The sequence below is a fragment of the Oryzias latipes genome, chromosome 4, assembly GCF_053564925.1.
Source record: "Oryzias latipes strain Hd-rR chromosome 4, Olatipes_Hd-rR_3.1".
NCBI lineage: Eukaryota > Metazoa > Chordata > Actinopteri > Beloniformes > Adrianichthyidae > Oryzias > Oryzias latipes.
Window position 1 is genome coordinate 34,341,334 of NC_136240.1, and position 66,773 is coordinate 34,408,106.

Here is a 66,773-nt window from a genome sequence, read left to right on the forward strand (position 1 = left end):
GTCGTCATGAGCTTGTGATGACTGGAGTTTGGCAAAAACAAACACTTGTAAAGACATTTGCATCCGCTTTCAGGACTCTGACCACAAACATTCACATTGTCGTGCTTCAAACTCCTACATTCCATTCTTATCAAACATTTACAAATGTTGCCGCTAAGGGTCTAACAACAGGCTCAGCCAGTTGTCTGTCGTTCTCTGCATTCTGAACATCTGCAGCTGAAAGTCAGAGCGAAACTGAACTACTCCAGAAACATTAGGCACAGTTCAGTACTTACAGGGTATTTAAGTGGTACTTATATGGTACTTTTGTTGTACCTACTGGGTAATTTCATGGTACTTGCTTTGTATTTCTGGGGTACTAGTTCCACAGTTAAATCTCCATAGATAACCATAACCTTTGAGGTTAAAAAGGAACTGATTTTTTAGGGTTACTTTAACTCAGACAAAAACGTAAATTGGGTTATGAAATGAAATTCCAAAAAATGCACCCCAACATGAATAATTCAGGAATTGGGTTACAGAAATAACTCAAGAGTGTGTGCTAATGTGGTTCTAGTGGTATTTATACAAAAAACACATTTACACAACACATAAATACCCAGTAAGTACCATGTAAGAACCTAGTGTGTGCAGCATATACCAAGTAGGTAACACAGAAATATAGTACCACATTAATACACAGCATGTACCTTGTAGTACTCAGTATGTACAACAAAAGTACAATATAAATACCACTTAAATACTCTGTAAGTACTGTACTGTAAAAGGAAGCACTATTATTATAATGCAGGATGTTTCTGTTTGCTTTTCTAAAAGATTTCTGAGCCATCCTGCAGTCACAAGAGGGAGAAACATCCAGGAGGCTCGGATTCGTGTGACTGCTCACTTCTTGAGTTTTGTGTACAGTTTATTCACATCACAAATAATTTAGCAGTGTTTCCGGAAGCAGTGCATGGGATTCATTTCCCATACTCTGTCTGACTCAGACCACAGACAGCCGGCGTTCTCATCGCAGATGCGGTCAGAGGCCGCACTCATCTCATAAATGCCTCGACAGGGAAATTTTATGAAAATGTGTGACAGCTCACTTTATTGCACGTTTTGTTTGAACAAAAGGAAAAGCTCCCCGACCAAAGTTTTGCTTCAAATGTGAGAGTTTAGCTTGGTTAACTTCTCATGAAGTCTGTCCAAACTCACAACCCTTTGTGGAGCTTCAGGTTGGGCCGGCGCTCAGCCTGATTCCCAAGCGAGTGCACTTTGGGGGAGTTTCTTCCTTAAAAGGCCATGTGGAGTGGAGTGCTGGTTTCCTGTGGGAGGGTTTTCCTCTTTTGCTCCGGAGGCCCCCCCCCCCCCCCCCTGCCAGTCACTCCCCCTTACGCACACAATGACACACCTTCATTTTTTTAAGACTCCAAGCGAATCGGTGAAATCCTGCTCCGACCAGATGTGTGGCTGTTGGTGCGTTCCCTTAAAGGGAGGAGGAAAAAAAAGGGAAAAACCTGCGACGACGAGGAAGTAGCAAAGAAAGGCTTGAAAAGTTGGGAGGGATGTAGAGGGAGGAAACAAATGAGAGGCACGAAAAGCATGGGAAGACGTGTGGAGCTGTGATAATGACTGCTGAGCCGTCACCTCTCACCAACATCCTCCCTCTGAGCTGGCACTCAGACTGTCAGTCAGTCTGTCAGATAGCAGATGAGTCAAAAGGTCGTGGTCCTTATAAGGTCGGCGGAGCAGGGCCTGCCGATGGTGTCATGCACTCCGTCATGACTATCAGATAGTGAGCTCAATGAGAATTCACTTCAAGGTGAACCTCAACGTTCAGACGTTTGTTTAAATTTGATGCAGTTCCATTGTTGTTTTTTGACAGAAACACTTGTTTTTGGGAGACTTCTTAGATGTTTCAGAGTTAAGGGTATCAAAAGCCCCCTGATTTGAAAGCATCACAAATTGCTGTGAAAACGGTGTACAAAGGGATTTTGCATTTCTGACTATTTCTTCATTCACATTGTTGTGAATCGGGAGCAGATGACAAAATGCCGTTGGAAAAAGGTCGTATTTGTAGCGGGTGACGAGCTCCCCGCTCATAGCTCTCAGCAACGGTGACGGGAAGAGGGGGTGGGGTTATGGCATACCAACGGTCCACGACTCAGAGGTGGATATCTAGTGAACTCCAGCTGCTCTTGAGGCAGGAATCACGAATGAATGGCATACAAACAGCTCAGCAATCACGCCCGTTCATGTTCTATTTACGTGTTTTCTTTGCGCCGTTTATTCGTACTTTTTCGGTGGTTTTAGCGTGGGTCATCTGTAAACATTTCACGGGAAGACCACAACTTTTCTCACCTTTTCTACATATATTCACATATGACCAATTTTCATCTGTGCAACACGCATAGAGTGTCCGTGTGTCACAGCCTTGGGAGTGATGACCCTGAGACTGAGGGCAGCTTTGAAGATGAAGTCTTTCGTCAAACAAACCTAAAATATTCATTTAAAAGAAAATCAATTAGCACATTTTGGAAATAAACATGACATTTCCTAGCAAATAACAATTGAATTTACTTTTTCTTTAATTTTAGAAAAAGCGTGCCTTCCGTGTTTTTTTTTTATTATTTTTATTTATATTTACAAAACAGAAGATCAAAGTGCCTCAAATCATTTCTGCATGTCCTAACGCTGGCAACAAGAAAAAGGCTTTTCCTCACATTTGCATCATTACTATATTATTAAGATGTTTGTTGACCATAAAGTATTCAGAAAAAGGTCCATTGGTCTGCCTTGTTAATTAAGTGTACAATTCCAATGCTCTGTATTCCAGAGGCGGGAAAATGAAAAGTTTTATGTGAACGCAACAAATACACAAAGAGGACAAAAAAAACAACACTTTAAAGCAGGGGTGTCAAACTCATTTTCACCGAGGGCCACATCAGCATAGTGTCTGTCCTCAAAGGGCCAGATAGCATTTAATGAAAAATAAATGGCCTTGAGTTTGACACATGTGCTTTAAAGGGTGCCACAAATACAGCTTTAATGTTTTGATTCTCTTGAGTCTTGCAGAGCTCAAAAACGTTATAAACAAACTTCTCAAGATGTTAGTCTGTGCTTATATTTAAAGAAATACACATTTTTTTAAGTCTAATTCTAAGACTCAGCTAAGACCTTCCTCTGGAATCAGTCACTCTGTTTCCTCAGCCGACCCCTTCGGTTCTGCAGGTACTTGTCAAACACACATTCATCTGGAATGTTCTTTCTCGGAGGAATTCATTACCTAATGGTGAAAGTCATAGGCGGGTTTGAGGAAGTGCACGTTTGACATGGACACAGATTTTATCCTGACTGTTTTTTGGTCTCTGTGAGGCTAAACAGGCTTCTGTCCTTCACTTGAACACCAGTTACTGTTCCGGTTTGTGCTGAGAACATGTTTTTGAGTCAATCCCCTCCCAGCTGCTTGGAACCCAGAGGTTTGTCGAGTGCCGGGGAGTGGCTGGGCGTGAGTGCGATGGCTGCAGGGGTCGTGACGTTCCTGCAGACGGCACATCAGCGTGGCGTCATTCAGGAAACATGTGTTTCTGCCTGAACACCAGCGTCTGACTCAGTCTGAGGGTTTATGTCAGCGAGGGTCCAGGTGGCGTCCGGTCCGAGTCGGACTTGTTGGATGTAAAGCGTTGCAGGAGTGGTGAAAACTCAAAAAGGATTTTTAATCCCATTTTATTGTTTGAAGTAAAGATAAAAGCATCAAAAACACCCCAGCTGCTGAAAGTTTTCCAACACAATCATTTCTAATAAACAAATACTTCATTCATATGCACCGAAATATTAGTATCTCATCTTATCAGCTGCTTGTCATCTTGTTTTTGGCTCACATTCAGGATTTCTGTGGCTGAGGAGCCATATAAAGGCATAATTTCAGGTGGAGCCAAAATGACAGGCTTGAATACCGAGACATCGGAGAACCGCAACGTTCTTTAACAAACATGAAAAGGAGCTAAAGATCGCTGCAGGATGAACGTCTTTCTTTGTAAACAAACGATTAAATAATAAAATCAGATATTTGATTAGTTTAGACCAGTGTTTTTCAACCAGTGTGTAGTGTCCCGCGGCACACTTGTAATAATAATAGTTATTATTAATAATAATAATGATGAAATTTCTTAATCAATTATTAAAGAGGGTTAAAGTGATTGATCTCTAATTATATCACTTCACTTGCCCCAAAAATTGATTCACGATTTTTTCTAATAAAACAATAATCTGCACATATTTTAGATAACTGATCTGCATGAAGATTTCAGCAGCCTCATGGTAGAGTGTCCGCCCTGTGACTGGAAGGTCGTGAGTTCAAATCCCGGCCAGATCATACCAAAGACTCCAGAAATGGGACCCAATGCCTCCCTGCTTGACACTCAGCATTAAGGGATGGGGGTGGGGGGGCAATATTAATATTAGTATTGGCTCAAAACTTAGGGGGGCAAATGGGAGGGGGCAAGGAGTTTGGCTCCGCCTCTGTCCCTAAAATACACATACACTCAAGTAATCTGTTTTATATGTGAAAATGTAAAGTGGGATCTCCTGGGTCTGACTCTTTTGATTGGATCTGGGGGGTTCTGTGGTAGTGTTCTCCGTGAACTTGGGTTGGGGGGTCGCTGGTGTGGACATGTCCCCAAAATATCGTTTCCCCACGTCAGGACAAAGCCTGGTCTCTACATTCTATCATTTTATCACTTTTTTATTTATTTATTCATTTATTTATTTATTTATTGATGTGTGTGTGTGTGTGTTTTTGCGGGGAGGGGGGGGGGTTGTCGCACGGTTTGTCTTGTCATCTTGTTTTTAAATTTTATTGTTTTTATGCACAGCACTTTGAGTGACATGTTGTTGAAAAAGTGCTATATAAATAAAGGTTGATTTGATTTGATTTGATTTGAAAGTTACACAAAATATTCATCTTTGTATATTGTAAACAGATGAAAAGAGACGCATTTAATTACAAAATCATAACAAATGATGGACAGCTATGCAGTAGTAGAGTGCAGGAGATTAAATGGGTGCAAATGCTTGATTGCTGGATGTGAGGCACTCAGGACCGAAGGACTCAAGTCCTGAGACGCAGCCTTTGACAGCCGGTTAAATGTGGAAACAGAACCTGTTTGCGTTATCTCTCTGACTTTGTGGAAACACAGTCGTCCAAATAAGGACATCAGCCATGAGAATGGAGAGCAGCGGCCAGGCTAGGAGCCGGCTTTGATAGGGTGGAGTGTCCAGGACCGTGATAGTCCGGGTGTCGGGATGGAGTGGATGTAGAGTGGTGATTGGAGGGATGAAAAAAAAGGAATGGACGGAGAAAGAGATGACGGAAAGGGAGGAGGAGGAGGAGAGGGTGGTCAGAGACTGGAGGCAGGTTCTGCTTCAAAAACCAATCCATATAGGGGTGGACTCTCCATCTCTTTTCACTTCTCCCGCTGTCTCCTTCTCTCTGTTTCTGCCTTTCTGTCTCCTTCTCTTCCACTGCCTCTGTGCAGCTTTGCTGGACCCAAACTCACTCCTGCAGCACCAACTTCCACTTCTCAGCACCTCAGGAGGCAAACGAGTGGTCGACCAAACTACGCTGACATCATGGAGGCCATCAAGAAGAAGATGCAGATGCTGAAACTGGACAAGGAGAACGCCATCGACCGCGCAGAACAAGCAGAGACGGACAAAAAGGCAGCAGAGGACAAATGCAAACAGGTGAGGGAGGCGCAGATGATCAGAAGTGAGGCCTGCTTACGTGGGAGCTGTTCATCAAGCTGAAAAACCATAATGAATAAAAATGCCAAAACTATTGTTTTATTAACTTTAATTGAAGAAAGAAGTGTACCATAAAAGTCTTTATTATAAAAAGATGTTTATGTAGAAAGGCTTTAAATTGTCCAAGTTCATTCCTTTCTCTGCTTGGGTTTGAGGTCAATCACAACATGAATTTCAGACCAAACATACTTCCAAGGACACAAACTTTTATGGATGGGATTGTCTTAATGCATTATTACTCCCTACTGCAGACCAGTGTCTTTACAGTTCAAATGGATGTGTTAAACATTTTCTGAAGGATTTATTGTTTATGGTGTTATGACACTATACCATGCTTAATTTTCTCTAAAACAAAAAGTTTGGTTTGTAAAACACATTTTGCAAGTTGAACTGAAACAAAACCGTGACCAAAGAAAAACAGAGGTTTGAATCAGATGATTGTATTCTGCACTAAAACGTTTCAACCACTAAGGAAGTCTTAAAATGCAGCTTCTGTTGTTATAAAGCAGGAAGATCAAGTTTTCGAGCCGCAAACATCTGTTTTATCATCACAGCTGCAAATCAGCACATAGTGTTTGCTTTTTTGTGCCGAATCCCCATCAGCACCGGTGTCCTGGTGCCAGCTAAAAAAAAAACATTTCAACTAGACCCTGAAGAGAAGAGGATCAACACCAGAAGAGGATCGGCCCTAAAGCTGAAGTTCAGGCGGTTTTAAGGTTTTAAAAAGCTGAAACCAAACCCAAATAAGGCTTCATCTTTCTTAATTCATAGATCAATACTTATAAAGTATCTGCACTTGGACTGGTATAATATAAATATAAGTAAAATCTCAACAGAAGTAAGTGTATGTAAAAAAAAAAAGGAGTAATGCTTAAAAGGGGTGGGGATTATGTAATTTTGCTCCTATCCCACTCCCATTCAAGCATTTATTCTTTTAATTTCAATTACTCTTTTTGACAAACCTAACATTTAATGTATTCAATGTGTCATACCATATTTTTAACTAAAAATATGTCTATTTATGATTAAGAGTAGTTATAATGGCATCATATACATGTCTATGTGGAGGTATATGGATGCGTATCTTCATTAAAAAAAAATTCCAACTGCGTCATGACTAATCACCCTATAAATTGGATAAATCTATATATAGATCAATACTGTATGTCTTTTGTTTTGATTGCTTGAAGTAATCCAATTCCTACCAGTCTGGTTCCTGGATTTGATCACCTAAGCGGAAATAAATGGTCCTTTTTCCACCTGGGTCACTTCACCCCTTTATACCATATCCTGCCTTTATTTCCCTTTAATCCAGGACTCTGCTTAATTTAGCATCATATTAAAATGAAAAAAACACTGAAAATAAAGATTTATTTTTAAATGGAAATAAAGTCAGACGTGGAGGGGTTTAAACTGTAGTTAAAAAAGGGACTGAATGTGTGGACAGATGAGTATTAAACTTTAAACGCTGCTCTGTGTATCGATGCAAATGCAGTGTGCACAGACAAATGTAAGATTAAACACACACACAAAGCGCGCACACACACACAGCACAGTCCAGGCATCTGTCCTCACAGATAAATACTGTATTTATAGACATGAGGAGGGAAGGTGTGAGTGTGGGACTCAACGCGATTGTCACACTCACTGCAAATAAAACACTTGGACTGTGTGTGTGTGTGTGTGTGTGCGTGCATAGTTGTGCATGAGTGTGTCAGGGCAACTTTGACCACAGCAACTCCTCTTATCGTATGAGGGCGAGAGTTAACCTTTTCGTGCAGATATGGTTGAATTCCATAAAACCAACCGGCTGACCCAAGTGTGCAACCATAGCCAGTGGTTAGAGAGTCTGCTTTATGCAACGTCATCAATCTCAAGCCTCAGAAGATGCTGGCGGTTTTGAAAAGAAGCATGGAGATGTTGTTTTCAGGAATTCCTGTGCTGCATTATCCAACGAAAAGCAGAGCTAAACGTCTGTTCTGTTACAGCTGGAGGAGGAGCTGCTGGACCTTCAGAAGAAGTTGAAGCAGACGGAGGACGAGCTGGACAAATTCTCTGAGGGCCTTAAAGATGCGCAGGAGAAACTGGAGCTGGCAGAGAAGAAAGCTGCAGACGTGAGTATCGTCACCGCTCAACGTCAGCAGAAACTCGCACAGAAGGCCGCTTTAAGGTTACTTCCTTCACGTGACTTTATCCACACAATGAGGGACGATCTCCAAAAACTCCACTGCTGGATTCAGAGCCAGCACCAGCTGTGGCTCCACTTTGAACCGCCGCGAGAGGTTTGAGGCATCTCTGAGATCGCTGCATTCCTGTGCAGCCACTCCTGAAGAATGGCCAAACTGTAAATTTGACAACCGAAAACACAGGAACAAAAGAAAAACACATTCCAGTCATCCAAGTCTGTCTGAAAGACTAAATTAGCAGAGCAGAGAGAAGCACTTCTTAAAACCTTTATTATAATCTTCTTAGTCTATGAAATACCACAGCATGAAGTGTCACCAGTGGTATTTCGTTTTAGATTGGAGTTCTCACACTCACATCATGCTTTTACTGTCAACAAGAAAACAGAAAACTCTGTCATTGGGTCACAGTCTCAAAATACACTAGTGTTTTTAAGGAATTCAAAGAAACACAATGACACACTTTGAAAGTCTGCAATTGTTTCTTATAAAACACAGAAAAAGCTGAATTTCTGAGATTCGAGTCACCTAAGAAAAACTGAACTAGACAAAAGAAAAACGTCTAATCTTAAAGATTTTAAAGTCATTTCCGCAAAATAGAACCATTTGTTCCTCTTTTGAGAAAATTCCCCTTCATTAAGTTAAAAATATTCCGTTAAAATAGACCTACTACTTATCTTCTTCTTTCTGAATATGATGCACACATTTCCCAGAGTGCAATGCAGTGTCTGACAGGAGCACAAAGACATGAGTCAGAACTAGCGACTTCAGTTGACTCCTCAATCCAACGGGGCCTGTTTGTTTTATTTTGAAATTCCCTGCCTTTTTTAAAACAGATGCTGCTGTTCACCTTTCGGCACATCCTGTCAGAGGTCGCCGCAGCAGATCGTTTTTTACGCTGGATGCCCGTCCCGACACAACCCTGAAATGTATCCGGGCTGGGGACCGGCACAGGGAGAGCCCCCTTGTGGCTACATAGCGAGGGGTCTTGCCCAATTTAATCTGATCTTCATGAATCATTTAGAAATAGATCATATTTTAGAATAAACAAGTGATCAAATTGAAAGAGCAGATGTTGTGGAACTAGTTGGGTTAAATTGAGGAGAAAAGGATCTGCGAGAGACAGAACTGAGAACTGCATGGTTTCAAAGCGGGCTCCTCTTTAGGCCCCCCCAGAGTTCACAGGTGACTGACATGCCGATGTCCCGTCTACTCTTCCTGTCACTCAGTGAAAGGGCATTTTTTAAATAGTAAGATGCAGCAAATTACTCTTTAAATGTTAGTGAACCACAAGAACAAAAGTGAAATAAAAATAGTTTGCCCCAAATTAGTTTGAGCCTCGTGACTGAATTTCATGGAAAAAAGAGGAAAAGACTGAAGGAAAGTATTACCAAACAAGCACAAAGTTAAAGTCTGGGGCCTGCTGGACGACTCTTACACAATGAATAAACAAACTCGCATCATTTCTAAATGCAAAAAAACTCACAAGTCAAAGTGGGTCAAGTGGGGTTTGCATCATTAAGTGTAGTTTCACCGGGAGAATTAAAGCAATGCCAGTTTTTGTTTAAATACATGCTCACATTGACGTTTATTTGCTTTAACTGTAATGAGGCCACACAGCGACAGCAAAGGCACAAGCCGCAAAGCCATTGTGCTCCACTCCCATGAATTCCACATCGCATGTCCTTTATTAGAGGCAGAAGTCAAGTCATTACACATGTGAATTCACACAGAAGACTACAGAGCTGGAGTGTACATCTCCAGTGGGGAAGCAGCCAAGTTTCATCAAAAACAAAAAAAAAATCCAGGGCTGGTAATATTTAGGTCATAAATGTTTATTATTAACCCAGGCAGGCAAAGAGATGCTGCCTTCAGAGGATCACAGCCCCCATGCAGTGAAAAAAGTGACAGCGTCGTCTTGGTTTCGGCAGAAGAAAAGCTGGCCAGGCAGCGGTTGGATGGGGCAGACGAGATCTGGAGGGTGGGGTGCGGGTGTGTGAATGTGTGGGGGTGGTGGTGGGGGGGGGTGGTATGTTACTGGTATGTGAGGAATGCAGCTAAGGCAAACAGAAAGCCCCACACGCCTGTGTCTAATGAAATCAATGCTTCAGTCCTTTCCGGGGCAAGAAGAAAAATAAGAGAGCGGCTCCATAAGACGATCAGGGGAGATTTACGTTTATGCTGGAAGCACCAGAACTGGATTTAAGTAGATATGAGCCAGCTTGAGGTGTGGCAGTCGACTTAACAGCAACCCCCCCATCTTTGTCTTCAGGCTGATCTCATGAACAGGAGAGAATTAGCAAAACACAAGCAGGGGTCTGGGTTAGGCTGAAGTGGGATTTACAGATACAATGCACATCACTGGTAAAAATGTTGGAAGAGGATTCAAATAATCAGAGACCCAAAGGGTAGACGGATCATCTGAAGCCTTAAAGTTAAATTGAAAGTATGTATTTGCAGTATCATTTGAATATGTAGTTCCGAATTGTTCCAAATACGCTCACCACCTTTTGCGACGTCTTTTCAGCCTCATGTTAAATCTACCGCATGGCAACACGCGAGAAATTCTCCAAATCGGTCCAAACCAACAACCAGACCGGGAACCACAGAGGTTTGAGGTGACTAAGGCTGCTTCCAGATGAACATTTCTGGGGTCTAAAGAGAGCGGAAATCCAGTGAGCAACACTGTTTTTCATTGAAGTTGCCTTGTTGATGTCACAAGTCAGAGGAAGGCCAGACTGGTTTAAGATGAAAGAAAGGCAACAGCAACTCAAAGGAGTTGCTCTTTAAGTTGAGGGGATCTGGAAGAAGCTGGTTCTCCTCCACACATGGAGGACGCCGAAGCTCCTGCGGGCGGAGAAGAGGAGGCTGGAGTTCTCATGAACCCCAGGAGGTCGTCTTGACCTCTGTTAAACGTGAATGAGTGTGTTTTGGTTTAGGGTGGGCGTGGCTCTCATTAACAGCAAAACCTCTGAGGGAAGAAATTCAGAGGCTCATTACTCTCTTTATCTCCATCTGTATTGGCCTCAGCAGATAGCATCTTCATGACTGCAGCAGAGAGGGCGACTGCGTCTGGGGCGTCTTTCTCCTCTGGTTTTGAAGGTGTACTTCTGGCTCTGTTGATAGTTCATCATCGCCCCCTTTTAAGTCAGGTTTGGATTGGGTGGAAGTGCAAAGAAGTGTCACATTTGCTTTCAAAATCTGCACTCTTCCCAAAGAGAGGACAAACGTCCTGCTCCAAAACAACACATGGACCAGAAGAACTCTAGCCGGTACTAATAGTCTTCGAGATAACCAACCCTTCGTTACACCCCTGTGGTTACACCACATTTACCATACCGTTTTCACCGCTTTTTCACACTTCTTTGGACTCGCGCTTTAGGCTGTTTATTTTTTCCTCCTTGAAATGCATTAGACTTCAAAACTAGCTTACTTTGATGTACTTCTTTCAATTGGTCCACTAAGGTCATTTGAGTTCACACTATTGCAGATCGGTGTCACTTCCAAGACCCTTTCATTCAACTGGGACAGAGTTTGGTCCACAGCAGAGTTCAGAAAACTTTCACACTTGGTAAACAAACTAGACTTTCCAAGGAAATAAACTTTGATGTGACAGAGGGAGGGGTTAAAAAAACAATCCAGTAAGTTAGAAAATTCAGCATGAATTGCTCCATGAATCAATTGTCCTTTCAAGCTATTTCTCAAATTTTACAAAGATTCTGACCCAAACCAAATGAATTTTAGATTTGAACTTAAAAAAAAAGATAATCCTGTATACATGGTTCTAATCAATTCAGAAGTTCGGCGGTGGTACCACACCCTATATGTCGAATTTCAGTGAAAGCTGTGCATATGACCATAAATGGGATGCGATATTCAACATCCAGGAGGTGATCGTTTCATCAAGATGCTCTCTGTCAGAGCTGCCTCACCATGATCCTTCAAATCTATCACTTTACTCTTGCCAATTACCTGGATCAGACTGAATTTTCTTTCAGGATTTGAATGTCTGAACACACCTGAATGAGGTAATCCACCACTACCAGAGCAGGGAAAGAGGGAAAACAAGCAGGGTGGGAATAAGCAGGCAGAGTAAAACTTACAAAAGCTGATTTTTCAGCTGTGAACTGTAAATAACACTAGCAATTGGTCACATTGTTTTTGTGCTTTTAAAGAGAAACATGTACACGTAACCTCTTCAGGCTTTATGCTGATGATGTGCTAATTGCAATGTACCATTTGATTCATGACTCCACTTAAAGTCCCACTACGACCATCTTTCGATCTATTTTAATCCCAGCAGCAGGAGTTTGTTGCAGATTTGGCTTTGGTGATGTGGGCGGGACCATTGGTGTGAAGCAACCCCCTGCCCTCTTCCCGTCTCTCATAACTGTGTTGTACAGTTTCACTAATCTGGTTAAAAAAATGGTATTTTCCATGAATGGTTTTACACATTTTAAGTGATCAAAATAGTTAAATACTAAAAAAAAACAAAAAAAACAACAACACAATTTTTGCTTCATTTTCCCCAAGTTTGGTGCCGATCAGACAGGCGCGCACGCGCTCACACACAGTCCCCGCCCTATCTGACGTCACCCCACCAGTCCTGTCGCTCCACTTCCGGCTCGGTCTGGCGCTCATAGCTCTCTCCGGTGCTCACAGCGCCTCAGTGCTCCTCAAAACCAGGACCAAACTCCGGAGGTTTCGTTCCATCGGTCTCCCGTCAGACCCGGAGATCACCTGGACCCTCACACCTCCACGTCTGCTCTCTTTTTGCTGCTCTTGAGTCACTTTCTTCACATTCCAGAAACTTCGGAACTTCTTCTTCTTGGAACACTTCACGTGATTTTCTTTTTTTTTTATCGCAGTTTTCCCGTCATCACTTCACCCATTTAGCAGCTGCGCACTTTTTCTTTGCACAACCAAGAATTATAGTCTTATTTGTAGGATTTTTTTTTTAAATAAAAGCGTTAAAATGGCAGGCATGAACTCTCTGGACGCCGTGAAGAGGAAGATTCAGTGTTTGCAGCAGCAAGCCGACGAAGCGGAGGACCGAGCGGAGTCTCTACAGAAAGAGTTGGACAATGAACGGGAGCTCCGAGAGAAAGTGAGATTTCTTTTTTCATTTTCTCCTCCTCTCTCTCTGTTTTTTTTCTTTCTTTCCTTTTCCCGGGTCCTCGTGCCTCGACTGCAAGGCGCGCGAGCCTGCGTGTTAAAGAAGTCGTCTCATTTAGTGTCATTGATTCTCCTGCGGGCGTGATTGTGCCACAAGACAAGGCGTTGGTCCCGTGTAGAAAAAAAAAAAAAAGTATTGCGAAGGCTGTTGCGCATGCCCAGTGATGACCACACCACCACGTAGACGTTACAGTCCCAAAAGATAAAAACCGTCTGACCAGTTGGCTTTAAAGTCATGTTAACGTTATGTTCACGTCTGGCTTTGTCAATAAAGTTGGAGGTTAGAACTTTTCAACACTTTTGGACGGTTTCCTGCAGCAGTTGAAAGGTGTAACCTTCTCAGACAGACTATAGACCCATCTTTCTAAATGGGACTTATTGGGGCTTGATGAAGAAGTTTATAAATCACTTTTTGTAGGCATTCAAGTGGAGCCTTAATGTGGGACAGGCTCCCTGGAAAGGAGAACTTGTGTCAGCATTAGTGGACGTTCTCTACATTGTGACTCATCTGTGTTTGTTGGTCACCTGGCTGCCTCTTGACTCACATCCTAGTTTTATGGCTCCAAGAAAAAGGAAAAAAAAAGGTTTGAGGCTGAAGGTTAAGAAGAATATGCTTAGTGGCAAGAGTTGAGTAAGCGTCTTGACCAGATTCAGGAGCTGCTTTATGGAGCCATATCTTCTGCAGAGAAGCTGCTGTAATTACAGGACAGGCTGGGAGTGGGAGGGGAAGGTGTGGCCGCACAGGTATTGCAGCTGAGCTGATGAAAGGAGCTGCTGTGTTCTACAACTCTTTTTGTTGGACCTTTCAATGGTTAATGGAGCAGCTTTCTGATTTCACCTTTAGACTGTTTAGTCTTTATTTCTGCTGTGGATGCATCAATGGCACCGAGTGTCTGATCAGACGCTGTTAAAACTCCATTAAACACAGATGGAAGGAAACTGATGGATGTTAAAACTCCTTGCGAGCTTGTTTTGCAGTAACACTCTTATCTGTATATCTGTTGGATAGTATTTCACTTTACATTTTAAAACTTTGAAAATTGTGTTGTTTTTTTTGTGGTATTTTTCTAACAAAGGAGGACATGTATTGAGAAAATTAAGCTTAAAATTGCATTTCTGGGTTTATCTTTTAGTCAAATGGTTTTAAATCAGGAGCAGACAAAAAAGTGGTTTCTAAAAGCTTAATTGTGACGTAGAAAATACACTGGGGGGGACCACAGTCTCTCTGCTCTGCTCCATTCTGATGCATCCACTGTCAGAGAAATGGATCCAGGAACCTCTTTGTTTTCCTCGTCTGAGCTGGAATCTGGATCAGAACCGTACGGCTGGATAGCTACGATATTTTTTAGTTGCACTAATGATGTTAGGTTGGGGAAGATGGGGGCTGTAAGCTAGCAGGAAAGAATGGAGACAAAGAGCTCTCAGCACTGGGGAGGGGAGCTATCCCGGCCACAACTTAAGGGTGAATTTCTAATGAATTCCCGTTGCACTGCAGGAACTACGTCCCAGAAAACAGTTTTTTTCATTCATTCATCTTCCTCAGTTTATCCCCTTTGGGGTCACGGGGCTGCTGGAGCCTATCCCAGCCACTTAAGGACGAAGGCAGGGGGCACCATGGACAGGTCGCCAGTCTGTCACTGGAAAACAGGTTTTTTATTTTAGCTAAAAGCAGTATAATAGTTGGGAACGCTTTGAAAACAGATCAAAAGATTATCATAGGGGGGAAGTTTCAATCATATTGAGGGGTTTGCCCCACGCTCGACGGGGTTTGGTAAATCTGAAAATGTAGGAAATGAGTAGCTAAAAGCAATTTTATTTTGAAATATAGTGTCAACCCCCCCCCCCCCCCCCCCCAGCCTTACATGGAAATGCATACTTTTCCTCAGCATGATTGTTGGCTTGTTTCATTTTTGGTTTGTTTTGAACATGTTCCTTTCGCATAGAGTTTGGGAGGCAGAAGTCATTGGGAGCTGCTTGCATTTCCCTCCACATGCAGCTCTGCGCTTGTGCTCCCTCCATATGTGAATAATTAGGACAACCTGGAGTCATTCCTGAGCACAAGAAGGCTTTCTTTGCAGCACAGGAGGATCAAAACAGGAACCTTGCTGTGTACAATGAATGTGAAAATGTGAAGGAACTATGAGCGCTTGAGCCACATCTGTCACAGAACGATAAAACTAACCGCTTCATGGTTTTCCTTGTGTGGTTTTGACACTTTTAATGATGTTACTTAACCGCTATAAGGCACTTGAGGGCTTTCCTGAATCACAAAAGCCTGATATTGTCTTGTTTTGCTCATTAAACACGTATATTAGCGGCTTTATTCTCATTGAGCTGTTTGGTTTTTCTAGCTGGTCATTATTCTGCTTTGAGCACCGTTCTAGTCTAAAGAGATCAGCGGATCCAAATTAAAACAGTTCTAATTTTATCCCTCTTCACCCTTCCAAAGAGTTTAAAAAGGGCAATTCCTCTTTTTTTTTTTGTCTGCTTTGTTTATTGTGGTTTTATTGTCAGCAAATAGCATGCGGTTGTCATAGACTGTTAATGCTTGAACACAACACCGTACAGAAATCGAGTTTGACATGGATCGTCTCTTTTTCCAACATTGTATTTAAAACAAGAAGGAAGTGGGGCTCTGAGCATTCACTAGTATTTACCCCGCCCTGACTGCCCCTCCAAGGATGTTGCCTTGCAATTCCTTCTCCAGTATTTCCTACGCTTCTACCCCCAGCACTTCCTGTCCCTGAGCTCCAGCCCTGATAAACAGGAAGAGGTGTGTTTTGGGGTGTGGATTCCAGTCGGTGGTTGTGTGCCAGTTTTCTTTTTACCTGTACTTACTTTTTTTTATTTTTTTGGAACAGTAAAGATTTGCTCCATTTTGGGTCCAAATAAGTAAAACAGCGTTTGATTCAAATTTCCCTCTAGAAAGACCGTTTTGTCTGACGGCGGTTTTTCACCACCGCGTTCAGCTGCCAGGATTAAGTAGTTCTGCACTTATTGAATCAGGGACTATCAATGTTCAGCTGAAGTTATCTGATGCTGGCCTTGACCTTATTATACCCTTAGTCTTCATTCTGGAGCTACGCTTCCCAGGCTTTCTGTAGAAAAACATGAACCGCCTCCTCAAAATAAACAGATGTATTCTGGGAAATTCAAATTCCAAGGTACTGCAGCGCTTTCAGCAAGTGAGGCTCTCCGTCGTGCTCGCTGTAGTCGTCTTTCCTGACGTTGTGGTGCCAAACCCGTGGATTTCCTGTCAGAACCGTTTGGACCAGGTCCAGTCAGAAAGAGAAGCGTGTTTTTTTTTTTTCTATCAGTTGGTCTGATTTTTGATGAACTTGTGTTTTGTCCCTCTGAGTTATCACTTCCCAAAACCCTTGTATCAAAACCCTTTTACTCACAGTTTCTAGGATAGAAATGTTTTGTTTTTTCGCACAAAAAACTTTTTACTTTAAATTCTGTCACAATACATTTAAATTGCTTATCGTCCGTATTGTTTAATCATCTGCAACCCCTTCGCTTTTTAGAATGTGTGAGCGTTTTCTGCTGTGCCTCTAACGGTCTCCTACAAATCTTTGGAAAGAATGACTTCCTGGTCTAACCGTTTTCTTTGGACCATCTCCCGGGGAATAGCCCAACTTTCCAAATTTAACTGCCACATGCGGATACTTTCTGGCTTTTTGTGGTGATCTGAGGAACACCCTGACGTTCGTGGCTTAGCTGATTATATAGGCCAAGGTTGTGGGCTCAGCAAAGAGAGGAATATGTCGCTGTAGGATGTGTGGCATTAATTTGAATTTAGCCAAACGGGCTTTGGAGATTACAGTATTTGCATCACAAACTGTAACCTATTTAAAGCATTTACAGCAGATGTAATAGTGGTAAAAAATAGACCTGCAGGTTTTTCTTTGAGTTCTGCCAACAATCCTTGATGTAAGAAGAATTTATTTATAATTTAGCCTGGAAAAACATGCAATAGTAGTCAGAAAAGGACCTGGTGTCCTATTGCTAACAATTACCATCAAAACTGTTGGCAATGTAATGTCTTCCTGGATGTTCAACTGCCTTCTTTTGCATATCATCCCTCATGACAGACAGATAGGACTAGATTAAACACATGCATTTACATTAATGCTAAGTACCATCTGTGTCAGGAATAATGTACCCCTCAACAGCGTTGTGCAGCTCATTAGCCCACTGCCCTGGAATCTGCCAATAATTAGATTCCTCCTTCACTTGTCCTCCATTATGTCTATAGTGCATGTAGTACATTCTGGTATTTCTGAATTCTTCCCAGCAGAACTGTGCTGTATCTGAAAGTGAGGCTGTACAGAGTTTACAACAACAACAACAAAAAGACGATTCTTATATCGTATTCAAGTAAAAAGGTTATTATGAGAGCTTTCTTATGTGGGTCTTCATGGATGTAATATTCTAAATGTTGGTGATAATAATATCTTACATTATTTTTATCTGATAATGTCAATTCAATTTGTATTTATATAGCCCAATATTACAACAGTAGTCGTCTCAATGAGCTTTATACCAGTAAAATGTCTAGGCCTGCACAATATACTGCAAATTTATCGTTATCGCAATATCCAGCTCTGCAATATGCATATCACAAAAGACGGCGAATATCGCAATAAATCGTAAATTCAAAATGTGTTAAAACAATCTTATGGCAGCTTGAAGCATTTAACGAATCATATAATATATATATATTATATATATATATAATATTATATATATATATATATATATATATATATATATAATATTATATATATATATATTACATATATGTTATTATTTTTTTTTACACTTTTGCTATTTCTTTATTTAATAAGAATCTCATTTTTGATAATAATTTTTGATAATAATTTTATTAATATTTTTAATTATCTAATATAAATGTAATTTGTGATGTCCTTTATTGATGTTATATTATATAGATTATTTCTGAATGTCGTGTTGCTGCCACAGATAAATGAAATTTCCCTATTGTGGGATTAATAAAGTTATCTATCTATCTAAATCCCTTTATGCTTTGACCAATCAGATGGAGGCCTCATAAGTTAGATGTTTGTCACCTATGTCGATGAGGGTCATTTGGAGTATAATTTTTAAACTGTTGCAATGAAATGGGAATGATGTTTTTGGTTATTTTTCTATTTGTTTATATACTGCAAATCATATAGTTATTGCAATATTAATCTCTAACATCGCATATCGCAAGTTTTCCTCATATCGTATAGCCCTAACTCAGTCTCATCAAAAAATGTAACATATTCTTCTTCTACGTTTGTGCCAGCAAACATCACGTTACCATCAAAGGACATCAGAAACTTTGTGAAAATTATATCTATTGCTTAAGCTACCACGCAGCCCATAGGAAAGACAGTTCTTGAGAAGTACAGTTCCATACTGTACATTTATAACTTTTACTCTCAGTAGAGTTTAAATTTCTTTGCTTTATGAATATTTTGTACTGTACGCACTCACCGCACACAAGTTGGAGTTATCTCTAACTCCAAAGTAGATATATATTGGTAGCTGGGAATGCCGTTCCCAGGCAATGGCTTCTGACCCGCCTTGCAGAGGTCTGCCACGGCACCCACCCCCTGGACACGAACGTAATAGTGATGCCTTGACCTTAAGCTCTGGCAGATAACTTAACCTTTACGCAAAATTCCGACCTACGATATAAACATATGTCCTGGCCATGCCTGGACACTGTAGAGTTTGAGTGGAGCCAGTAACAGTGTGCAATCAACCCCATATGGTACTGGTCCAGTTGTCTGCTATGAGTAGGATCTGTCCTGGAGGTCCGCTTTGACACAGTCACATACATATAGATTAGTCAGAAAGGGCTGCATGATGGTGTTGAGGATAGTTGGTTTAAATTCTGGGTGGGATTGGTTCCTCCCCAAAAAAAACCAGTGCATGTGTTGGTGTCTTTGCTTAGCTGGTTCTTTGTTCTTTGTATGTTCGTGGTTGCTTCTCCACAACCTACCTGTTTTGCACAGAAATGGAGCCATGTCAGTACACCGCCATCATATGATTGAACTGTAAACATGATGGAGTGTCTACTCATTATTTAGGGTCTTTGATATCAACCACCTGCCTGGTCGGTATTCTAGAGCTACCAGTGCGGCAAAATTCTCAATTGTTCGACCGATTGAACAAGAAATACAAATAAATTCTTGCCAGCAGGCTCAGTTGTTGGAAGCTCTGAAAAAAGTCTTTCTGTGCCACTACTGACACACATAAAGCCCATATGATGGTCTAACCATGTGTTTCCCAAACCGGGTTCTCAGAGCAAACTATCCTGGATGTTTTCTCTGAAGTGCTGGATAATGAGCCGAATCAGCTGTTTTTAAGCAAGGTAATGTGGAAAACATGAAAGACAGTGGGCTTTGGAAGACCATTGTGGAAAAACCTTGGTTTAAACCAGAGATGGTCGAAGGCGCAAACCCACTTCTTATTGGCCGGGTCCAGATATTCCTGTTTGTGTGCAATACTTGCAAATGTGGTCGAGTAAGTTGAGTAGATATCTGTGTCCAATGGGTAACGACAGCAGATAAAAATAAAAATTGTTACTTTTTTTTTAGTTTCCACAAGCTAGCATGAACATATGAAGACTTGAGCACGTTTTCACTCCAATTACTTAACTGCATAGACTCTGGGACGCTTCAATTAGAAACTACTGCAATCAGAGCAGACCACTGACTCTTGTGGCACCACTCAGAGACACCCAACTCTTGAACAAACCCTTCTGATTCCTTTTTCCATCCGCTAATCCTTCTAAAACACAGATTGAAGTGGTCACAGCAAGTTCCAAACATGACACTTCGGCGCACGAACGTGAGATCTTCCAATCAGCGGTTGACCGCTCTACCTCTGCCACCCGTATTGAAATATTTGCTTCAATCCTTGTGAGGTCAAGGTGAGGCTTTTATTATGTAAATGTGGTCGTTAGTGGATTTAAATCCTTTTCAGGACAAACCTGTTTTTCTGCTCCAATGAATATTCTTTACTTCTTAAAAAAACAGAAACGGGTTCAGGTGAGAAGGACTACAGCTTTTCATAACAGAACACTCAGTGAATGCACAGCAGTACAACATTGATGACATTTCTGCTGTTGGCAGTACAAAGAGAGGATGTTAACGTAAAAAGAGAAGAGAATCAAGCGGCCGAGGATGCAGTTTGAGGCTCGAAAAAGTCTAGTTTATGATGTTTTAAATACTGAATTTGCCTTATCTGACAGCAATGTAAACACGCTCAGCTGCTTGTGTTCATGTGAATTTCAGAGAGTAAAGGGAGAAGACCGGGGGGGGGGGGTGTCATTGTGAGGCTGATGATGAAACCAAAATAACTTTATGCTGGTAATTTAGTAAACTATGTGGAAGCATTGTGGGGCTGGGGGGGGGGGTTAAACGGCCTCTGCTGCAACAGTGGTTCAACCGGTTACCCAGCTCAGAAACGGTAAAGCCCATATTATAACCTACTGTTTATTGTAAAGACAGTACATTAGTGACTGGTACTCGAACATTTCAAACACTGAGAAAGTTAATTTTATCTATGAAACACCCCATGGGGTGTTGAATGTACTGGCTGAGTGACTCGGTATCACATGGACAGAATTTGGAGGGGGGAAAATTGACAGTGTAAAATTGTGCAGTTACATGCAATGTTGTTGTAAATGAGGGGGCACCCAACCTTTGTGCTTATGCACTCAAGAAAGTAAGCTGTGCGTATGAGTGGACCAAGTGCAAAGCCCCCCCATGTGCCCACCATAAAAGGAGTCTTATTCTTATGACCCAGTAAGGAGTTGTTGCCAGTTAAAAAAACATTGCATGATGTTAGTGAGTGCTTTAGCTTCAAAAAGATCAAGAACCAAGTTTGGGTCTGGTTCCAAGGCAGCACTGAAATCTGTTTTGGTAGAAAGCTCTGGATGATCTTTATGAGCATGCATTGGTTTTCTGTTCGCCCTTGGCCTCTTCTTGCATCCTTATGGTATTTACACACCAGGCATGTGATGCTGAACGCAGGGGCTTGAACACTGTTGCTACCTGATACTAGCGCATGTACTAGTAGTATATACATATACACGAATAGGCTTTGTGTGAAATGTCGCAAGAGTGCAAATCTTGGTTCAAGGTTTTTCTATTCCGATGTAAGAAAGACATGATGTCATAATTCCAGCTGCGCACAAACTACAGTCGTTAATTTCTCCTTCATGGTCAGTTTTTAAATGGTCGGCACATCCGTTAAACCAAAAAGGACGCCACCCATATGACGCTAACAAATCGAAGTCCCCGACAGGTTAAGTTCACCTGGTTTAACGTTCAATGGGTGTTCAATGGCAGCGTGTTGCCCAAAAACGAGCAACCCCCACTAGTTCAAAGCAGATATTTCCAATAGATGGACAGACATAAGGATTTGCTTTTGAGACCCCAGAGCAATGAAAGTTTTGGTGTCTAGCTCAAAGGCATAAGGACTGCCAAACCTCTGACATGAACTTTGACCAACTATTTTATAGACTCTTTAACCCTTAAAGCATCTTCAGTCCAGAGAGTAAAACGCCGTCAAAGGAAAATCCTCTTTAAAAAGGGAGAAATGGTATTCAGATCATGTTGTGATGATAACAGAAGAGCCTCGTGGGTGCGTGTCTGTACACATCTGTGCTCAATGTCAGACTCTGCCTCCAACGCAAACATTTTCCATAGTTGCTTCACCATATAAGGTCATTTGTGTCCCTGGCAGCTGGAGAATGTGAAGTGGGTGCTACAGGAAGGGTATGTCCTGAAGAGAGAATACTCACTTTGAAGGCAAGAGAACAATCACAGGGAGGAAATGAAAGGACGTTGGTCGGCTGACTTCCTGTCACCAATTTCAAGATCCCCATTTGTAAAGTTAGGCGCCCCGCACTGCAGGTTTGCAGTACACTTTCATTCTTGTTACCCGTCAACTCCAGAACTGTTTTTAAGAAACTGAGCCGCTCCTGTCCCACTATCTGGTTAAATAATCAAGAGAAGCAGCAGAGTCTGCACATCCAGCCCCCCCCCCTCCCCCCCAGGACTCCGGGGCTCCTCTCTTCTTTGGTCACGCCTCAGGAAGCTGCAGGCATGAGAACAGGCTCTCTGTACCCTCCAGCTTTTTAACACAAGTTAGTGCTTAAGAGATCTCCCTCTGTGCTCAAGGATGGTGAGCGATAAGATCGCACACGTTGTCTGCACAGCTTTTCCTTTTCCTTTCATTTGACGGTAAACTCCTGGCGGACAGAAGTGACCTGGTGGTGGTAGTCCTGTGGGACGTTGTGATGGACAGGTTGGCTTGTTTTACCAAGTGTTTGTGGGTCCGCCTGCTGCCCTGAAGCCCATGAGCAGCACGCTTGTTTGGGTGCAGACCGGATTCTCCGCAGCACAAACATTCAGGACGCAGGATGTGGCAGTATCTGCTATTTCAGCCTCCCCTGTATTCCTGCGTGACGCCTCTCATGGAGCAGATGTACCGTCGACGGGCTGACCCGTGGACGGTGGCGCTGATGACAATCCAGCATGTTTTAAGGACACTTATACACCCCCCCCCCCTTAGCATTAGTCACTGTAGGACGTGCTAGGGATAGTCAGACATTTCCTAAAAGAGGAAACTGCAGGAGAAAAGATAGCTGATCAGCTTATCAGAATAAAAGCTTGTCCGTCATCAGCAGAAAGCTTGGCAGAACGATGTCTTGAGTTGAGTGACCTACTTTTTGTTGGTTGACCTCTTGACTGTCTGACGTCAGAGTAGTGTGTCTGAGAATCCTCATTTCTCCCTGAGAGTCCCTCTGCTAGACGGTCGCGGATGGTTTTGAAGCCTGAACAAAGTCTCCATCCAACAGAGGACATTCTTGTCTTGTTGTCTGTTTGGATTCATCTTCCTCCGTTTGTCCTCGCTGAGCGGGCCGGCTTGGTCGTTGCAGGAAATGACCTTTGCCAGCGTTTTATGTGTCTCATGCAGGTGGGCTCTGCGTTTATATGAAGGTCTCCACAGAGACCTACAGCCGTCTTTTCATTTGTTGCTCACCTGGAGAACGAGAATGGGCGTTCAAACTTCACTTCCTGATATTTATGATTATTAATGTGTAAATTCACGTTTCATTAGAAAACTGATAAAGTAGAATATTTTCATTTAACTAAAGCACCACAGGTTAATGTGCTTGTATATAAAAAAAAACTTTTTTTTTTTTAGATTTTCAGAATAAGAGCCCTGTAAAGTGTTTGAAAAACTGTTTCTTTTCCCCCATATTTATCAAAGATAAGTTGATTGAATAAGTAATGTGAAACTTTAGTTTTAATAGACCCACTCCAATGTTAAGGGTGTTTTTGAACACGTTCCTGCAGCGTTTGTTTGGATGATGGGGGACTAGTATTAAGAAAATCGAGTCAAAAATTGCATTTCTGAGTATTTTTTCATTTATGTGGTCGTGAATCAGGAGCAGATGAAAAAATGCTGTTGGAAAAAGCCCGTAGCAGTGACGTGGGTGCTAGAATTAGGCCACAAGCTCTCAGCTCCGCTCTATTCCAACGCATCCACTTGTAGACAAATGGATTCATGTTCATCTCTAGTTTTCCTCGTCTGAGCTGGAATCTGAACTGTACGTCTGGAGAACTCCAATATGGATCAGTATTGGATGAGAGGCTGTAAGCTAGCAGGAGAGCATGTAAACAGATGGATGTCAGGAAGTCAGGGCAGGCTTACTCCAATTTCTGACTACGTCCTGCACTCTGCAGAAACTATGTCATAGAAAACAAGACGGGTATTTTGATTTTGGCTAAAAACAGCATAATTATAATGTAAAAGACCACTGTGGATTCTTTGAAAATAGATCAGAGGATGACACAAAACGAAAACCTGTGCCATTCTTTAAGACCCTGCATTCAAATCTTAACTAGTTTGTATTATCATGTTTTTTTTTTTTAACTTCCTAACTGAAGCTGTGAAAGGTCAGAGGTCGGTTTGTGGAAACTTGTTTAGTCATGAGTGTGGAAAGCTTTGCAAAGTTCACTTTGAGCTCTCTAATTGTGCGTTTAGTTTGTCGCCTTTCCAGTTTTTACACCTGCTAGCAGGGTTTACTCCAAACGGGTAAATATGAGAGACGTTCAGTGACACATTAAGTCTTTCCTGCTCTCCCCTGAACATTTTAGGGTCTTTTCCGTCCTGTTTCACTGCTGGGAAGAGGCAAACTGACTAAAGTCTGCTTCCTTTCCTCCATTTTGCCTCCCAGGCTGAGGGGGATGTAGCGGCTCTGAACCGTAGGATCCAGCTGGTGGAAGAGGAGTTGGACCGCGCCCAGGAGAGGCTGGCCACAGCGCTGCAGAAGCTGGAGGAGGCGGAGAAGGCTGCAGACGAGAGCGAGAGGTCAGCATTTCTTCTCAGCGCGGTTATTAATGAAAGTGGAAGGCTTTGAAATCGATATGCGGCTCCTTCTGACTGTGCAGAGGGATGAAGGTGATAGAGAACAGAGCCATGAAGGATGAGGAGAAGATGGAGATCCAGGAAATGCAGCTGAAGGAGGCCAAACACATCGCAGAGGAGGCCGACCGAAAATACGAGGAGGTGAGCCTTCGTTGGCGAGCGCCAGGTTGCACCCGCTTCACCTGCTGTAACGGCGATGCTCTTTGCCTCAGGTGGCCCGTAAGCTGGTGATTTTGGAGGGCGATTTGGAGAGGGCCGAGGAACGGGCCGAGGTCTCAGAAAGGTAAGCGCACAAATTCATCAAAACAAGAACGCAAAACTGCACCACAGCTCCCGCCTGCTGTTTGTGAGGTAAATCCTGCCTTTGTGCTTGTGTGCAGTAAAGCCAGCGACCTGGAGGAGGAGCTCAAGAACGTGACCAACAACCTCAAGTCCTTAGAGGCCCAAGCTGAAAAGGTGAAACAGGAAGCCAGGGCAAAATGTTCCTAATACAACTTTTTCTTGTAGTTTTGTAAACTGGGTTCAGTGTTTAGTCAGTGTACAGACGTGATCTGAGGTCAACGGCGGGCGCTGCGCAATTCTTTGGTGGCGGCATTTTTCGAGCGGTTCTGCAGTACAAATATCAGAATTTAGAAAAGATTTGCATCACATCAACCAAACTGTAAGTTAGCTTTGGCCCGTGATGATGTCATCAGGGGGTGGAGTCTAAAACAAACATTGAGGAGAATCTGGTCAGAAAGGTCCCTCTAATTTTAATTTTTCCTTCCTCGGACTAAAGCGGGACAGCAAGTCGTCAAACTGTGTCACAGAGACACGGAAGTACCGCCGAAAGCGCCAACATTCAGACGCAGCTCCTGCAGCAGGAGTGAAGCTCGCCGTAACAGGAGAGTCTCTCAATGATGTCATGAACCCAGACATAGATGGATGGATGGAGTACTTTATTAATCCAGAGGGAATTTACGTAATTGCTCCAAAAATGCGCAACAAATTAAAATATGAGGATCATAAAAGGATAAAAAATATTTAAAAGTCATTAATGGTCATAAAAACATCAGAAAAGTGCCAATCGCACTCACTAAAAACGGAATCAAAAGAATAAAAGTAATAAAAGTACTTGGAGACGAGATAACTAACGCTTTTGTGTAACCTTTCAAAATAAATCATCCTGATTTCTCAACATCAACCGTTCCTTCCATACAGCTAAAAACTTTTGATGGTAGCTCCTCCCACACACGGTGGGGACATCGAGTTAATGAACACACTTTGGACAAGTTTGCTGCACAAGTGGTTTGGCTCAAAATGAGCAGCTTATATCTCATATTCTACATGGGTAACCGCTTTAACCGTCACGTATGAACCTGTTAACCAGCGAGACGAGGCAGAAATGTGATCCTACGGCCTTTGGGCCTCAGCTTGAATGAGGAATCGCCTTCTAGCCGTCGTCCACCTTCCTGTCACCTTTGCTGCTGTTGCTCCTCAGGGATCCTTGGGTTACTGTGCAGGTTGTGTACGTGTAAACAGGTGGGGGGGGGGTCCCACCGCCAACCTCCTGAGCGGTGTCCGTTAAATCCTCTGCATGGACGACTAGCTGACGTTGCATGCTGGGTTAATGGCTGTGTGAGGTGTGTCCTCCTCCTTTGAGGAGTGCAGAGGAGGTGCATTCTTCTGGGGCTGCGTCATTCTTTCCAGGCACAGACATGCAGCGCGGCAGCATGCCAGCGTGATCGCAGCAGGACTTTCCCTTCTCTGTGATGATGCTTTCTCCTTTGTTCGGCCTGACGGGACCTGGGTGGCAATCGGAGCAGAACCCGTTCCCAGGACGGGCCAACGCCTGCTCCGTTTCCTCCAGTGGTTTCACTTTTAAACATGGTTGCCAATTCGGCTTCTTTTTTTTTCCAAACTGGTTTGGTGGATGGAGATGTGAAAATGTGTCTGTTGCTGCAACTGATGGCGTTATTTTTCTGTCAACAGTACTCAGAAAAAGAGGACAAGTACGAGGAGGAGATCAAAGTTTTGACTGACAAACTGAAGGAGGTGAGATTCTGATGTCATGATTTGTGTTTCTAAAAAACACTACAAAGTAGCAATACAGTAGCTTCGTGTTTTATTTGTCTTCCTCGCAGTTTTAGCGTGAATAACCCAGGTTCAGATGTGAATCTATGGCTGTGTCCAAATCCACTCAGTACTTCCAAACCTCCCCAGAAACCACATACTGCATTCAGCTCCCTGGATATACTCCAATGAAAATGGTGTTTTTAACACGTTCCTGTGGCTTTTATTCTTAAGAGGGAGGACATTCATGAAGAAAATTAAACTTAAAACGGCCTCGCCCACAACTCACAGGTGAATTTTGAAGGGACTTCTGCCACTCTGAAGAAACTATTGTTTCATTTTGCCCGGAAACGGCGTAATGGTTCTTAAAAGACGACTTGGAACGCATTAAAAAAAGGTCAAAAGAAAATCAAGGTGGGACTTCAATCCAATTCAGAAACTATCCTTTTTTTAAACGCTAAATATTTCGTCATGCATTTGCAGAATTAATAACTTTATAAAACGAACATTTTACAAAGATGATTTATAAATCCGCTTTGTTCTGAGAAATATAGTGCACCAAAGAGTGAGTGGAGGGAGAATTTGGACACAACCACGTCTGAACTATACTTGTGTAGTAGAGCTCTCATTGTGCGTCTGAGCTAACCTGTGTAGTAGAGTTCTCATTGTGCGTCTGTGCTATATTTGTGTAGTAGAGCACTGCTTGTGCGTCTGAGCTATATTTGTGTAGTAGAGCTCTGATTGTGCGTCTGAGCTAACTTGTGTAGTAGAGCTCTGATTGTGCGTCTGAGCTAACTTGTGTAGTAGAGCTCTGATTGTGCGTCTGAACTGCTGACAGGCTGAAACCCGTGCAGAGTTTGCCGAGCGGACGGTGACCAAACTGGAAAAGTCCATCGATGATCTGGAAGGTACGAGAACTGAAACTGTGCATTTCCTTCTACACAAACCCAGTTTCTCCTTTGTTCTGTAACTTTCTACGTGAAGACAGACTTCACTACATTTCTGTGAGGCTTGTGGTGTCTGGGCAGCATAATTCCTAAACTCTAAATTCCATGTTGCATCTGGAAAGGCTCCTCTGCAGAGGACAGGATGTGCTCCCGTGTTTTCAGCGTCATTCAGCTGATGAAGCACGGGGAGCTGGAGTTTATGGAGTTATGGCTGCAGCTTTATGACACCTCCAGCACACAGCTACACCGTCAGAACTCTTCCTTCAAGCATCTCTGACCTAATTTCCTTTTTTTTGTCTTTTCTTTCCTTTGCCGCTCTCTGCCCTCCGTCTGTCCCTCATCCTGCTTTCGGCTCGTGTCTGTCGCTGCCGTCCTTGAACGCCGCCAGACGAGCTGTACGCTCAAAAGCTGAAGTACAAGGCCATTAGTGAGGAGCTGGACCATGCTCTCAATGACATGACCTCTCTGTAGACCTGCTCTGGTCCTCGCCGCTCTGCGCCGCTCTGTCATTCACTCTGTGGCTTATGCGCCTTCTGCCCACCCGGCTGTATGAAAGGACTTGAATAAAACGTTTGTTTCCTACTTTACATAAATGCAGACTTATTGTTGTGGTTTGACATGAAACGAGGCCTTCTGTGTACATTTTCTGAAGATCAGTTTGACCAGGTGAGCTCGTCTGTTGATGAATACAACAAACCCTCTAACTAAATATCTAGGATAATTCTAAAGCACAAAAGGTTTTAAAAAGGATCATCTGAATTTAAAGTTTAAGGCGTTTTTTTTTACTAAATCCAGATGATCCTTTTAAAAACTTTATTTTCCTAATAACTGAAGGATGTTCCGGTGATTTTCTAACCATCACTTCATGCATGGAAGGCACAGTTTCCTGTACAACACCCCCCCCCCCCCCCCGTGCTTCTGCAAACGTCTGTGCCGCCACGCTCGCCGTCTTAACGTTTCTCTCTCGTCTCTGCAGAGAAATTGTCGCACGCCAAAGAGGAAAACGTGAGCATGCACAAAGTCCTGGACCAGACCCTGCAGGAACTGAACAGCTTATAAACCCCCCGAGGAGGAGGAGGAGGAGCCAGTCGCCATCATTCCCTTAAATGTTCGACTCCATTCCACATATGTAAAGCTCCCCACGGAAAGCGGGGTTTTTAACTTAATGCTCGTCCCTTAATGTCTTTTTGTTTTTAAGAGTATGGGGGCATGTTTGTTTTTTGTTTTAACATCCAGCTGTGATTAGATTCTTTCCACTTTGTCACCCGGAGGGGACTAAAGCAATAAATCGGCCCAAAGACCCCCCCCCCCCCCCCCCCCCCAATCAGCTCCATTTTTTACGTCTACGTCATCATCGCCCCGACCGATGGCTTTGATTCACACACGTTGTTCCGCTCTGAGATGTTTTTGGGGGATTTCTGAGCGAAGGTGCAGCAGGAAAACCCCTGAAATCAGCTCAAACCCTGGTGGGTCAGACGCTCGGCGGTCCTGACGGAAGCGTCTGGGTCGCACGGCGTCTGCGGCGTGAGTGAGACGTCCCGTCCGTTTGAAGGGGACTCTGCACGTTTACATCGACCCGCCATGTGAGACGGACCCCGCACCCCTCCGTCCGTCATTCTAGTAGAACCCCGACCCGCCAGAAGACTCACTCTAGTTTTTATCAGTCACAATAAATATTGTACATAATAGAAAACCATGTTAGAAAGTGGAGGTTTTTTCAATTTTTATTTTAAAGACACTTCCTTCTGCCAGGGAAGCTCTAAAGACCAAAGAACAGAAACGGACGACTCTTCAAAGATTTTATTTTTGTTGGTGATGGTCATTCTGACTATGAAACGTTTCATTCAACTCCCCCTTCATGTCGATTTAATAAATGTTTTGCAGAAGTCTGGACTGGTTTGATTTTTGTTTTTTTAAGTTTGGATGTGCCACTATATTCTGATTAAAGTTTAATTGATTTAAATGGAAAAGAAGTGCTTTAAAACTCGTGTATCCTGCTCCTTCCTGTAGATGTTAGGCACATTTCTTCCTGAAGGCGCAGCCTGAAAGGACATAAATAGATGTAATTTTAATGCAAACACACGTTAAACGCAGCTTTTTTTCTGTACCTGACGTTACTCTGCATTTGCCTCCACTGGGGCTGCAGAGGACGACGGAGCAGCCGGGACAAACCACCGCCGTCTGAGCGTGGCTGAAGACGGTGGTGATCCTGTAGCAGCCTAAGATGAAGCCACAATAAGTGAGGATTATAAGATAAAAAAAATTAAAACGGGGGGGGGGGGGGGGGGGGGCGTCTGTGCTTCTATAGCTACCTAAACATTTGACATCCATGAAGAAGGAATTGGGACTCTGCACCAGCCTCTTCTTCTTGTGTCTCCTCATCTCCTCTGCTAGACTGGGATGCATCAGATCTTTGGCCAGCTGGGGTTAAAAAGAATCCATTTCTGACTGAAGTTGCTGGGTACATTAATACTCGAGCGCCCCCTGGCGGTTGCAGTTAAAATGATAACACAAACATGCCCAGACAAGTCGGAGAAGCCTTTCTTCAGTCAGTATAAACGTTTTTACTTTTGGCTTCTTTTATGCTAAACAAATATTTCAAATTTTATTTAATGTCCAAAGAAAACATTATTTTTACAACTAATATTTTATCTCCATTATCTAAAATTGTCTGTCAGAAGTCACACCATCATGTCCATCATTAAAAAATACAGAAAACAAATAAATGTACTTACAGACATAGTTACGCGGATCATCAACGACTTTTTATGAGTTGAAGTGAAGCAAAAGTGAAATTAGGATTTCTCCAGTCACCTGCTAGTTCTCCTCAAATAAGTTCTGCACCAAGGATGGAGGAGGAGGAGGAGGAGGATGAGGAGGAGGTCTTTGTGTTTGAAGGAGGAGCAACAGATGAAATGAAATAAGGAAATCAACAAATCCAAACATGTAACAGGATAAAATGTGAAACTTCATCTAGAAAAAATAGGATTCTTAACCAAAAAAAAGTCTTTTAAATGCTGAACACAGTCATTTAAAAAACTAAACGTGTTGAATTCCTGTATTTAGTTTAAAAAATTATCACAAATCAATCGCAAAGTTTTTATAAAAGCATCCTCAGGACTATTCGACCTACAATAAAATAGTGCAGGAGCTCCAGGTCTATTAAATATAGCTGTATTAGATGTTTTGCTTGACTAATACAGCAAAAAGGAGATACAATTAATTACTAAAATACAACAATAGTAGGTTGTTTTAAATGTGTTTTTCTTATGTTGTGGAAACACTGTCTTTATTTATGTTAATTTACCTTTATTTTAGGTTACAATAATCATCCGGAAACCATTACACATTTATTTTGAACTTGTTTATAGACCACACAGTTTTGGACTAAATTAAATTAGCTGGGAAAACATATTTTCCATTTTTCTTTTTGCTATAAACATATTATTTGGGGACTTTTTTGTTGTTGTTGCAGAAATTGACAACAACAAGGTCTATTTACTCAATGTGGTTGTTCTTCTAAAGCTGCAGATAGTAAGTTTTGTAATTAAGTTTTGTTTAAAAAAAGTTAACGTTAAAAAAGTGGCTTTAGCTTGTTTGTAATGTTGAAATAAATAGAAAAACATATTGTGGTAATTATTTTTTTCCACATCACCTAAATTTATTCAGGTGTATAACGTTTATTTAATGAAAGTAGGGGAGGTAATCACCGGTGGGACTCTGAGGAAGAGTAATTAACGTGCTGTGTAGTCAAAATCTTTTTTTTTAGCCACATAACGATAGTGCCACCACCGTGTTGTTTGAACAAAAGCAAGCTGGGTTGGTTCTGAAATGAACGAATCTTTTAGGAGTTCCTGTCGGGCGACCCGGGTGTACAAAAAGAACACACCCCGGAGGGAGCGCTGGACTTCCGCAGCCACGACGACAGAGGACATTGGCAGTTGCGTCAGCCAATCGGCGGCTCGGGATCGGTGACGTCAGCGCATCCGCCACAGGCGGGATTTCCGCGGTAGTTGGTCGCTTAATAACATGGCGAAGACTTACGATTACCTGTTTAAACTACTTCTAATCGGCGACTCGGGCGTCGGGAAGACCTGCGTGCTTTTCAGATTTGCTGATGACGCCTTTAACTCAACGTTTATTTCCACTATAGGTGGGTGAAATTTGCGTTCGAGGGACTATTTTCTTCCTGAAAAGCGGAGGCAGACGTTCCTGTCAGGCTAAGTTGTGGCTAACTTTGACGGCTAGCATTCATTCTAATTAGAGACTGATCAGGAAATGAACTGCCGGGTGGGGACAGTGAGGCTTAGAAGCGCTACAACTGACATATTAAGCAACTTAAACACTTTAAAAGTTTCCAAATCGATGTGTTGTGTGAATTATTCGTGATATAAGTTAAAACAGCCCAAAAGTTGCCATCCTGTTGTGTTAAAAAAGCTCCTCAGTTTGTCTGAAAACCTCTCAGATATTTATAATCTTCAAGAAATGACTTGTTTTTGTTTGCTTACTCTTTTTCCCCTCCCAGGCATAGACTTCAAAATCAGAACAATAGATTTAAACGGCAAGAAGATCAAACTACAGATATGGTGAGATGCCCCCTGCAGAATCAATCAATCAATCAATCAATCAATCAATCAATCAATCACTGATACCAATAGACAGATAATTGATTAAAAAATGTTTATAATCTCAGCAAACTCGTTCAAGCAATATTTTGATATATATATTTTTATATTTACACTGCAAAAACAGCTTCACATTTGATTTGTTTTAGTGAAAACACTCCCAACACCAAAGCAAAGCTGTGGAAAGAGCTGTAATAAATGTTATGTGTGGATCTGTGTCCCACAGGGACACGGCGGGACAGGAGCGCTTCAGGACCATCACAACAGCCTACTACAGAGGAGCCATGGTAACCAAAAACACTCAGTGTCCACCTTCATCTCAGCTGTGAGGAGCTAAGCCTGAATTCCTGCCTGAGCCCCACCCCACATTGTTGAGGATGTTAATGCCGAGCACACCCCAGGTGTCTTATTCTGAAAATACTGATGGGGAAGGACGGACCAAAGAAGTTATTGGTTGAAGACTATGAAGCATCCAACCATTGTTTTCCTGTTTTCTTTCTTTTTTATAGGATCTTCCGCCATTTTTTGCTGCTTGACTCCTACAAGTTTTCAGCTATTTGTTGTTGTGCTGTTTTCACTTTATTGATGGTCAACTTTGATCCTTTCTTTCTCTCTTTTTCCCCCAATTATTACCCTTGAAGTGTCATTTTCATTCAGCAACACAGCAGAAATGCAGCTCCTCCTAGTTGCAAATCAAATCTGTTATTGTGCCGTATTTTAGCGAGAAACGGCTTTGCCGGTCTAACGGCTTCTGCCTAAATCCACAGGGCATCATGTTGGTGTACGACATAACAAACGAGAAGTCCTTCGAGAATATCAAAAACTGGATACGGAATATAGAAGAGGTGAAGCACCTTTCGTGTTTTTTTTATTTTATTTTTTTATTATTGAAAAAGTTGACGACAAATCGTGACTTCCTGTTGATCCAAGCATGTATTTTTCTGCAGCACGCCTCAGCGGACGTGGAGAGAATGGTCCTCGGTAACAAATGTGACGTCAATGACAGGAGACAGGTGTCCAAAGAAAGAGGAGAGCAGGTGAAAACGGGATCATTACAGTTCCAGTCCTCAGATGGCAAATTGTGTATTTCCAACGTTTGGAGAGTAAAGTTTAGCGCTGCAGACGTGTGATGCAGACGCAGCTGGTGTCGCGTGTTTCATGATCGCTAATCATTACGGTGTTTTTACGCCGTCAGCTGGCGCTGGAGTACGGCATCAAATTCATGGAGACGAGCGCAAAGGCCAACATCAACGTGGAGAACGTGAGTCTTTCTGTTTGTTTTATTGCTTTTTATTTTTCAGTTTTTCATATTTATCTGACTTTTGATCTGCCGGTGTTCTAGAGCTGCAGTTTATTTATACCTATAAGTCATCCCCAAATAAATCCACGTAATTCCATTTTCCCTCTTTCTTCTAGTTACGTAAAGCCACAGACAGAAACAGCAGCGCTTTTTAAAAAAAATAATGACTTGAAGAGATGTTTCTTCAAACGGGAAGGCGCAGTTTCTGGTCAGAGAAATAAAAAAACTAGTTGAGCTGCAAGAATACTGAGCGTTAAAACTCATAACCACATTCTTAATGACAAGACAAAGTTAAGGACGACCCGAGAGGCCAAACGGTTGGGTTTGGAGAGCCACGGCGGATTCTTTGGCCTCGTCATTCCTCAGCAGAATAATAAGATCTTGTGGTTTCGGTGCTTTTGTTTGTCACGGACAGACGTCTCGTGGAGAAACCGAGAAGCTTGGCTGTCGCTAAGCATTTCTACGTTTTGCTCCGCAGGCGTTCTTAACCCTCGCCAGAGACATCAAAGCAAAGATGGACAAGAAACTGGTAAGGAAAAAGAAGCCCGATCACACACGATGACTAAATAAGTGTATTCGGGATGTCCGGATCTGAAATCAGGCACAGTTTCCCACTCGATCCAAAACCAGTGCTGTATGTAGGGATTGGAAATTTATTCTGCTCTCCACAATATTATCAGCAAGCCTATTACACCATGAAGGGATCACAACGTCTTAGCGCTCTGAAGCGCCGCAGAACACGGCAGGAGGCACACAAAAGAGTACAAGTCCAAGATTTGTCTCTGTTGGTTTGTCTTGGTGCAAACAACAACCTGCAAAGGTATTTCAAAAATAAACATGTTTAATTCTTTTTAATGAGAGTTAAACAGAGAGACGACAGTGAGGCGGCTGCCAAGGGACCGTCTGCAAAGTGCAAAAGAAGACATCCGTAATTTCTCAACCCAAATGTTCACATAGATACAAGTTGGTCATGAATCTGCGTCATCCGATTCATGCTACAATGAACATTGTGACAGGAAAGTTTTTACGGAGATAAAATGATTCTAAAGCTTCAGTCTCCAAATTTTCTCACGACTTACTATCACATGTTTACGGGTTAATAGTTAAACTATTTTTACTCTATTTTTTTTCCAGCTACTTGACAGAAGTCTGTTAAAGTGTCACATCAATCATCTTCTGATCCGTTTTCTTTTTCTTTTTGAACTTCTCCTGTCTGATCAAACAGATCAGAGCTGAAGGCCTCTTGTGTTGGACGTATTTTAGCGTTACAACAGGGGGGGTTATGATTCTTAGGACACACGAGGTGTATATTTGAATAAACCCCTTTTGGATTTGAAGCTAAATTTCATTTGTATTGATTTTTTTGTGTGTTCGTTTTGTTTTACTGGGCAGAAGAATCGCAAAACAGCAGGAAGCTGGAAGTTTGTCATCATTGCTGTCAGGTGTAGATGTTAGTCAAAAGGAAAGGGGCGGGGCCTGTCCACACACACACTCAAGTGTTGGAAACTTTTCCTCTGTTTTCGTGCCGTTTTTAGTCAAAACCTAAAAGAAACATGTCTTCATTTAGGACATAGTTTCTGCAGAGCAGCAGGAGTTTGTTAGAAACTCACCTCTGAGTTGTGGGCAAAGTGTTTGCGCGGAGCAACCCCGCCCCCCTTTCCCCTCTCTATTGCTGAGAGATTTGTGTTTACACTCTCTCCCACGAGCTCACAGCCCCTCACACCCCCAAGCCAACGTTACAGGACAACAAAAATGGCATCAATATCATAGCTACAGCTTCGATCTGTTTATCTGACAGTGGATGCATCAGAATGGGGCGGGGCAGGGACCTTGTAGCCCCGCCCAGCATATTTTCTGTCAGGAAAACAGCATTTTTTTTTACATTTTTGGTCTGCTCCCGATTCACAATTTGAATAAAGAAAAAGTCAGAAATGCCATTTGCATCTTCATTAGTCTCATCTGTGTCCTCCATCACGAGAGAAACGTTAGAAACACCATTTTCATCACAGTGGGTCTTAAAATAATAAAATAAGGTGAATAAAGTAAAAATAGGGGAAACCATGGATCTGTTTTTCTCAAAGTTGTTCATTTCTGTATTGGCAGATAGTCAAACTCAAAGAATCAGATTGTGGGAACAATCCCAGGCAGTGTCCGAATTCCCGCCCTAAATACAAAAAAACTATATTGTGCAGCTCTATGTAGAGCCCTGGATTTTAAAAGCAGTTCAGACGCCACGCTCACTACTTCATATATTTTTTTATGACATCAATTTCACAAAATTAAAATCTAATTAATATGAATGTTTTGCGACGATTTTGTATGAGTCCACTGTCTTCTGAAGAGAAAAACGTTGATGGTTTATTAAAAAAATGCATTTCAATACATTTTTTTGGGTAAAAAAAATGTTCAGACGCAATGCATTGTGGTCTATATTCGCCGAGCATCGATGCACAGGGGGAAACTTCTAGGGCTCTGGATTCTGTAATTGTGGATTCAGACAGCACTAGAAAATGGTGAACATATAGTGAGTAGAGAAGGAATTGGAACACGGCCCTAGTTTTTCTACACGCGTGTGCGGACTGACATGAAGGTTTCTGGGTTAACCGGCTTTCTACGTCTTACAGGAGGGAAACAACCCGCAGGGCAGCAACCAGGGGGTGAAGATAACAGAACAGCCCAAGAAGAGCAGTTTCTTTCGCTGCGTCCTCCTGTAAGCGGACCGGAGCGCCAGCATCCACCGCCGCCTTAACTCCGCCCCCCGCTGGACAGAACTGGACAGAGCACGCTCTGATTGCTCTCTGACTTCTCGTCTTCCTCCCGCCGATCTTATTTAGGAAAAAAGCAGTGTTTTCCCTCTCGTCCTTCAGCACCTGTGGATTTTTACCCGCTGTGGGTTCGGTTTCGGACCCGCGGCCTCGACTTGAATCTTGATGTTTTTATTCTGGTGGCGAGCGGAGAGCGATCAAACGTTTTCTACCTGCACCCTCAGGCCTTTGTTTGTCTTGTCTTTTCCTACTCGGTGAGGCTTTATTTCTATTTTCATCAACAATCTTCCACCTGGTTTGCACTGACGGTTTGTTTTTCGCGTGGCGTGAAACCATCGTATGAACAGTGGTTCCCGTCTTTCCACGGTTTACATGTTCCCTCTCTCTCCTGGTGCTGAAGCGGTTTGTCTCTTCCTTTCTCTGCAAGTATTCATGCTTTTGCAGAACCGCGTGGGACTGAAAAGCTTCAAAGATTTGACATAAAAATCAGGATGAAGGAGAAGAGCGATTCGGGACGCAGCAGTTCTCCAGAACCGGGGGGACGGGTCCGCTATAAAGGAATCAGCGATGAAGATGAGGTTCTCAACCGTTTAGGACGGAGCTGTGCTTAAAGTGCCCTTTGTGTTCTCGTTGTTGATGCACTTTTTCTTCTTTCGTTTACTTTTGATTTATTGACGGTTTGTTTCAAAGATTACTGATGGACCTGCAGGAAACATCGGAACGCTGAGACTTCTGGTGAACATCCCAAAATCCTTCCACAACATTCCCCGTCACAGATTGACTCCCAGTCGCCTCCTTCCAGATTTTTTCCATGGTTTTGATGCACTGCAGCAGCTGATTGTCTCCAACTATGCATTCTGGGTAAAAAGGCTTTTGCACATGTGACCAAACGAGCGACTTGAGCTCAGCTCAGAGGGAAAGGAGGAGAAGAAATGGGGTTCAAACAACTCGCGTTGGTTTCTTTGGGAGCCAATCATCTCTCAGGTTGAAGAGGAGAGAGTCTTAAATGACATTTTCTAAATCTGGTGAAATATTTTTGTCCCTTGGACTCAGATTTCCGCAGAGAAACATCCCAGCAAACTTCTTTCTGCTTAACTCGCAGCTTTGGTGTCTATTCAGCCAAACCGTTTGATTTGTATTCAGGCAGTGGACTTCAGATGGAAGAAATGCTTCAATTGTAAATAAGATCTACAAATATTGTACTGTAACCTCTGAAATCTATACATCTACACTTTTTGTAGATATGTATGAGTGATGATTTATTAAAGATTCTTACTGATTGTTTTTCTCCGTTTCTTTTTTTACCAGTCAGAGCTACAGTTTTCAGGATCGTCGTCGGTTTGACTTTTTATGAAAATCTACTTTAGTTTACATCCTCGCTGGTGGAAAACGGCACATTTACGAAGCGTTTTAGCTCTGTTAACCTCCAGGAAACCTTGTTTCATTTGCATGAAGGAAGCTGGTTTAGCTTGTTTGTGGATCAGAACACAAAGCTCACACAGCCACTTTGTACATTGTGTGCATTTTCCACGGATGAAATTCCAGTCTTTCGTGATCCATGCGTGTTATATTAAGTGTTTCTTATGTTCGTATCAGCGCAGATGTCCGTTGATGGGAATTCAGTTGTGAGCTGTTCAAAATTTTGGGTCAGTTTTATGTAGTTCATACGCAATTATTGCATAAATCTTAGACACTTGGTTTTTGTGAGATGCATCCGCACATTTGTGTCTTTCCACGAATGACTAACGGACTTTTCACGCATGAACCACCGATGTATAACTTTCCGATCACATATACGGCGCACAGATGGTAAAATGACGTCACTGACGCATAATCGTAATAAATTACATAGAAATCACGGTTCATGTTCTACGTTGATTTACGTGTTCTTTACGCAGTTTATTCTATTTCTGTGGTTTTAACGGGGTTTATTTTTGACACATCTGTGAAATTTTTTACATCAAGTAAAGTTTTCTCACTTTTTTCCACATATATTGACATATAATCAATTTGCTCAACTGTGGGAAAAGGATGCTGAGCTTTTTTCCTTCCAGTTTTATAACACAATCATAGATCACATGGTTTGTCTTTAACTGGTGGCAAACATCAATAAAAATTCAAAATTGTCCAGCTGTTTTTTTCTTAAATGCATGTGATTCATCCGTCCTGCTGCATTTCCTGCAGTTTTGAGTTACAAAGGAGTGTGCAGCTCTGCAGAGTGCTTTCAGTTCTGCTTTGTGAAATGCAAATGTCATCCTGGCAGTAGAATGACTGAGAACTTCCCTCAGCCGAAGCTCTTGTTTCTGGGGAACTCTTGTGCAAGTTTTAGGCCTCATCCAAAAGGCAAAAACTTCCTACGCCTGATTTTATAAAACATGCAACAAATACAGAAAAACTAACCATATTAAGAATGCATGTAGCGGAGGAAGAGGATGTGTTTTGGATCAGTCGCTCTTCTGCAAATGAACTGACGACGTTCACACAGTCTGTGCTGCATTTATCCGATGTCACTCCAGGTAAAAATGCAGCATGAATAGCTTTGGCTTCCTCTAAACTTGCAGGGATTCAGTCCAACCAACTAGATTTTTCTTCCGTTTTCTCAGAAAACCAAACTAAACTTTCAAAAGGCGGAAAAAACAAACGGGATTGGATGTCTGGACAAATATAAAAACGTAAGAATGGAGTTTTTAAATCTGTCTTGAGCAAATAATTTAGCCTTTAAGTGGTTTAAATTGGATCTTTCTTGAGTCACGACTGAATTTTCATTGTTGGATTGTAATGGATCCAATACCAGCACTGAGATTTTCCTAAGTTAAAAATGAAACTTCCCCGCTTCGTTATCTAAGCGCTGATAAAGTGGAAAAACACTTGACCTTTATGTGTTTTCCTCAAGTGATAATATGTCACTTTACAGTCCCTGCTTTAATTTAGTTTAGAGTTTAGGCTCCGCCTCCAGGCAGGTGTTGTCAGGTAAATGTGCTCTGTGGGGTCATTTTATCAGCAAGCTGCCCGACGAGGTGAGTAACTTCTGCTTCTTGCCTGTTTGGATTTAAACATGAATTTAGCATAAACTGTCGCTGATATTGAATTCAGGTGTTCAGACCATGAAAGTTAAGAAAACTGGATTTGAACCGATGGAATTTCTGTCCGTCTGTGAAACAGAACTGTAGCAGAAATAAGGTCAAACGTTGAGTCTTTGCAAAAAAAGGTTTATGTGAAATCAACAGTTTTGTGGTTCAGACGTGAAACCTTTTGTTGAGAAGCTTCTAGAAAAGAAACAAAAAAAAAGGAACAGAGGAAGAGTGAGCTCCAGACTTCACAGCAAGAGGACCTCACCTGGAAGAGGAACAGTCCACGCTGAACGTGACTGTGAGTCGCCCAGGTGTCCGTCATGCATCTTTTTTTTGTCCTTCTGAACCAGGATCAAATGAGCCGTTCCCACGGCGATGGAGGGGAACCAGCAGCACGATGCTTCAAACTGGTTCATGAAGAACCAGCTCCAGAGTGTGATCAGGGACGGCGTCGTCCCGGAGTGGTTCCATGGGATCATTTCCAGGAAGTAAGTATACGTCAGGGTTAATGGCTGTGGAAGTGTGCATTATCAGAGATTAACGTGCTTTGAGTTAATTTCTGATAATGCACACTTCCTCGGCCATGAACCCGCTCACACCACGGTCACTTACAAAAGAAATAAATATTTAACTAGTTTTCCGTCCTTTATTCTTGTTATTTCTTCGGTTTGGGTCGCTTTTTTCACCAAATCAGACTACGTATTTGTCCGGTGGTGCGGCCCTCGAGTGCAGCGGCAAAGGAAAGCGACACATCTATGCCGATGATCACGATGTATTTAATAAAGCATCAGTTCAGAGAGACAGTTTCCCTCTTACCGCTTGTTTTTGTCCAGATGATGAAGGTAAAGGTTGTTTTAAAGAAGCCGGTGCAGTGATACAGAAATTTTAAGCTATGTGACCGGAACTTCTTTTTTAGACATGCGGTTATCACTGTGCGTTATCACTTTTTAACGCACACCCAGCAGCCAATCAGAATCGACTATTCACCCGGACCATGGTATAAAAAGTTTTGAATCCCAACTTTTGTCTTTACTCGTCCACACACAAACATCCATGCATAATGTCTGAATTAAAACCTTAGTTTAATTATTACCCATAGTTCTGTGCGATTAAAGGAACAGAACATTAGTTCTGCCCATCTGATGCTATTAAGTGAACAACAGCTAAACTTCAAGTTTGCCGTAGCTCCTAATTTTAACATATCTCCCACAATTCCTTGCAGAACAAGTCATTGACACTGTTTTTCTCTCCTCCGCGTTCAAAGTTTTTGATTCCATCCTGGTTTTGTGAACAAAACATTTGTAGTTTTAGTCAGATGAAGTGCTTAGTTTATGTATTTATTGCTCATGTACTTCTGGGTCGTCATTGTTAATGTCAGTCCAAATGGTCCAGACTTGTTCCTATTTCGTCTCTTTGAGTTCCAAAGTCTGGCTTCCGTGTGATTACGGTGACAGAAAACGGATGCAGTAACCGGCGTTTGCTCGTTAAGGTCAATGTGTGACCCGAGGCCTTTGTCTGTGGGGATTTGTGCAGGAAGGCAGAGGAACTGCTGAGCTCCAAGCCGGCGGGCTACTTCCTCATCAGAGTCAGTGAGAGCAGGATCGGCTACACGCTGTCTATTCGGTGAGTGCGCTTCCTTTCGGGGCGGCGGGCCCCACGTCCCGCCCGCCTGCCTCATTCCAGTGTCGGCTTCTCAGCGTCGTGGACCGCTGCAGTCATTTCATGATCGACGTGCTGGAGGACGGACAGTACATCATCTTGGGGGAGAACAGGAGTCATCGGCTCCTGCAGGACCTCGTGGACTACCATCGTAGGCATCCCATCATGCCGTTCGATCAGGTCCTCACTGTTCCCTGTGCACAGGTGAGGAGCTGAGCTGGTTGTCCTTCAAAATGGTCCCAGCACATTTATGAGAACATCACTGACTATATCTGAGGATTTGGGCCAGTTCCCATGGCAACCAGGAGCGAGCTTGTTGGAAGGCCACCCACCACAAATGAAAGCGGGCTCCACAAATCTGTCAAATGTTCTGAATGTGAGACCACCTACCTTTGTGGAGGCACCTACCTGGTTGGTTTATAACTAGAATAACTTTATAAAAACAAAGGATTATCTGGAACATGTTAAAAAAAATGGCAGCAGAGCAAGAATGGATTTTCTGACAAGGAGAAGGACTGAGTAATAGCTCTTTATTTCTGTAAAGAAGTCATGGGATTTTGTTTTTCACTTCCTGGTTGGAACACGAGGAACTCTGTCCAGTTCTCATTTACAGTCAATGGAAAACATCCATTTTAATGTCTCATATTTCCAAAATTTTGAATAATTCTTTTAAGTCCCTGGCAGGTTGGGGGGGGGGGGGGGGGCACGTACGTTTGCTGTGACGGCTCCAAACCTATGGAATCAGTTGCCACCGGCAATCAGAGGGATAACGCACAAGGAGAGTTTTAAATAGAATTGTTCCTCCATTTCAGCGCTTTAGCATCTTCTTTGTCCTGGCTTTAATCTATTTTAAATTGGTTTCATGGTTTTTATTCTTTTCTGTTTATGTCTCTATGATGTTTAATTTGGTTTTATGCTTTAAATTCTTGTATGTTTTGTTCTCCGTGTGTACAGCCCTTTGGGTCTCCTTGGCTGGTGTTGGAAGGTGCTTTATTCATAAATAATTGATGATGATGATGATGATGATGATCATACACCCACAACAAATACTTCAACTCTTTTTTTTCTGTTATTCTCCTTCTTTTCTGTCTTCCTCAAGTCCTCAGCTAGCTCTACAGACTACGCAGAACTGCTGTTTCCCCAGAAAGGCCGAGTTCCTGAACCCACCGTGCCCCAGAAGAGTGACCCCCTTTTCACCCAGAGTCCCCCGGATTTAAAGAAAGAGGGGCCCCCTGCTCTTCCTTATCGAACTCAAACTCCCAGCAGCTCTGGGCCCCCAGTGGCCCCAGGCAACAAGCTTTACCCGAATCTGGAAACGAGCCTTCCCGATGTCCACTCTCCACCATCAACAACGGTAAAATTCACTATTATTTCTATTGTGAATTTTAATATAATCATATTTTATGTTTGTTTTTGGAATTATCAAAAGACTGACGCTGTGAAACCCAAACATGGAGCTGTTTCTATTGATTTAAAGAGATAAAATTTCTACTTGATCTAATTCTGTTAATTTGTTTTATTACAGCATCATAATTTGTCGGTTTTAGGATTCATGGTAGAGCCCTTCATTGGGGACATGGATGTAACCACTGCTATGTCAAAAATTAAAGCCACAAGTGGCATGTTATGGCCCCCCAGGCGCTACCCTCATCTGCCCGTACCGCCCTCTTTTTACCCGCCCTCACTGGCTGAGAGGCTGCTACACACCCCTCACTCTCCCCGCCTACCCCAGCCTCCCTGGTTCGGGCTGCATGTGACATATAAAAAAAATGTTTTTCAAAAAAGACGGCTTATGTGTTGTTGTATCTCCATAGCAACCATTATGTTTTTTTTTCGTCTGGGGGTGACAAACAGATCTATGTAATTTTTAGAAGAATCAGCAAAAGTAAACTTTTCGAATTTCCTTGGCAACAGAGGTTTTTTGTTAACCCCGCCCCCCATTCCTAATATGTTCATGCTGTATGTGACATATTAAAGTTCCACAATATTCCGGAAAAAATATTCGAGCAAAAGCGGAACGCAACTTTAGTGAGCTAAACTCTGACACACTTTGAAACCCCAGCATCTTCCCATTGATGCTCAGGGAGTTAGGAGGTGACCGATGGAAACTTTTAGGAGGAGTTTACTAAAGGAGACCCGAGGTCAGAGGTCAATAAAACTTTGGCTGTGGTTTTAAAATCAACTTTTTTTAATCTCCAACTAACTTTTGAGGTTTTATTTTTGGAGATCTGGGCTGTGTCCGAATTCCTTCACTACTCACTATATCTGGCGTTCGCTGTGTTGCAGTGCCGTCCGGGACTGCAATTTCCAAAAACCAGTGACCTAGAAATTTCCCAGAAGCCTCTGCGAAAATCCAGTGTGCATGGATGCTCACTAGATTGGCAAATATAGACCACAATAGTCGGAAAACAAAAAAAGGATTTAAATGTATTTTTTAAAAATAAACCATCAACTTTTTTATCTTCAGAAGACAGTGGACTCATAAATAATCGTCTCATAACATTCATATCAATTAGATTTTAACTTTGTAAAATCGATGACGTAGTGAGCGTGGTGTTGCTTTTATAATTCAGGGCACTACTTTGTGCTGCACTATGTAGTTTTTTAGTAGTTAGGGGTTAGGGCAGGAATTTGGACACAGCCTGGTCGATTTTGTGGCTTTTCTTAAAAGGAAGTTGTATATGTTGTGTTATGCTCATTAAATATGAGGTGACACTCCTTTTCTATATAAACCTGTGCTGTTCCTGATGTGACGATCACTATGTGGTTTGCTGCAGAAATGACATTTAACATGTTCCCATAAATGTTCTGTGACCAAAGACCAGGAAGAGATTCGTAGCCGATGCCCCTCCAGCGAAGCCCCCCCCCGTTCAAAACCAGCCCTGCGTCCGGACGGTCTCTGCACCTCAGAGTTCCTGCACGCCGCCGGCCTGGGAGCAAGCGCACGCCAACGTCCACTCTGGGAGGAACCACGAAGTGAGGCTGTCTGTGGTCACCAACCTGAAGAACCTGAAGAAGAAATTCCAAAAAATGAGGAATCCGGCTGCAGAGGCAAACCCGGACGCCGCGCATGAGTATCAGGAGATTGCAGACGCACATCTCTACTCAGAAGTGACTTTATTAGAGGATGAGCTGCCTCCAGAATATAATTCACCGCCACCTTTTGCCCCAGGTTTCTGATCCTTGGGGGTCCAGATGCCCCCCAACACAGATTGTGTCCATTTTTCTCTGAAAAGCAAGCTGGAAGCCTCCCGTTTAGTTTTCTGGGCCGCTGTCGTCTAAACCGGCCATCAAATGGCACGTAGAAGCTAACAATAGAAGTCCATGCAGCAGCTGCTTCACGCATCCCTCACACTCAGCCCTGCATGCTCTGTGCAAATCTGGAACTGGTGAAACGGGTAAACAAAGATTTATAGCCAATGAATGTTGTCACAAAGCTCCCTTCCTTTCGGTGCTCTTCCCCAACCCTGTGTGTTCAGCAGTAAACCATAGATATGTTGTGAATGTAGGGGTTTGGGAAAGCGCTGAATGGATCATGACTGAGTAAAGCTGACATGAGACTCAAAGTAAAACACTGTTTTTCTATTTCTAAAGGGAAAATGTGCTCACTGATGTTATCCCACATGTACTGGAAGTGTATGTCTACTATGTGACTTTATTTTAAAAAGTCAAAAAGCTGTTCCCATGTTTAGAAATCTGATTGATCCCATAATACTCAAACCGTGATCCTAACAGACAGATGTCTGCTCAGACTTGTTTTGACGGAAGCATTCTCTGTTAAGTGTCTGTGAAATGTATTTAAATCTTGACACGTCAATTGATTTTTGCCAAAGTTTCATCTCTTGGTATTCAAGTATTTTCCTTTTCAATATTTTGGTTATTAATTGTTGAATTAGTGGAGTTCTGCACCATCAAACACATGCAATACACCCATAAATGTTGACCTTTGCCCTCATCAGAGAGAATGAACCACATCAAAGAGGATTTCGGTTGTTAAAAGTTAAAGTTCATGACTGTACAAGAGAAAACAATGAAGCACGGTAAAGATTTATGGGAAGGATAGAAGAATAGATGCTTTTTTTTATCCCTGATGGCAAAAAATCCCAAACTTTCAAACACGGAGGTGGGTGAATCATGATTTGACTTTTTTGAATTAAATTTGTTTGTAACAGGAAGCAAAATTATAAAGAACAATAGTGTGTTAATAAAAACAACAATAATAAAACACAATACTACTAACATAACACTATATAATACTACATAATACTATAACACAAAACATGTTTAAAAGGCAGCAAAATTTTAGCTTATTGAGGGAAAAACTATACAATTACTATCAAGATGTGTATGAAACCCAAATCGTATCCATCCAACCGTTTACTTACTGTATCCCCTTCGGGGTCACGGGGTCGCAGAGTCTGACCTGGGCAAGGGGGGGGGGGGGGGGGGTACACCCTGAACAGGTTGCCAGCTTGTCGCAAGACTCTGTCATTTACCTAAATACTACAATAATTACAAAACGAAAACACAAACTATTCTAACATCATCCATCTGGCCGACATCCTTTTGCATACCGGGTGTAAAACTGTCAAAATAAAAGCCTGAAAGTCAAATGAATTTGTTGTAATGTCGTCTCAGGCCCAGAAAATGCTCCTCTTCTGATTCAGTCGACGCTTATGAAGTTAAATTGTTCACTTCTTCACATCACTTTAAGAGGAAGAACTTTATTATCCAGAGCGGAAGGAATCTCCAGGTTGACAGATCCAGCACTTGCTCTCAATGTCAACACAAATTCACCTGGGAAAATAAAAGTCACCACATCAAAGATAAAGTGGTTTTGAACACAACAAGGCTTGACGTCTTAGATCTCACCACCTTAGATGACACCTTTAAGATCAACTGCATCCAAAAATTCCTTACTAACCCAGATTCCTTGTGGAATTTTATTCCAAACTATTTCTTTTCTAAACTCGGTGGCCTCCCTGTTCTCCTCCAGTCTAATTATAACATTCAAAAGTTTCCCATTAAATTAGCACATTTTCTGAAGCAAATGCTTCTGGCCTGGTCTCTAATCTATAAACATGCCTTTTCTCCTCACAGCTTTCATTTCTGGAATAACACTAATATTTTATACAAAAATACATCTTTATTCTTCCCTTACTGGTTTAAAAAATAATAAACAATATGTAAATCAACTATTTGACTCAAGAGGGTGTTTAATATCCTACAATCAATTTTTAACTGCTCATAATATTCCAGTTACCTCCAAAGAATTAGCAAGAGTCATGGATGCTATTCCTGAAGGACTTAAAATGTTATTTAAAGGTCTTGTACACCCATGTATTACCCTCACGTTAAGTTTCTTTGTTTGAAACCAATTTTTGTAATTCCTGCTTTACTACGAGACCTTCAACAAATAAAAAAATAAGATCCCGGTTTCAGAAGGATATTACAACTGCACCACATGTGACCCACTATTGGAGAAAATTTGCCTCAGACATTGAGTGGAAGAAAGTTTGGACTTTGTCCTCCAAATATTTTATTTCAAATAAACCTTTGGGACTTTTGCTTTAATCTTCTTCACAGATGCTGCAGCCAAATCCTAACTACACATAGACATTGATAGAAGCGGCTCCTTTTGTAAATTAGACGCTGAAACAATCATACATCTATTCTGGAAATGCCCCCAAACAGCAGCTTTTTGGAAAGACTTCACCTCCTTTATACGATGTTAAATGTATAAAAAATGTGATCTGGTATACAAAGATATTTTGTTTGGTTAAAAATTCACTAGAAAAGGAAAACTACTTAATTAATATTTTAATAATTCTAGTCAAATGTCATATTTATAAGTGAAAATTTTCTACAAAAGGTCCTTATTCAAGCTTTTTATGATTGGGTTAAACCAATAATTATAAAATCTTCTTAACACCAAAGTTGGAAGAACTTGTGATATTTTTTTAAATGTACAGAATAGCAACTTACTGCTTTTACTACTCTTGTTTATACAAAAATACAAAAAATGTTTTTTTTGTTTTTTTGTTGTTCTTTTTTTTGCCTTTATGTTCCCCTGGCCTATTTTGTTTTTGTTACTTATTTTTCTATCGGTGTATTTTAAAGTTGACTCATTTGTGTTATGATCCTGTATATTTTCAATAAAGTTTATTGAAAAAATAAATAAATAAAAATAAACACAATAGAAAAGAATGGACAGACTAATAAATAAATAAATAAAAATTGGAAATTCAAAAGCGCGACGGTCAGCCCATCAAACCCCGCCCGTCTTGGCAGCCCCAAGTAAAAGAAACGAACAACCCCGGCAGCTCGTGGTGGGAGTGACCTCATCACGGAGGCCGTTAGTTTTCGTGTCGAGGCCTGCGAGAAACTCACGCAGGGAGCTTTCAAGAAAAGTTGTCCCGCGGAGGAAAACCGGCTTTTTTTTTTGATTCTTCGTCCGCATTTGCTGCTTCATCCTTTGCTTTTGGTGAACAACAGACTGACGATGTCGTTCGTCCCGGGACAACCTGTGACCGCTGTTGTGGTGAGAAGACGGACTGATTCATTGAACGCCTCTCTATTGTTTGGGACTTTCGCTAAAGTGGATACCGATGCGTACATTAAGCTAATGTCATGTCACGTAGAACCGTTTTAGTCATCTAAATATGACCTTCTAGTAGAATTGGACCAAGAAATCTGGTGTTTATGTTTCAATAATTAGTCACTTTTAAATTACGTGGCGCACAGTAAAACTAATATTTAATGGATTCTTATTTTATATATAAAAAGTAAGTTACCAAAGTAACTAAATAAGTTTAAATATGAAGTCGGATTGATTTTCTTTAGAAAGGGCGTTAACCTGGACGGAATGTGAATCAGTGTTCCCGGTCCGCAAATGCCTCATGGGGGATTCTAAAAGTTTGTTTTGTTTGTTTTGTGAAAAATACATTTTCCCAAAACGCATCAAAAACAGGAAAATTCGCGGAAGCGGGAACTGAGCCGAAGTTTCATCTGTGCGTAGGATTTATTTTTATTTTTATTTATTGTAAATCACGTCCCAGCTGTCATGAAGGGGTGGAGAGGCGAATGTCCTGGATGTACGTGAACGTTTCACGACACGGTGGATTTTACGGGGACAGATTTCAAAATATGGAAAACTTTATTGTCCACTTAGTTTGTAAAATAAGACGACCTTTTAGTCTAAGTATCAAATTCAGAGTTTACAATCTTGTGAAGAAACAAAAGTAATAATAAAGAACAAAGAAAAACGTTTTATCAAGGATTTAAAAATATAAATTCACCACTGGGTAAAATGACATCATCAGGGCCGTGATGAAGATTTTACTAGAAAAGAGCAGCAAAAAAACCCTTTTTTTCTTTTCTTTTATCTTTAGCAGAAATCTATTAATTCTAATACGAAAAAAAACAGGGCAGATTTTATTACAATGCAAAAAGGGCGAGTGTCTGTTCATCATCATCTTCAGTCTGTTTCTGACCAAATATGGAATATTATTTAATAAAATAAAATAAAAATCTATTTATTGTTTTACTAGACGGACAAAAAGTTTCAGGTATTCAGATGAAAAATGGTGGAAGATCCTTGAAACTCAGTGGATTTTATTGAAAAATATAATCACAATTTTAATTAAAAACCAAAACGAAGTTTTAATCAAGGATTCATATATTTCTGATTTTGAAAGTGTGTTGAAGAAAAATAAAATAAAGTTTCTTGAATTCTAATTTTGTTGAATACTCAGTTTAGAATATTTTTTAACCTTTATTTGTTTCATTAATATTTTTAAAGATAGAGGCTTTTTAGTGACATATGTTGATGTTTTTGTTTTCTGAATCTGGAAACAGATCTTTTTTTTTTTTTTTTCTTTAACTTTTGGCTCTAAATGTCAGTCATTCACCCAAATGGAGATGAATGAGTTTCCAACTATTCCCGGTTTCCTTTAAACAGGAAAGAATCGAGATCCAGAAGTTGTCTCAAGGACCAAACCTGGTTCTTGGCTTCTGCATCGGAGGAGGAATCGACCAGGATCCGGGACAGAACCCGTTTTCTGATGACAAAGCAGATAAAGTAAGAAAAGTGGATCTACAGGAAAAGGGACCTTTTCCGACTTCTGTTGCTGTAGAATGAAAAGAATCCTTGATAGCAGATTCAGGCGTGATGTGAAAAAGTTGATGTAATTCCTGAGGAGTTTCCAGAGGAATGTTTCTGTGGCGAGCCGTCGATGACAGACGGGCCTCGGCTCGTCGCCGCGCTCATGTTGTAACTCAGAGGTGGGCACTGAGGGTCGCATGTTTCCCAACACACCCTGCTCTGGCGTGTTCTGATTGGCTGGACACACCTGAACCAGGTAATCAGCCATGAGTAGAGCAAGACTGTCTGGAAATCATGCAGACACACCGGCCCTCGAGGCCTGGAATTGTTGTAACTGATCAAACTCTCAGGCTGCCTGCACAGGTAATCCCAAATATTTCAACACTCCTTAATTCTAATATAATCCCACTATGACCTCACTGGTTTAAAAAATGTAATGATGTTATCGTCTTACAGGCAAAACTTTAGAAAAAGTACAGTTTAGTCCCTAATGATGGTCTTATTTATGGCAGGTGCTCTTATTTTGGAAGAAAACGTCACTTTAGGTGTTAAAGTAACTTTTGGACAGTTACAAGTTTTTTTTGTTTCTCCAAAAATTTGATCGTCACTTTAGTCCAGTGTTCTCAAACCTTTTTTGAGCCACGGCACACTAACCTTTACAAAAATCTCCTTCTCCGGTGGGGCCCTGCGTTGGGTTCTCCCGGCGCGGCGGGGGGGCTGCTCTCCTGGTTGGGCTGGGGCGGCGCTCTCTTTCCCTCCGTGCCTCCCTGCTCTCTGGCTCTGGGGGCCTTGCGGCGGCCCTGCTGGCCCTGGCCTGGGTGGCGGGCTTGGTCGCCCGGGCGGCGGTTGTTCCCTGCCGGTTCCCGTGTGGCGTTGGGGGGATTCCGGCTGCCGCTGCTGCTGCGGTGGGGGTATTGGGGTGGGGATGGCTGGGCACTCTCCCTCCTTCTTTTCACGTTCCACCATCCATTTTAGAAGAACATAAACACTCACCTGAGCACTGGTGTTAGCTCACCTTTGCACTAACAGTTTGCATGATTGAATGACTGAAATATTTAACACTAGTTGGTTTTAAGGCATAAGTATGCGTGTGTGAACACTATCTGTTTTGTGTACATGTCGACAGGTGGACATTTTTGCAGCTAGCAGGTGTGTTTATAACATTTGAGTGTGTGTGTGGACGGGCCCCGCCCTTTTTTTACTGCATTTGAATCTTACCATAATGATTAACAACCAGTAAACTTGTTGCTTTATGCTGCTTCATGGTCTTACCCCCCTTCCCCTCCTAATATCACCCTCTTACCCACCCCCCTCCCCCCCTCTCTCTAACGTCCCTCTCTCTTCTTCCCCTCTTTCCTTTTCCGTCCGGTCCAACACCAAAGATTTTCAGACATGATTGAAATTAATAAAGTTTGGCCTCAATTACAAAAGATTAAGAAGATTAATAACCCCTCTTGTTAAAGTAAAATATGTCCAACACAAGAGGCCCTCAGCTCTCATCTGTCTGCCCAGCTGTTGGACAGGACAAGTTAAAAAAAAAAAAAAAAAAACAACTTTTACAAAAATACCGCGGCACACCAGCATCCAGAAATGAACTCATAGTCTGTATTGATCTACAGCTCCTTCACAATCTCACATGCATTTTTGTGATAATTGTGGCAGAAAAAGCTGGAAGTTGCAGCTGTTTTTTCTAAAAGATGTAGTAAAAGTTAAGTTAGAAGATTTAAAAACTGTTTGATGTGTGTTTGTTGTGGTTTCAGGACGTCAAAGGAAGACTCATTGTAGCGCTGAGACGCTGTCACTTTAACCCAATGCATCATGGGAGATGTAGTGCAAACAGCCGCCGAACGCAGACAGACTCTCTTCTCTGAGCTTCATTGTTTTGTTCACTTGTTCCACGGTCTGACACTGGATTCTGTGGAAAGCTACACCGCTAAAGACGAGCTTTAGCTGGTATTTTTGTTGGAACTGAGAGACTTTATGAGCAGAATCAGAACAAGGAAGTGAAGACTTTAACCACTTCTGATTGGTCAGACTGATGACATGTGATTAAGCCTCCAAGAATGATTGGTGGAGACAGTTAAAGGGGCGGGACTTTTCAGAAAACAGAGCTTTAGCTGCAGCTAAATCACGGCACCGTCATTCTTATCAAAATGTCTTTAATAGAATCAAATAAACAGAAAAAGTATTTTATGATCTTTCATATTCCTAACTTCTCAGTGTTTTATCAGGGCCTGTGTGGATGAACACAGAACTGATATCCTGGAGATGGAAATGTTTTTAGATTAGTGAATGAGGGCAATGTCCCACTCACACTAGTGTGCTGCAGCACACAGGTTGAAAACACTGCTATAGTCGACAATCTGCAGCATCACTGCAGGAAATGAAAATAACAGATTTTTTTTTTTAATGATGTTCAGGTCTTAATAAATGCAAATCCATTTTCAATTGAGTTATCTGGTTAAAGGAAAGTTGAAATAAAACTCTGAATATGATTTGGAAGATCATTAAGCGGCACGGCGGCCGCTTCTCTACACTGGTTTCAGGAGCATCTTTTCAAAAATAAAAGCCACAGGAGATGATCTAAACGATGAACACAAACCATGTTGTTGTCCTGAAAACGTCTGTCGTTCAGCTTCAATGATAGAAAATACTAAAAGTGTTTTTCTTTGTGTTGTTCACAGGGCATCTATGTGACCCGGGTCTCACCAGGAGGACCGGCAGATGTGGCGGGCTTAAAGATAGGCGACAAAATCATGCAGGTCTGCAGTTTGTTTCCACAGGATGGCGCTGTGTACCACCGTCCTGCCAAGCAGGCCCCGATGATGATGATGATGATGAAGGGCTGGTTTTGTTTTGGCAGGTGAACGGTTGGGATATGACCGTCGTGACTCATGACCAGGCTCGGAAAAAACTGACCAAGAAGAACGAGCACGTGGTCCGGCTGCTGGTCACCAGGAAGACCCTGGAGGAGGCGGTGAAGCAGTCCATGAGCAGACCCGGACCGAGCCCAGCACCGAGCCCGTTTGGTACGGCAGACACGACTGCGCTGCGGCCGCTTGGTGGTGACGGAGCCAAACCGCAGTCAGATCAGACGCTCTTTCAGTTCTGTTCAACGGGGGAAAAATGGGATGAAAGAAAGATGACCTTCAACTAACAAACTCCAACAAACCTTTTCAGAATAATCTTCTACATCAACCGTTTATGAAACACTAATTTTTGATAAACACTTCAAAGAAAACTTTTCAGGTTCATCAACACTGTAATAATAATAATGTAGTGTTTTATTGCAGAAGCTGGCAATAAAATGCAACGGAGAAGGAATCTGAAACATTTGACCAAAGGCTGAACAACATTTCTGTGTTTTCCTGTTAAACTTTACTTCAAGGCATCAATATTTACTACTTTTTTATGGGTAAAACTACTAAATAATGTTTCTAATTTTGTATCAATCATATTTTTTAGCTTTAAACAAAACTGTTGTTATATTCTGTTTGTTCTGTGAGGTCTCAGGAGTGGCCATTGCTGTTCTACTTTGTTAAAAAAAAAATCCGATTTTTTTTTTTGTTTGAAAACTTCTATAAAATCTGAATGTAAAAAAAGCTTCAAGAAAAACAATCAAATGGTTGATTTGTTTTCTGCAATTCTTGTTCTTCTTTGTCATATGGATTTATTCAAATAAACCGAGCTGAAAATCAAGACTCGTTTCTGGACCTTTTGCTGGGTTCAGAGGTCGTTGGGTTGTGTTCGGGGGCAGCGCGTCGACCTGCGGTGGAGGGGTCGGGTCTCATGTTTGTGCCTCCAGAGAACCGAACTCACCAAAAAGCTGCTCCTTCCCGCAGAAGTGATTCCGTGGAGTCATTTCTGCAGGTTCTCCCTCTCTGCTTCATGCTGGCGGTTATGAAATGATCAGCTGACATTTAAAGGGGAATAATCTATTCCATGACCTTCTGGGATTTGGAAATCCCTTCATCTTCTGAACACGCATCCTCAACGCAAACTCTGAAGAAGCTGTACACCGTATGAAACGCCTGGAAGATCCAATTAATTGATTTCAAATATAATGTTGCAGGTTTGTTTAATTTCGATGAGCTCTGAGAAAAGGCGACGTCCTTTAGAGTCACTTTCTGCCTCCAAACCCGCAGCTCCAAATCCACTTTCGAACATTTAATAATCACATCATGGGAGAGGCTTGACTTAGAGCGACGCTGAGCTAAAATCCCCCCTTTGAGGAATAATTGATGAGTGTGAGTGTGTCTTGGTGTGTGCATGTGTGTGTCTTTGTGTGTGCATGTGTGCGTCTTTGTGTGTGCATGTGTGTGCGTGTGGCACAGGGGAAGCACGCTCCATTCCACTTAACCGCACTCTGTAGTATGATGTTGTTGGACAAAAATGCGGTTGCACAAACAAAACTTGAGTTTGCGTTTAACAATGCCGCATCACCTCCACCATGCAGGTTGCTGGGTGACTAATGGACGGAGATGCGCCGCGTGTGGCCGTTTGGTTAACTTAAAGTTGGTCTCCGAACCCCTAAAGTGCCATGAACATGATGAAAACGGTTTAATAGGTGCTTATTTATGCATACAGTGATACGTTTACGTGGGGTGGGGGCTCACACCAGAACTGTTTGCTGAGAGGAAAAAAAACCCAAACACAATTTCTTCACACGAAAGAGCAACAGAAACGTTCTTTCCTCCCGAGGCGGGTGAATAATTGCACGTTCTGTGTTCTTCATACATGATCCATGCCTCCCACGTTATGGCAGGGTTTCCATGGTGATGCAATCTGTTCCCAGCACTCTGGTCCTACACCAGACTCTGGAACCAAAGGATGGAGCTTTGCCTCACATCCAGTCCATGGTCAACACAAAGAACCTGCTGTGCCCTCTGTGCTGCGTTTAAGTCCCTCCTAATGAAGAGCGTGACAGTCAGGGAGGTCCAACAGGGCTGACATCTAACATAAACAGACACGGAAACGCAAAAGTCCCACTCCCATCACCTTTTGATCTCTTTTCAAGGCCGTTTTTAGCCCAAATCCCCTCAAAAAACGGTTGTTTTCTAGGACATACTCTCTGCAGAGCGGCGGGAGTTCATTAAAAAGTCCACTCTGGGTTGTTGACCATTGGCACAGAGCAATCCAGCCCCCTCTTCCCCTCCCCGTGGCTGAGAGGTCTCTGTTCACAAACTCTCCCGCTAGTTGACAGCCCCTCACACCCCCAACCCAACATCGCTATCAGTGCAACAAAAATGACGATCAATATCAGATCCATCCAGCCGTCCGTGAACAAAGACATTCACGGATCCGCTTGTCTGACGGTGGATGCATCAGAATGGAGCGGAGCAGGGAGAAGGTGGCCCCGCCCAGCGTATTTTTTATGTCACAAATACGATCTTTTACAAACAGCATTTTTTCATCTGCTCCTGATTCAAACCGACTAGAAGAAAGAACTACTCAGAAATGCAGTTTTGAGCTGAATTTAACACAACACGAATCCTGTGTTGAATCTACAGATCCTTTGCTTCATGAAAAAAACAACGAAATAAGAGTTGAGCTTTCCAACTTCCTCAGCAGTTCAGGTCTGAAGCTGGAACAGCAAAGTTTATTGATTCCTGAAAGCAGCGGCAAAACGTAACGGATTTATGGTCGTGGCAATTTCTTTAGTCTGTGTCTTTTTATTGTTATAAAATTAAGGGGGATTTTGTGTCAAGTTTGTAATTAGCTGGACCCAAAAGCAGACAGGGATTCAGTTAGAAGTAGAGCAGTTTATTGAACGTAGAAATGTGGATGGCAGATCCGGTGAAGAGATGGGCAGAAGGTCCAGAGAAGTCCTTTGATGGCGTAGAGGGGAAGAAGCCAGAAGATCTGATGTGACTTGGCTTGATGAGACTAGAGATGGTTTAGCGTAGCCAGAAGTGACTTGGCGTTAAGTGTCTTGATGAGGCTTGGCTTGGCTTGGCTTGGCTTGGCTTGGCTTGGCTTGGCTTCAGCAGCGATCGGTGAATTCCTCCAAAGAGAAGCAGACAAAGGCAGGAGGGCGTGATGGACTAACGAAGGCTGTCTGCTTGGATGCAGAACAGGTACGTGAGACCCGATCCTCAGGCAGGTGGGCGACCCCGACACCTGACAGATTGTCTTGAAAGCAACCACACACAAAAAAATGACACAATAATTCAATCTTCAGAGAACAGAGACTGCCATTCAGGTTTATTGTCATAAAAACATCACCAAATTTCCAACATAACTTCAATAAATCTGTTTGATCCTTTCTGGGTTGATGTGAGAAACCTGGAATTTGCTTTGTTTGGCAGAAGTTTCTTTTCTTTTTTTTTACTGAGGATCTGCTGGCTCGTAAGCTCGTGGTCTGTTGGACCTTCACTCATGCGCGTGTTCGTGCACGTTAACGTCACGTTTGTGGGCGTCGGAGTGGAAGCTGGGCAGCTGGATGCCAGCGGGGTCACAGATTTACCAGCTTCCCACCGCTCCACAACAAGCAGAAGCACGTTGTCATAGCAATCAGTGCTCTGGGTTTGTATCACAGCTTTCATCTAAGCCGAATCACATCAGTCTTTACCGTGTTCAGTCAAATTGAGTTTTTTTAAAAAAATAATATAGATGTCATTCAATAGTTTACCTGGTTATTAAATCCTGTCATCCGTGTTTTTCTACTCCAGTTTTCCTGCAGACGGGCAGCAGGTGGGCTGTCTTGATAATCATTCTCTCTCCCCAAGCATCCTTAACCTCTCCTCCTCCCACGCTCAGCTCCCAGGAGCTCCTCCTCACAGGAAGCGAAGCTCATCGCGCCTCGTAAAGCGGGATGAGGATGATCGGAGATCCTGAAGGACAGTGGTGAAGAAAGAATGGACAGAGCGTAAGGCGGAGAGCGTTGTCCTTCTGTGTCTGAACTCAGGGTTTTCCTCAGGTGTGATGGATGAGGAAGTTGTGGAGATGTGTTGGTGACGTGTCCTTCTGTGTTTTGCAGCTGATTCCAGAAGAACAACAGGTTGGAACAGAAGAATCCTCTGTGGAGACCAAACCAGGGTAACTGATTCCTTCACCCTCCTTCCTTCAAACCGGTTTATGACACTTTTGTGTACTTTTTCTTTGTGTCTGTTCAAGAACTGTAGCTGCTCTTTTGGTCGCCTGTGTCAGTTCAGGATGTTTCTTCCATCAATTATTTCACAGTTGGCAGCAAAATGCAGGATAAAGGTATTTTTTTTGTTGAGCAGAGAAGAAAATCTGCCCCAGAATCCAGCTAGAAGTGGATGAAACAGGATTGGTTGTTATTAGTGTGCTGAAAGTCATCAGTTGTAATAAAAACAGAAAGTCTTCATTGCTCAACGTTCTCCTGTCACTTTATTCTGTTGTTGAGGTCGTCTCTCACAGCCACTACGTACATTTTGCGCTTATTGCACGGATGAAAATTGGTCATTTGTGAATTTACGTGGAAAAAGGGAGAAAAGTTGTGGCCTTTTACGTGAAATGTTCACAGATGTATCACGAATGAACCACGTTAAAACCACGGAAGAAGTATGAATAAACACCCACAGAACGCATAAATCAACGCAAAAGCCACACAACATGCCAATCATGCATGAATCGTGCGTGATTATTGTGCTGTTTATATGCAATTTATCAGTGATTCGTACGTCAATTACGTACTTTTAACGTGACATGTGCGCCGAATACGCCACACAAAAGTTATACATCGGTGGTTCATGCGTGAAAAATCTGTTAGACAAACGTGGAACGGTCGTGGAAAGACACAAATTTGTGTATCCATTTGCAAAAATCAACCACAACTGCGTATGGTTAAGTAACAATTGCGTATAAACGACGTAAAATACAAACAAAATGGCGTAATTCTCAACCGACCAAAAGTTTTTATTGAACTTTATTCGAATTCATGTAAAACCCCCGTCAGCCGAAACGCTGGACGGACATCTGCGCACATCGACGAATGATGAATGCAAGATAAATGTATTAATCATGTATATCACGCATGTATCACGAAAGACCGACATTTCATGCGTGGAAAATGCACAAAATGTACATAATTGAATTAGCATAATTGCAACCAAAAGTTAATAATTGCTGCAACTTGAATAACGGATGTAAAGACGATGCTGAACGACATTTTGCTTCTATTCAGTTTTAATAAATATTGATTTGTTGTTTTTTTCTTGAGTGGTTTGCCAAGAATAAAGCTAAATTAGATTTGGAGGATTTCATTTGCTTTGATGACACCAAAGATTTTCAGTTTTGAAAAAAATAAACACTTTTGGATGAATTAAAGTATTAAAGGAACAATTATTTTCTTCCTTTAGAATTATTCCTAAAAATGTTCAGAATTTTTGTAAAACAAAAACTTGCACCAAAAATTTTGTTTATACAATCTGAAGTATCCAACGTCTTTCCTGCATCACTCAGCACTGTAACGATCTGTCCTGGAGAAAAAATAAACTGCATCCACTGCTTTCTGCTGTTATTACTATTTGAAAACAACTTTGCAGTCTTTTACAGCAAAATGGAAACCTTTTGAGCTTAAAAGCCATTGTGCTGCTCTTTCAAAGCGGCACAGCAGGCACACTTAGAGATTTCACCGAGTGACTGTTGAGACAGTAAACTGAAATCTGATGATGGATCCTTGTGTTAAATCAATGTAAATGTTTGGTGCAAAGTCCGTTAAAGCTTTGAACTAGTACAGGTTTTGGAGCCCAAACATTCTGCGAGCCTTTTTTTTTGTTTTTTAACCACCAAACTGTGACTGTGGAGCAAAAGCTGCTGCATGTTGTGGAGCGAGGGCGAGTCGATGAGTGTGTTTGTGGTGTGAGAAGGTCAGACCCCAGGAGAGACCTTTTCATGTCACTCAGCTCAGAGGGCTCATGCACACAGCGTCCCAAAGCTCCAGAGTGCACAGGTGGTGTTACCTGAGCTGTTTGACACAGACTGACCAACATGAGTGGTGAGTAAGAAACACAACTGTTCTGGGTTTTGTGTAGCAGTTCTTATAAATCTATGGGGACTGGAATGCGTGCATCAGAGCTAATGATGTGTGTGATTTGTTTGATATGAAGCAACACAGAAGTAATGAAGCCTTTCTGGATGTCTGAGGTGTCATTATAACAGACAGAAACTCTGCTTTCCTCCTACTGTTTTGTTTCTGACTTTGTGCTTTAATTGGTTGAAGCCTTTAACCCATTGTTTTCCTGTTTCTCTTTCTTTATTATTGTATCTTCATCCACTTTTTGCACTTAACTCCTTCTACAATGTTTCATCTATTTTAACCGTTCAACTATTCAAATGTTCAGCTCTTTCAGCTTTTTCCAGCTATGACTTTTAGTCCTTTAAATCCTGGAACTTTTCAAGATATTCCAGGATGTTTGCCTCCATTGAAATACATCTGAATCCTTGGTGCAGAAGCTTGCTGGCTCTGGCATTTTTCAGAAACATATTTTTTTGTTATTGTGCTGTTTTCCTTTTTTTTACTGTCAAATTTGATCATTTCTTTCTTTATTTATTTTTTTGTGCCAATTCTTACCCTTTAAGTTACTTTTTCATAACGCAATGTAGCATTGAACCCTGCATTTTCTTCTGGAAATGCAGCTTCTCCTAGTTTTTCCGCGTTTTGTTAAATTCTGTTGACATGTTTGCGATCATCGAAGTATTTTATTCCCAGCAATGATCATATGGAATTAAGTAATAACAGGTGAAACCCATACAGATGGTGGGCACGCCTGATCGGAGAAGGGATTTTTCAGAAATGTCATTATGTGATGAATATATTTAAACTATAAATGTATTTACAATTTAGAGTAAAAATGACTGATGGAGCTGCCATCTGAATTACAGCATTGTGGAGAATCCCGCTAAACAAATAGGAACTTGAAAACACAAACTTGATCCAATTTATAGTGATTTTTATCAACATACAGCTAAGTCATTAAAAACAAAAAACCTCTTTGTTAAGGTTAGGTAAATAGAGTCAAACCCAGATGCAGGAAATAGGGAATAGTTCCCAAACGCTGAATGTTCACAGCAGAACGACACAGACACCCTCATCAGTGATTACAGGCAGCTGTGACCGACCCAGGAAGAAGTCACAGCTAATCTGCAAGAACAAAGTACAAGAAAAGCAGAACAAAACAAAACCAAGGCGCGATTCATGACAATTTGACAGTATTTAGGCAAATTTACTCCCAGAAGCTTCACTTTATTTCTGTTTTTTGATGGAGCCTGAACACAGATTGACTCTTACTCTTTCAGATGAAACGTGACACAGACATGCGTGTTTTTGATCATTGCTGATTGGATCGCATATTTGTGCATTCCAACGTGCTCCCATACATGCGGTAAGAGGAGAAAAGCTCTGGAGTTTAGCTTCTATTGAAACTTAGAAAAACTGTTTGCTGCTGTGCTTCAGAAATGCAGCGTCTTGTTGCTTTAATACACTATAGGATCTTTTTTCAGCCATCTTGGAAAGCTGGATGAAGGACACTTTCAGTTTAACATGAAGGTGCATGTGACTAACGCATCTGATTGGCCCTCAGTTCTGTCGCTCAGCCTGTTGTTAGATAATTTGGACCAATGGTGTTCAGCCATGGGCCAAATAAGGGAAATGGGAGGGCTGCAGCGGGAGCAGGGGAATATAAAGTTGGGAGAAGCGCTCTTGTCTCAGCGGGAGAGATTAAGGAGTTGCTGAATTAATTGAACGGCGTTTGTTGCGGTCTGCAGTAACCAGAATTAAGAACCTTAAAAGAGGTTAAGTCTCCGTGCCTCAGTGTGGGAAAGAGACACTACATTATTGTATGGCTCTTTCGAAATTGCATTTCAAAATATGTGACGTTTATGGCTCTCTTGGCCAAAAAGGTTCCCGACCCCTGGTCTAGACACTGGATGGTCACATGACTTTATTCAAAGTCTGTCCACACATTGGACTGGAATGATGGACTGATCTGTTTTGATGACATCACATGTGTGCTTTCCACTGAAGCACTTGGTCGTCTCTACGTTAAGATACCTACCGTGTATCATTCCACATGGTATTTTCCAACATAACTATCATTTTGTCATCAGACAGCTTGATCTGGTTGGATTGTTGAAATAAAAATCATTTAATCAATTAAGTAGATTAATCGTTGTACCCCTAATTTATGCTTTAAAGACCATAAAGAAAACCATGAAAGCAATGATCAGTGTCAAAGTGAGCTTGACTTTTAAATCTTTTGCTTTTACTTTTACTTGAGTTCACAACTTTCTGAGCTAAAATAAACAAATCCAAAGGCCCAATTCTGTATTTTCTCTGTAGTTTCCCATGAGACCTGCCTTCTCGACCAGGCTCTGGAGCTTATTATAAGCGAGAAGCCTCCCAACAGTGCAAGTCTCATCCTGAACGAGGATGCAGAGAAGCTTCCACTGCCCAACAGAGGAGATCTGAGGAGGTGTCTACGCAGGGTCATGGAGAAGAGAGCCAGCAGCGTGAGGGACCGGGTCACCTCCTTCAGCAGGAGCAGCCTGAGAGGCTTCTTCCAGAGGAACCTGTTTGTTCTGTTCACTGTTGCTGCCGTCGCTTTAGGTGAGTGTGACAGGAAGTGTGATGGTTTTCTCTCGTGTCTCTTCTTTGATTTTTGTGTGTTTGTCTCCGTTTGCAGGTGCGATCCTTGGTTTTTCTCTTCGTCCTCACGATCTTTCCCTGAAGGAGATCAAATACTTTGCTTTTCCTGGAGAGCTCCTGATGAGAATGCTGCAGATGCTCGTCCTCCCTCTCATCGTCTCAAGTTTGGTTACAGGTTTGCTCCTCACCAGCACGGATAGAAAAGTGTGATCAAACAAACAACAGACTTGATGCCAACACTAAGACATGGCTCTCTGGCTCAGGTATCTCCTCTTTGGACAGCAAGGCGTCGGGTAAGATGGGCGCGCGAGCCGTGGCCTACTACATGGTCACCACGCTGGTTGCCGTGTTCATTGGGATCGTGATCGTTGTGATCATTCGGCCTGGGAAAGGCAGCAGGGACAGTCCCGTGACTAAAAGCGGACACATTGAACCAGTTCAGGCTGCTGATGCTTTTCTGGATCTCATTAGGTAAAAACCCAATAACTTTCATCAAACAAACACCTCAGTAACAACTGCCCAAAAGGGTGGATACGCGCTGTCTACGGGTGAAAAATGGGGACGGGTGTGCAGGGCATGCAAGTGGCTCGTACAAGATATCGAGGTTATAGACCACTCTGTAAGCCTGTGAAAAGAAAATGTTCTTAAACGTTTTCTGCGGGCGACATGTCCAAATGAACACTTTCACAACACTCAAGGGGAATTATCCTGCGGACTGTGCAAAGAACCTGTTACCACTGTTGACGTGATAAATGCGCACAGCCTGACTGTTAGAAATGAGGAAATCAGCCAGAGTGTATTTTATGTTGCCATCCAACGTACCGTGCGCGGTACTCGCACCTCACCAACAACCAGAGTACGGCGTGAGGACACATCACCCGCATGCATGCAACTTCCATTATTGCTACAAATACTTCACGATACACTTACAACATTTACCACAATGGTACGTTCAATTTTCATGACCTCCCTTGAGATGGCTGTACGAGTCTCAAGCCACACCTGCCCTCCCCTTAAGATGCAGCCGCTCTTCTCTACAACCCTCAGTGGACCTGCACAACCCAAAAACCTGCATCACCTGTATGGGTCGCCCCCCCCCATACAGGTGCATGTGACTAAGGCTTTAGTAACATTTGCAAATTGAATTATTGATCTGTTTTAGAAAGACTGGTAACTTTTAAAAGATAAAATTGTTATCATACGTGTTGGAAAATTCCTAACCTGCCGTGGTTCGTCATTTAATTGTTTTTTTCACATCCAGGAACATGTTTCCTCCCAATCTGGTAGAAGCTTGCTTTAAGCAGGTAAAAGTTTGATTAATTTTTTGATTGAAACAGATTCAGTTTTCCCCTCGTTTTTCTTTACTCCAAACCTGAATCATGTGTTGATTTAACTGTGTTTTTTGTAGTATAAAACTGTGTATAAGAAGACTGTCTACACCAGAAACGTGACAGTGACTCTGAATTTCACCGACTCTCTCAATGTGACGGAGTATGACCTGCGGGCGAACTTCAGCAGGGTGTTGCACACCATGCAGGTAAACTGATGGCTTGTTTGGCTGATTGCTCAGCTCTGAGCTCAACACTTAAACTCATGGGTACTTGTGTACTGCTTTGATTTTCTGCAAAGGAGACGGTGGAGGAGACCGTTCCTGTGGCTGGCTCCTCAGGTGGAGTGAACGCTCTGGGTCTGGTAGTCTTCTCCATGTGCTTCGGTCTGGTCATTGGTAACATGAAACAGCAGGGCCAGGCTCTGAGGAACTTCTTTGACTGCTTGAATGAAGCCATCATGAGGTTGGTGGCCATCATCATATGGTAAGAAAAACACCCTAACATGTTTTCCTCAAACAAAGATAAATTAAAAAAGAAGTTAAGTGCTTGTCTTGTGGCGCGGTCATATTTTTCATGAATCACCTTACTTGACAGGTACGCTCCAGTGGGTATAATGTTCCTGATTGCAGGGAAGATAGTAGAGATGAAGGATCTGGCAGAAGTGGGTGGCCAGTTGGGAATGTACACGGTTTCGGTCATTGTGGGTCTGTTCATCCACGGTCTCTTTGTCCTGCCTCTACTCTTCTTCCTGGTGACCCGGAAGAACCCCTACAGCTTCATTGGGGGGTTGCTGCAAGCTCTCATCACTGCTCTGGGGACTTCTTCTAGGTCAGTAATATCTTTTTATTCCCTTTTAACAACTGTACAGATGTACGGTTAATTTCACAGTTTCACGACGGCCAATTTAGCTTCACCTGTTCTTGTTCATGGACTGGGTCGTGCCTGAACAAGTAACTCTTTGAGCCCTTTCTATAAGGCGTCCTCCAGGGACCAGTGGCACAACAGAACAAACACCCAGTATACCAAGCTAAAATAAGCAAATGAAGCTTGTTTCCACTCCAACGAAACGCATTTCTACCACCGAAGGGTCAAAGTTACAGAATGGAAATACCTAACAGGGACGGCAGCTGTAATGCTCGTGCAAGCTGGATGGTTGATGACGCTGGCTTGAAGTTGAGTCATAGCATCTTGACTTCTGGTCTTTCTTGAAACACATTTGCCACTCACCCATTGGCCTCTCTGAAGAGTGGCTGGATAAGAATTAGCAACTTAGAGGTCGATTCCAATCCTTCCATCATTGTATTGTGTGGTGTTTACTGGTGCCTTGGGGCCAGAAAATGGGGAGAGATATATGTTCAGTTTGTGTTTGACAGTGCAGGGCTCTATTGGGGTCTATAGACTGTAACATCTTCCCAAAACATTGGTGTCGAGACACAGAACTGCTCAGGATGATCCCTCAGGGGTGACCTAATTCTATGTCATGGGCCTTAATTTAATTCCAATGCAATTTCACACCCAAACATCAGTTTTTCCTCACAGATTTATTCTTCTGTTTTTCCATGAAACAAAACTTTGCTTGAAGGCGTGCTTGTTTGTCCCATTGTCGTCTAGTTCTGCTACCCTGCCAATCACTTTCCGCTGTCTTGAGGAGAACAACCATGTGGACAAACGAGTGACACGTTTTGTCCTTCCTGTGGGCGCCACCATCAACATGGATGGCACCGCCCTCTACGAGGCTGTGGCGGCCATTTTTATTGCTCAAGTCAATGACATGGATCTTAACTTTGGGCAGATTCTCACTATCAGGTAATCCAAAACTTCATTTTTGAGCATTGGAAATCATAATTCAGTAACTTTGTATTTTAAAATAAAATTATTGTATGTCTCTGATTTGTGAAACAGCAACAGTAGGCTTTCTGCACTGAAGTAAAAGTGATGGTTTCTTGCATAGTTTCATTACTCCACTATTCCCACTATGAGGCCCATATGCTGTTTGTTTGTTTCCTTTTATTAAATGTCTTCATATTCCTCTCCATCCTTTTCACCGCCTACTCAGTATCACAGCAACTGCTGCCAGCATCGGAGCAGCAGGCATCCCTCAGGCTGGCCTGGTTACCATGGTGATCGTGTTGACATCAGTAGGACTGCCCACCGAGGACATAACGCTGATAATCGCTGTGGATTGGTTCCTGTGAGTTAAATGTCATCTTGATGGGGATTGGTTTGGGATGGAGCTGGTTTACATGTCTTCAGTCAGGTCAGAGGTCGGACAGCAACACAGGTTGATGGTGTAACTAAGACAGGAAGTCTCTCAAAAAAAGGTGTATTTTCTCTCTCTAAGTCTTTCTTTATCTTATTTTTCCCCTCATGGCTTCAGAGATCGTTTGCGCACAACCACCAACGTGCTGGGCGACTCGCTGGGGGCTGGCATCGTGGAGCACCTGTCTCGTGAAGAGCTGCAAAATCAAGATGCTGAAATGCACGACTCAGTACTTGAGGCGAGCGAGAAGCCCTACCAGCTGATATGCCAGGAAAACGACACGATCAACCACATCAACAGTGAAACCACTATGTAAACCTAAAGACCATGTGTTGGAAAATCCTCGCAAAAACATCAGGGTCTTAGAGGAAAACTCATGGGCATCTTATTTTATGTTGTCTTTTTTTATTTTATTTAAAGACATACCAGACACAGATGTGATGGAGAGTGTGGCTCAAATATCTGTAAATAGGGCTCTAGCACAGCAGAATCACGTGTATAAATATGAACAAACAGAAGGGAAATCTTTAAGTTGAGGGCAGAGATCGCAATAGAATCCACAAGATTTTCAAAATAAAATGCAGCATGTGGGCTGCATGATCGCAATCTCACCCAAAAGGCTTGTGAATGGCGGTGTGAGAATCTCTAAATCTCCAATGGGATTTCATACAACCAACCAACGCACCCTACTTAAGGCTAATGTACACCGGGCTCGGAAATGCGCATTCAAGTGACCACTTCCTGTGAAAAGTCTATGTAAATGCCTGTTTTCAGATAGGTACATAAAAAAAACGCTTCAAAAGTTAAACCAGTTGAACTTTGATCACTCAGGGACCTGGATTTGGTAGTGACATTTTAATTCACGGACGTGATCATGGAGGAGAAATTAATAATTGTAGTTTGTGCCCGGCCAGAATTCTATGACACCAAGTCTTTCATATATATCAAAATAAATCGGTGAAAGACAAAACCTGGAGCAAAATTTTTGAGATTTGCACCGCTTTGACATTTCACACCACGCCTCTTTCAACTGTAGGTGGTGGACATGCACTAGTATTGGATAACAGGAGTCTAGTGTAAACACCATTGGCTAAAAATACACACAAGAACGCGAAGAACACGTGCCTGGTGTGTACGTATCGTTAGGCATAGCTGCGTTTATGGGTGACGCCCTGTACAATCCTGTTCAGGGGACGTACAATTTGAAAACCGCTTGCTGAGACAGAGGAGTGAACACTTATTCAAGACATAAAGGTGAACTAGGTAAGATGCAGGCATGTCGTATGGATTTTTCATTTTTGAAACCCCTCCCAAATCCAGCACACTGTGCAAGAAAGCCCGTTAGTGCTGTTAACATGATGAGTTCACGGTTCTCACATGCACATACAAATACATCATGAGACAATGATACACTTACCACACGCTCAACAATGGTACGTTCCATTTTCATGACGTCCCTTGAGGTGGCACACCTGCGCTCCGTTAACGATGCAGTCGCACCTGTCTACGACTGTCTACGGGCCTAGACAACCCAAAAACCTGCAACATTCATTGGGGTTAACCCCCCCATACAGGTGAATGTGACTAAGGCTTTATCCCAAGTACTGTGTCTGATCTGGCTGGCTGACAACATTTTAAAACGTGACCTGAGACACGAAAATAGCAAGAAATGAAGAGCTTATCATCTATTTTCTGAGTCACGCGGGTTTGTCTTATGGGACACAGGTTTACAGAAAAGTTGTGGTTTGTGGTTGTCAGGTGGAATTTCTCTTCTTTAAGGCGCAAAACATCGTTTATAAAAGATAAACTTAATCAGTCAACTTTACAGAATCATTTTTACAACATTTTCTTATTAGCAACAGAGAAACATTATTTCAAAATAAGATACCAATCCAAGTCATCAGTATCTGGTGACTCTTCAAATCAATTTTTTGCATTTCATATTTACCTTACAAACCACTATTTCTATTCTCTTCTGGGTTTTTGAGTTTCCATAGTAACAAATAAATCAGAATGTAAATAAATAATGTTTTGTTTTTTGCTATGTGCTGGTCAGGTTTTCTTACTGAATGTATCGTTTAACATTGAATGTACTTGAGTGTTAAATGCAGGAAATCTTAAAAAAAAAGACAACTTAATTTTACATTGTGCTTTCTACATTGTTGTGATTTAATATACATTTGATGGTGTTGTGTTTAAACAGTATGTTAATTAACAGGCAAGTTTCCAAAATCTCAAACAAGTTAAATTTATATATTTTACTTGTTTGATTCAACTTTTTTGCCACAGTTATATTCCATATTCCTAATATTATTCAGCAGATTACTTTGTAATTTTCCAATTCTAAATATTTATCGTGAGGCATAAAGTTTTTATGGTTGTGTTTAAGAAGTGCATTGAAGGTCAGAAAATGTTTTGAGAAATGTGATGTAATGATGTT

At 42.1% G+C, this 66,773-nt stretch overlaps 6 protein-coding genes across 13 annotated transcripts; 5 read left to right on the plus strand and 1 right to left on the minus strand.

Annotated features, from left to right (window-relative positions):
* The first annotated feature begins 5,354 nt into the window (after nucleotides 1–5,354).
* Nucleotides 5,355–29,493, plus strand: tpm4a (tropomyosin 4a). 4 transcript variants are annotated; one of them, XM_004068358.5, is made up of 9 exons: nucleotides 5,355–5,727; nucleotides 7,776–7,901; nucleotides 24,418–24,551; nucleotides 24,632–24,749; nucleotides 24,821–24,891; nucleotides 24,989–25,064; nucleotides 26,580–26,642; nucleotides 27,499–27,568; nucleotides 27,996–28,200. In XM_004068358.5, the coding sequence occupies exons 1-9, from the start codon at nucleotides 5,614–5,616 to the stop codon at nucleotides 28,076–28,078; spliced, it is 855 nt and encodes a 284-aa protein (XP_004068406.1). In that variant the 5' UTR covers nucleotides 5,355–5,613; the 3' UTR covers nucleotides 28,079–28,200. The 4 variants fall into 4 exon arrangements, with proteins under 4 accessions (XP_004068406.1, XP_023810338.1, XP_023810340.1 ...); XM_023954570.2 differs by lacking the exon at nucleotides 27,996–28,200 and adding an exon at nucleotides 28,584–29,493 and having other exon boundaries at nucleotides 5,358–5,727; XM_023954572.2 differs by lacking the exons at nucleotides 5,355–5,727; nucleotides 7,776–7,901; nucleotides 27,996–28,200 and adding exons at nucleotides 12,573–13,077; nucleotides 28,584–29,493.
* LOC101161046 (small ribosomal subunit protein eS27-like) lies at nucleotides 29,393–30,502 on the minus strand. The gene is made up of 4 exons (XM_004068359.5): nucleotides 30,343–30,502; nucleotides 29,920–30,028; nucleotides 29,716–29,826; nucleotides 29,393–29,649 (listed from the first exon to the last, which is right to left on the minus strand). Exons 1-4 carry the CDS (start codon nucleotides 30,361–30,363, stop codon nucleotides 29,621–29,623), a joined length of 270 nt encoding a protein of 89 aa, XP_004068407.1. The 5' UTR covers nucleotides 30,364–30,502; the 3' UTR covers nucleotides 29,393–29,620.
* Nucleotides 30,503–31,516: 1,014 nt separating this feature from the next.
* On the plus strand, nucleotides 31,517–37,577 carry LOC101161304 (ras-related protein Rab-8A). Its single transcript, XM_004068360.5, has 8 exons — nucleotides 31,517–31,760; nucleotides 32,133–32,193; nucleotides 32,459–32,519; nucleotides 33,000–33,077; nucleotides 33,180–33,269; nucleotides 33,428–33,493; nucleotides 34,011–34,061; nucleotides 36,157–37,577. Exons 1-8 carry the CDS (start codon nucleotides 31,637–31,639, stop codon nucleotides 36,244–36,246), a joined length of 621 nt encoding a protein of 206 aa, XP_004068408.1. The 5' UTR covers nucleotides 31,517–31,636; the 3' UTR covers nucleotides 36,247–37,577.
* A 1,650-nt stretch (nucleotides 37,578–39,227) lies between these two features.
* Nucleotides 39,228–45,640, plus strand: hsh2d (hematopoietic SH2 domain containing). Of its 2 annotated transcripts, none has more exons than XM_078946341.1 (6): nucleotides 39,228–39,314; nucleotides 39,719–39,856; nucleotides 40,902–40,991; nucleotides 41,066–41,231; nucleotides 42,127–42,381; nucleotides 42,553–43,001. In XM_078946341.1, the coding sequence occupies exons 2-6, from the start codon at nucleotides 39,744–39,746 to the stop codon at nucleotides 42,889–42,891; spliced, it is 963 nt and encodes a 320-aa protein (XP_078802467.1). In that variant the 5' UTR covers nucleotides 39,228–39,314; nucleotides 39,719–39,743; the 3' UTR covers nucleotides 42,892–43,001. The 2 variants fall into 2 exon arrangements, with proteins under 2 accessions (XP_078802467.1, XP_004068482.2); XM_004068434.4 differs by lacking the exon at nucleotides 42,553–43,001 and adding an exon at nucleotides 43,848–45,640 and having other exon boundaries at nucleotides 39,243–39,314.
* A 1,718-nt stretch (nucleotides 45,641–47,358) lies between these two features.
* Nucleotides 47,359–52,830, plus strand: tax1bp3 (Tax1 (human T-cell leukemia virus type I) binding protein 3). Of its 2 annotated transcripts, XM_004068361.4 has the most exons (4): nucleotides 47,359–47,568; nucleotides 48,988–49,107; nucleotides 51,816–51,893; nucleotides 51,995–52,830. In XM_004068361.4, exons 1-4 carry the CDS (start codon nucleotides 47,530–47,532, stop codon nucleotides 52,286–52,288), a joined length of 531 nt encoding a protein of 176 aa, XP_004068409.1. In that variant the 5' UTR covers nucleotides 47,359–47,529; the 3' UTR covers nucleotides 52,289–52,830. The 2 variants fall into 2 exon arrangements, with proteins under 2 accessions (XP_004068409.1, XP_078802468.1); XM_078946342.1 differs by lacking the exons at nucleotides 47,359–47,568; nucleotides 48,988–49,107 and adding an exon at nucleotides 49,397–49,494.
* Nucleotides 52,831–55,857: 3,027 nt separating this feature from the next.
* slc1a6 (solute carrier family 1 member 6) lies at nucleotides 55,858–66,354 on the plus strand. Of its 3 annotated transcripts, none has more exons than XM_011474535.4 (12): nucleotides 55,858–55,999; nucleotides 56,111–56,169; nucleotides 60,437–60,703; nucleotides 60,780–60,917; nucleotides 61,006–61,213; nucleotides 62,004–62,046; nucleotides 62,151–62,279; nucleotides 62,372–62,556; nucleotides 62,668–62,901; nucleotides 63,685–63,879; nucleotides 64,130–64,264; nucleotides 64,451–66,354. In XM_011474535.4, exons 3-12 carry the CDS (start codon nucleotides 60,586–60,588, stop codon nucleotides 64,647–64,649), a joined length of 1,584 nt encoding a protein of 527 aa, XP_011472837.1. In that variant the 5' UTR covers nucleotides 55,858–55,999; nucleotides 56,111–56,169; nucleotides 60,437–60,585; the 3' UTR covers nucleotides 64,650–66,354. The 3 variants fall into 3 exon arrangements, with proteins under 3 accessions (XP_011472837.1, XP_020558396.1, XP_023810341.1); XM_020702737.3 differs by having other exon boundaries at nucleotides 62,375–62,556; XM_023954573.2 differs by lacking the exon at nucleotides 55,858–55,999 and having other exon boundaries at nucleotides 56,030–56,169.
* Nucleotides 66,355–66,773: the final 419 nt, after the last annotated feature.

Bases quoted from the DNA above. Each gene is read 5' to 3' on its own strand.
- LOC101161304 (XM_004068360.5), top strand. From the start codon at position 31,637: ATGGCGAAGACTTACGATTACCTGTTTAAACTACTTCTAATCGGCGAC. The intron at 33,494-34,010 runs GTGAGTCTTTCT...TTTGCTCCGCAG, and splicing joins CCAACATCAACGTGGAGAAC to GCGTTCTTAACCCTCGCCAG. The intron at 34,062-36,156 runs GTAAGGAAAAAG...TACGTCTTACAG, and splicing joins CAAAGATGGACAAGAAACTG to GAGGGAAACAACCCGCAGGG.
- hsh2d (XM_004068434.4), top strand. From the start codon at position 39,744: ATGGAGGGGAACCAGCAGCACGATGCTTCAAACTGGTTCATGAAGAAC. The intron at 40,992-41,065 runs GTGAGTGCGCTT...TCGGCTTCTCAG, and splicing joins GGCTACACGCTGTCTATTCG to CGTCGTGGACCGCTGCAGTC. The intron at 41,232-42,126 runs GTGAGGAGCTGA...GTCTTCCTCAAG, and splicing joins TCACTGTTCCCTGTGCACAG to TCCTCAGCTAGCTCTACAGA.
- LOC101161046 (XM_004068359.5), bottom strand. From the start codon at position 30,363: ATGATCCGCGTAACTATGTCT. The intron at 30,029-30,342 runs GTAAGTACATTT...TTTTAACCCCAG, and splicing joins TGATCCGCGTAACTATGTCT to CTGGCCAAAGATCTGATGCA. The intron at 29,827-29,919 runs GTAGCTATAGAA...GCTTCATCTTAG, and splicing joins CATGGATGTCAAATGTTTAG to GCTGCTACAGGATCACCACC.
- slc1a6 (XM_011474535.4), top strand. From the start codon at position 60,586: ATGGAGAAGAGAGCCAGCAGCGTGAGGGACCGGGTCACCTCCTTCAGC. The intron at 61,214-62,003 runs GTAAAAACCCAA...TTTCACATCCAG, and splicing joins GCTTTTCTGGATCTCATTAG to GAACATGTTTCCTCCCAATC. The intron at 62,557-62,667 runs GTAAGAAAAACA...CTTACTTGACAG, and splicing joins TTGGTGGCCATCATCATATG to GTACGCTCCAGTGGGTATAA.
- tpm4a (XM_004068358.5), top strand. From the start codon at position 5,614: ATGGAGGCCATCAAGAAGAAGATGCAGATGCTGAAACTGGACAAGGAG. The intron at 5,728-7,775 runs GTGAGGGAGGCG...GTTCTGTTACAG, and splicing joins CAGAGGACAAATGCAAACAG to CTGGAGGAGGAGCTGCTGGA. The intron at 7,902-24,417 runs GTGAGTATCGTC...TTTGCCTCCCAG, and splicing joins CAGAGAAGAAAGCTGCAGAC to GCTGAGGGGGATGTAGCGGC.
- tax1bp3 (XM_004068361.4), top strand. From the start codon at position 47,530: ATGTCGTTCGTCCCGGGACAACCTGTGACCGCTGTTGTG. The intron at 47,569-48,987 runs GTGAGAAGACGG...TCCTTTAAACAG, and splicing joins AACCTGTGACCGCTGTTGTG to GAAAGAATCGAGATCCAGAA. The intron at 49,108-51,815 runs GTAAGAAAAGTG...TGTTGTTCACAG, and splicing joins CTGATGACAAAGCAGATAAA to GGCATCTATGTGACCCGGGT.